The sequence below is a fragment of the Dipteris shenzhenensis genome, chromosome 24 (assembly GCF_047967505.1).
Source record: "Dipteris shenzhenensis isolate YYH24624 ecotype China chromosome 24, Dip_SZ_1.0, whole genome shotgun sequence".
Lineage (NCBI taxonomy): Eukaryota > Viridiplantae > Streptophyta > Polypodiopsida > Gleicheniales > Dipteridaceae > Dipteris > Dipteris shenzhenensis.
Window position 1 is genome coordinate 19,922,627 of NC_141619.1, and position 72,089 is coordinate 19,994,715.

The window sequence follows — 72,089 nt, forward strand, 5'->3', positions numbered from 1 at the left end:
GGACTGCCATAAACAGAAAAATTGATCTCGAGGAAGACGACAGGGGTGACGGGAAACGTTGGCAGATCAGTTTATTATCCCACGCAGACTCAAGCACTCGAGAGAATTTGAATGCAGATATCAAGATTCAAACATTTGACGACAAATCAAAATTCAAATACGAAATCAGACAAAACTCTTCTTACGCGACAATCACAAGATTCACGAATCACAACTGTACAAAAGAGTTAGATACGGTAATAGTTATACAGTGTAAGGACAAAGTCAATGAGCGTTGAGTAACAGAAATTCGATCGTCTCGGTACACTGTCGGTAGACGACGATCAACTCCACACGCGCTAGAATGCGTTGGACTCGGTTGAACTGTCGCAGATTTGGTTTTATATCTCAGACAGAATCTGCAGGAGGGTATCAAACCCTGCAAGGTCGACGTAGCACGTCGTTAATCGTCGTCGAAAGAATCGCGGGCCGGCTGGAGAAAGACCATAGGTAATATAAGGATATATCCTTCTACGTTCTCAGCATCGTTGAAGTGTCACATTGGATTATCTGAGCTGCCGGCCCTTCCTTGTGATAGATTAATCATAGATAAATCACGCATACAACTCCCTTAGATTTATATCTAGCCCCCGATCACTTTATTCAACGCTGCCGGCCGGGATCGTTGGTATCATTCCGCCTCACCGCCTGTGCTCTTACTCGATCTACAATACAATCAACTTGTTATCAACGCCTCCTGTTTGATTTCTTTCACCTCACTCGTCGTCACCGATTCAACCTTGTTTGTTGCTCCTCTCCAAAAAGAGATTCACTTTATCTTTCACCTCATTCATCCGCTGATCCATTGCCCACTGTGAGCACCTTCGCCTCCCAGCTTTTTGACAGCATTGCTCGCACCATCGGACGTAGCTTCTCCTTGAGCTTGAGCAGGCCGAAGAAGATCAACCGGTACACCACCGCCATCCCCAGTAGAATTGCCAGATCCACCCACTTTGAGTAGCTCATCGTCACCTGGAAGGTGTCCCTCAGGACGGTGTCCCCACTAATCGAGACTGCGCCAGGCACACTGTTGTCAAACATGAGTCCCTCGAAGTCGTTCTTGTAGAATCCCTGTTGCCGGGCATAACCTCGCCGATTAGGCTCGCCAAATAACATTTAAATTCTCCAAGAGCAGAGCAGTTAATCTTCTGTACATGAACTTGAACAAAAGAACTGTCTACGTACCTGATTAGCGTAAGTGTGAAAAGCGATATATGACACTGGATATCTCCAAAGAGGTTTCGGAATATCATGAGGTAAACGGAAGAAGCCACCGTTCAGCATGAATACGCCCTGAGAGCACATGCAGGTAACACGGTTTGAAATCAGACTTTCTGCGCAAGCCTCAGTCTGCTGATCCTTGTCGCATTGACGAGTTGCAGCAAATGCGTGCTAATTAACTGGTAGCTATTTCCAGCAGCATTTCTTAACGGATCAAATCGTCGCCCAGCTAGCGTAATCGAAAGACGCACCTGAATTCCTGCGCCTGTGATGATTCCCAACAGAAAGTCTGGCACAATGCTTGCAACTGTCATCATTAGGCTTTCCACCACAAGCATGCAAGCGTACAGTGTGAGTACAAAGTATATGAAATGTGTAAATCCATGGTGGAGATCAACCAAGAAGTAGGCTATGGCTCCAGGCAATGCCGATATCAAGAGTAAGTAAGGACTGGAAGAAAGAGTATTTGCCACGACAAATGATGCCACACCGTAATGGCCATTTAGTCTCTCCCTATCGAAGACCTGGAAAGCAAAGAATGCAGTCAGTACCAATTAGTGATCACTTGCATGTCTCATTTCTGCTCACAACAAAATATTAAAACCGAGAAATTTGTTCGAGGATTACCCTCATGTCTTCCACGAACGCAGGAAATCCGCCAATTGCCATGAAAGTAAGAAATGCGGCCACAAACATTAGCATTGCACCTCGCGCCTTCAGAATCAAACAACTTCAGAGTTAGAACTTTGTACTTTCCTAACGGATATCACAGTGCGTTAAGTATATCACATGTCGAAAATCATCTCATTGACGGTCAATTTGCTGCTCAATAGCCTCACCTGGATAGCGCTGAAGCTGTATCCGACTTTGTAGTAGACAGTTCCGACACAAAGGCATAAAGCAATATAGATGGCAAGTCGAAGCCAATAGTATCCGAGGTCTCTGTACATATTCTTGAACGACCTTCGGGTGAGAACGTGAACTTGAGTGAAGAAGCCGGCACCATTAGAAACGATACTCTCCAAAGGCGCCCCTTCCTGCGCGGAAGTTTATACCATAGTGAAAGTCCATGAGAGCTCTCTCTATTTTGTACTTTCAAGAGTGACAAACGATAATAGGTTAACCTCATACCATTCTGGATATCTCGCCCACACGGCCTGCAACTGCCAGAGCAACCTCCGACTGGCTGTAAGCTTTGACAAGAACGTCTATCACTTGCTCAGTTTTGAACTTCACTCCTGGAGCACCTTCCTCAATGTCCTGCAATAATGTCATGAAAACCAAGGGATCGTTGGCATGGATACACAGCCACAGCGCTCATGAAAATCAAAACTGCAGAATATAATGAACGCGGTGAAAAGGGATATCGACAGCTTACGCGCTCGAAGTCTTTGTTGATAGTTCGAAGATAATGATCAGATGGGTTTCGAAGAGACGGGCAAGGGAAACCGTTAGTGGAGAAGAACTGCACAAAGTTGCTGTCCGATGTTAGAGGAACAGTATACTGTATACATGGGTATAGATCGGACAAGATCATTGACTTGGAGGACTGCATTTTCTTGACTTGGAAAGTGAATTTCAGATTAAGGTCGGGTGTACCTCTCGAGCTTCCGAAGCGGCACCGAAGTACACCGTGCGTCCGTTGGAAAGCAGATAGAGGGACGTGAAGAGCTCAAAGACGTCGCTGCTGGGTTGATGGATGGAGGCGATCACAGTTCTCTCGTCCAGGGCCAGATGGCGGAGCCGGTTGATGACATGAAATGCGGCAGCACTGCAGTGATGGGAAGAGAAATTCATGATCAGCTTGAGTTTGGGACGTTTTATATTCTCATTGCACGAATTGGACGGTATGCGAGCTAAATTTCCGTCGATCGTCAACAGAACTTGATCCCAGAAAGTAAACAAGACAATGAGTTTGCAGCTTTCTCTCTGCCTCGTCACCTGTCGAGGCCACTCGTTGGTTCATCGAGAAACAGCAAGCGAGGTCGCGTGAGGATCTCTATGGCGATACTCACTCGCCGTTTCTCCCCTCCACTCAATCCCCTCGCACGCCACCCGCCGATTTGAGTATTGACTACTCCCTGCAAGCCCATGTCTTTGATGGTGCTCTCCGCCCTCTCCCTCTTTTGCTGTATGGGCATGCTGTTCGGGAGTTGCAATTGCGCCGAGTAGAAGACAGCTTCTTTCACGGTCAGCGTGGCCATGAGAACGTCGTCCTGAGTCACGTACGCCTACAGGATACAGCATACGCTCTCTGAGTGTGATTGAAGGCAGACAGATTTTTCTTTGAAAAAAAAAAAACAAGGCAGACAGATTTTAGCTCATATTTCCGTTCTTAAAAATTTGACGCAGAGACTTACAGAATTTCCGTAGGACAAAGATTGCCTTCTCCCATTGAGCAAAATCTCTCCCGTCTGCTTGGTGTTGGAAGCCAATCGTCCTGCGTGTAGCAAACACACGACGAAGTGACCAGAGATGTCCATTTGAAACAGAGGGTCTAATATCACGGAGGAAAACTTGATGGAACATCAAACCAAATGTCAAACAGACAAATACCAGCGAGAGCGTCCAGAAGGGTGGATTTCCCAGAGCCGGAAGGCCCCATGATCGCCAAAACCTGTCGAGGCTCCGCATATCCGGTCAGTTTCTGCAGCAGAGGTCTGGTTCCGCCGTTGGCGTGTGACACGGTAACCCAAAGGTCTTTCCAGCTAAGTGTGACACCTTGCGCGAATTTGGGCGATTTGCGGCCGATGCCTTGATCCGGGGTGCGCGCACGGTGGGGGGATTTGGAAGCAGCCGAGGGTTTGGGGCCGGCGCCATTGCCGAGTGCAGGGACTCGGACGTACCCAAGAGTGGGAAGGGTGGAGTCGTCGGAGATCTGACTGAAGGAGTTTTCCATCTCTAAAGGAACATAATCTCCGTGAACAACACCACCTGGAGGCGAACGGGCGGATGATTCCCAAGGGCTGATCATTTCCGGCTTATTGCTGCTGCGCTGCTGCTGGCCATGGTAGGCGTCCAAACCGACGGAACCAGGAAGGAATTGGGACTGGCGAGAGCTGTCCATATTGGAGGGAGGTTTCTGCGGGGGGGAGGGCATGATATTGTGGCGATGGTGCTTAGGGCTCCAGCGAGGGACTTCAAGGCCTGGGGAGCTCTCCATAGCGTTACTTCACAGCAGCTAAAAAAGACTTAGATAAACGGCCTCACTCCTGGGGAAGAGAACAGAGCTGACAAAAGTTCACGAAGATGAAAGGACGTTCACGCAGACGGACAGAAATTCGTTGATGAAAACAAAATTTCTACTAGAGCTTTACTACGGGCTAAACGGAAAGCTATGAGGGATTGGACCGAAGCGACGGACATTGACGAGATTGGACGGATGTTGTCGATGCTACGGTCCGTGATGGAGTAAAATTGCCAGAAATGTGACGGGAAAGAGAGAAGCTACGAAGATCAACGGAATGCATGGAAACTATGCCGGAAACGGACGGAAATGAATGGAATTTCGGCAGGAGTGGACGGACGTATTCGCCGGAGTATTCTGCCCAGCTCATGCTATTTATACTTTCATGGCTCATTTTAAAATTTCTTTCCCTTTTTAAATTTCTTAATTCAAATATAACGCGTCAAACTTTGACTTTGAATTCCTTAATGCCTTCTTCGATATTTTTGCATTGAATAATAATACCTTTTTTATTTTTTCGAATAAACAACTGCCGTGCCTTTCTTCTTTTTTCTTTTTTAACCCTGCTTTTAAAAAAATTACTATGCTATCCTTTTTCCTTTTAATTTCCAGTTTTATTTTCCCTAAATCTCACTTCACAGCTTTTTATTTAACAAGAAAGCCTAGTTGCTTGAAAGATCGTGCCCAATTACACACACCTTTTCTTTTTCGAGTTTTTGTTTAGTTTCCAGTCGAAACGTGCATTTTTTTCCCCCTAAAAGCGCACCCAATTTCAAACCACTTTTCTTTTTTCTTTTTTTCTTTTTTCAATCTAAACGTGCACTTTTCTTTTCTTTTTAAAGCGCTATGGACAAAGGGGAACTAATACAAGAGTGTGCCCTCTCTCTTCTCTCCTCACAATGTGACATTTGGCAACCTTTCAAGCACTTGCTCTCATGTCACCCCTTTTGTTTCCCTTAAATTCTTTGTTAATTCATCTAGTAGAATTTATATACTTATCATCGTACAACTAAGGGGATCATTCAAAGAACCTCTCCACAAGATGGTTCATAGGGGATCATTCAAAGAACCTCTCCACAAGATGGTTCATATTCTGAGAACCGGAACCAAAGGTTGATATTCCATAATGTGATGTCATTTCAACCCCCTACAAATGTTTAGGCCTAGCACTTTCCAACTCCATCCTAAACAATACCACCTTAATCTCCATGTTTTAAAAAATTTCTCAAAACTTGATAAGATATGATAGGTGACTTGCCTTTCATAGCCTTCATGGGAGGGCAAGACGAACAAGACATTGTTGTGACTCTCAGAATCTTTACTGACATGTTTAATAAAAAATGCAAAGTTTCCCTAAGGTATCCACGATGTAAGATTCCTCTTAATGCATTGCCTATGTTTTTCTGATTGCCTTTTAGATTGTCAAATTTGCTTATGGCTACCTAATTAAAAATGTCAGTTATTTAGCATGTGAAAATATGGGTACTCACTTGTCAATACACACTTCCCAATTACTTTCATTGGGTTCAAATGAAATAATCACCTTCTTGAAAGAATACTTTGATAAATGTGCGAGATAGTAAACTACATGTGGGCTTTCATAAAGGATGCACCACTACTTGAAAATTTTCATCACATGAGAAGCATGTTTCCTAATAAATTGAGATCATATCTCCTTTTTGCTTGGAGAAGCATCCGCATATTTGTGGTTAGCATGCTATTGTGAGGGAATATAAGAAATAATGTTAAATTGTAGCACACTCTTGCTTTATTTTGGACATTTTCAATTAATTCATTTTTGTCAAAAAACAAAACTGAACATGAGAAATGGTATGGATATGTTGCCCCAAGGGGTGGAGTACTAAAAAACCATACATACAATGTGCTTTCAAGGGGTAATATGTCCTACTTACATATGCTCCTACATTTCTTTAACTTTGTAAAAATTTAGGGTCAACGTTTGCTTGAGTGTAGCCAATCATGGAACTATTTTCAGGGCCGTATTGAGGCTACGACATGCTCCTGAGTGAAATTTTAAATATTACACAGACCCGCACTCTCGCCAAAAATTTTCCCCACGTGATGATGCTGCACTAGCATAATAATGAGACGCAATCTATTTATTCTAAACACCGAAGCGCAATCTCTTGCCTGACCACCTATCATCGCACATTCTTTTGCCACATCTTTGCCCACCTGTCATCACTCAGTAGCACACCCATGCAAATCATTAAAATTCAAAGTTGGCTTGAAGAGACCACTGCTCTGGTTTATGGCATAATAATGAGACGCAATCTATCATTTTGAACACTGCCGCAGCGCAATCTCTGGCTTGACCACTTGTAATCATGTAGCATTTTGTCGTAGCTCTGCCACCTGCCACTGGGCAGCGTCCCCATGCAGATCATAGGTTGGTTTTGAGAAACCACCATGCTAGTTTTTGGCATAATAATGAAACACAATCTATCATTCTGAACATTGCCTCAACGCAGTCTTTGACTTGATGACCTGCAACCATCGCCCAGAATTCAAGGTTGTCTTGGAGCGACCACCGTGCTTGTTCTTGAAGTTATGGGTTGTTGTTTGGTTGGGTGTAGCCATTTTTAAAGAGGTTTAGGGACTTTTCTGTATATAGGTATCTTCAATGACCTAATTCAAAATTACACTACATGAAATTCTCCTCAACCCAAGGACACACCTAAATGAGAACATTAGGCATGGGTTAATGGGCCTCCAATGTTGTGCTAAATTGATGCATACCCATTTGAGGGCACGCTCCATAACTTTGGCCACATTGCACTTGTTTGGGATATCCAAGTCTGCTGACGTGTATTGTTGGAGGGAAAAAACCGGTAGCTGAAATTTCACTACTCCCTCGAATTTCTAATTTTCACACCTCCCACCCATAAAATCTTGGAAGATTAAGTACCTGCAACCTGCCCCTGCCTTGCAAATGCCCTACAACCCGCACGCACCTCGACATGACCTTGTGCAAACTTTGGTTTGCCATTGTCTTCTTTCGAGTAAGTTGTCTTCTAATCTTTGCATGCCTCACCAGCTAGCTTATCTAGGTCTATTCTGGACTAATCATGGCCATGGCGTCAATGGCAACATGTAGCTCGCTATGGCTTGCAAGAGAAGCAAACAAAGGCTACGAGACAGGAAAGCCGAAAAGCCAAGTCAAGGCACAAGGAACAGAGTGCAGGTCGAGGAAAGCACTGGCACGGTATCAAATCAACAACGGAAGACACTTTTGTGACATCTACGAAGGGAGAAACAACGAGAACAAAGAAGACTTTACAGAGCAGCAGCAAGAAGCGGTTGCAGATGTATGCATTCAATCATTGACGTCAGAGCACAGAACACAAGGTGTGGTGTCACAATTGGTGGGAGCATTCGAGGTAGCAACATCATGCCATTCAAGTGATTACTTGTCTCGAGTCTTCACAAGATTTAGCCTGCACCCTAAAGTTCGTAGAGTAACAACCCTACCAACACCTTGGGAGATGCATGCCCAAGAGGCGATGCTCTCTAGCCTCCGAAATGGCCTATAGAAAGTGAAAGAGGTGCAAAACTTAGATCAACTATCTGCAAAGATTACAACATTAGCTATGTTGGTGTCCCCTGAAACAAAGGAGAAATGGCTTGGGCACATAATGTTCAAGATGTTAATCAAAAGCACCAAAGTGGCTCCAGCATTTAAATGTGGAGCAGAAGCGATGCACGATCATCCCAATCCGAGAATTCTGTGGGCTTCAACAGAACACTGGAAAAGGAGAGACAGCCTTAGTGCAGAAGTCATTGCTACATTGAAGACGTTTGGGCACAAAAATACGAGAGCTTCTCCAAATAGAAAGGACATCTGTAAGAAGCAGATGAGATGCAAGGTGTTTGAGGAGTGCATCATACACACACGCTAGATACAATGTAGGTCAGTGGTGCCTAAACTAGCCCGATGGTTGTTTGTGATTAAGCTTTGGGATAGTTTACTTGTTTCATTTCTTAAACTAGGCTTTGGACTAAATGTGATTGTCCTAAACCAGCCCGATGGTTGGAACATCATGCAGCCATAGGCTAGTTTAGCTTAATTGTCAGTGATGTAATTATCTTGAACCAGCATGGTTGAATAGACATTAGTTGTTGTCCAGCTTGGTGGCATAGTTGAGCACAAATTAACAGCAATATATTTCACAATATATTGTTATTTTACCAAACCAGCGTGGTGGCTGGAACATCATGCAACCGTGGCTGCTTCAGCTTAATCACTAGTTATGTGATTGTCCTGAACCAACCTGGTGGTTGAAATTATTATGTTTCTTAGTGCTTAAATTCATTAAATTTAAGGGAGGTAGCAAGCTAAGGGTGTCCACTTCTGAACCGCTTTCGGGTGAGTGTGACACCTGCTCAAGTGAAAATACAAAGGTTTTGCTTCGGTGTGAAATACCTCGATCGAGGTATTGTCTCAAATGAAACTCACACACGAGGACAACCGAGCCAAGCCAATACCTCGATCGAGGTCCTAGACTTTCTTTCACCGAACCAAGCCTATACCTCGATCGAGGTCTCGTGGCATGCCTCCTATACCTCGATCGAGGTATCATGGCAAGCCAGCTATACCTCGATCGAGGTATTGTGGCAAGTCCACATACCTCGATCGAGGTATCGTGGATACATGACTTTGATTGTGTCAAATACCATGATCGAGATATGTGCCATCCGACATGGCAAATGACATACCTCGATCGAGGTAGCAAGTCCAGAAACCATGATCGTGGTATGCTGGACCGATGACTTGGCCGCATGTCCGATACCATGATCGAGGTATGTGGCATCTGACATACCTCGATCGAGGTAAATGGACCGATGTGTATGTGGCATGTCAAATACCTCGATTGAGGTATCGAGGTATGATGGAGCGATGTGTATGTGGCATGTCAAATACCTCGATCGAGGTATCGTAGCATGTCTATACCTCGATCGAGGTATGATGGATCGATATGTATATGGCATGTGAAATACCTCGATCGAGTAGTGAAACCCTAAATTTTCGTATATAAAGAGAGGGACCCCCTCATTCTTCATATCTCGATCGAGCTCCTCCTCATCGAAATCGACGGATTTGCGGGAGCTCGACGGAATTGCGGCAACGATGGACAACGATCGACGGAGAATGACGGAGATGGATGGAGTGGGAGATTCCAGGTAAGGTTTTTTTAATGTAGCATTTTTTTCCGGTGTAAATTTATTTAGATTTTAGTTTATAGGAATATCTAATTTAATTATAAAATATTTCAAATTTTTTAATGCATTTTAAAGTTTCTTTAAATTAGTTTTTTAATTACATAATTTTTTATTTAAAATGTGAAAATGTATATATTTTGTTTTTTAAAATCATCTATTAAAAAAAAAGAGATTAAAGTTATTTTTCAAATTAGTGCTATTTTTATTTAAATTAAAAAACATTTAAATTTTATTTTTGAAAATCATCTTTTAAAAAAATAGAAAATAAGAGTTTAAGGTAGCTTTTATGTTATTTAACTTAGTGAAGTTTTTATTTAAATGTCAAAAAGTATATATTTTGTTTTTTAAAATCATCTATTAAAAAAAAGAGAGATTAAAGTAGTTTTTATGTTATTTTTTAAATTAGTTAAGTTTTGAATTCAATATAATGTTTAAATTTTGTTTTTAGAAATCATCTATTAAATAAGAGTTTAAAGTTGCTTTTATATTATTTTAGTTTATAGGAATATCTAATTTAATTATAAAATATTTCAAAATTTCAAATGCATTTTAAAGTTTTTTAAAATTATTTTTTTAATTACATAATTTATTATTTAAAATGTGAAAATGTATATTTTTTATTTTTTAAAATCATCTATTTAAAAAAAGAGAGATTAAAGTAGTTTTTATTTTATTTTTCAAATTAGTGCTATTTTTATTTAAATAAAAAAATGTTTAAATTTTATTTTTAAAAATCATCTTTAAAAAAAAAAGAAAATAAGAGTTTAAGGTAGCTTTTATATTATTTAAGTTAGTGAAGTTTTTATTTAAATGTCAAAAAGTATATATTTTGTTTTTTAAAATCATCTATTAAAAAAAAACCAGATTAAAGTAGTTTTTATGTTATTTTTTAAATTAGTGAAGTTTTGAATTAAATATAACGTTTAAATTTTGTTTTTAGAAATCATCTATTAAAAAAAAGAAATTATTGCGGTGTGCGTTTATCTATCTTTATGTGCAATATTATAGATTATATAGTTGGTTAAGAGTTGTTTCATAATTTAGGTAGAGTAAGTAGGTTGAGTTAACAAGCTAGAGCAAGATGATCTAGTTAAGGCCTAGTCAAAAAGTTGTTTAGGGCTAGCTATTCCCAACTAGCTAGGAGCCAGTCATGCCAACCAATCATTCAACAGATGCTCCACGTCAAGCAGTATAACCAGGGTTATCTCAATGACCATAACCTATCTCTATCCTATAAATATTTTCATTTCCTATATATTGTATACATTTCAAGATGCTATTCTACTTTAGTCATGGCTTCGATTGGAGAGCCATTCGAGAGTTGTTTGAGCGTGAGTCACCTCATAGGCAAGCCTTAGAGGATATGTTTTGGGATGGTCACATTGAGGCGATGCGACCACGATCAAGGCTGCCCTTTCATATTTTACGTTGTGGGCACCCTGTCATAGCAGCACACATTTATCTGAGATATCTTGCTGCAAATGGTGGTCGATTGCCTCACAACCGTTAGATACCCAGGTCATTTGCCATGCAGCTATACGCCGAGTTTGTGCTTGGCCATCGGGTAGACTACCTCAGTACCCGTCCACGATCAGGAGCGGGACATGGTAGGATGGGGCATTAGGAGCGTCAGACTGCAGGTGTTCGGCATTGATGTGAGGCACCAGAGCTGCACACTATCCCTGCACCGGCATTGCGAGCTGTTGGAGGACGGATTAGGAGGGATGTTCATTCAGTGGCATCATCCTTGCACGACATGGTCTCTGCCCTATCGAGATCACTTTCGATTCCACCTCCCACATCTATGGAGCCTCCCACATCTACACCACCTCCCACATCTACACCGCCTCACATGAGTTGGAGACTCGAGATGCATGGATTGCAGAGTTGGAGGCATTGTTGGCTGAGTCTAGGGATGAGGTTAGTTATTCTGATTATTTTAGTTTATTTTTTTGTTGCGTGTTTTGAACTAAAGTTTTTTGGTTAATTCTCACCATGTACGCAACATGTTTGCATATTGCAGGCACATCTATTGCAACAGGATATGGAGTCTCGTGTATGACTATTGGAGGAAGATTTGTGGAGGAGCAGAGGATTCGAACACGCATAGCATACCATCGAGCGGAGCAATATATTTTGTAGTTGAGACATATTAGTCATGATCCATCTTGCCATAGGATCGACCCCAGCATGGCCCTGTACCCCGCTCCTCCTGTAGATATGCCGACTAGGACACCCATAGATGTACCAGTCATAGCCAGGCTTCCTACCACCACTTGCGTACTTTGCCACGAGGATTTTGACACTGTAGGGTGGTTTGGACTAGGGTGCAGCCACATCGCACATCTCCATTGCATGACCCATCACGTGGTGGCAAGATCAGTGTGCCCTATATGCTTTGCTGACATTGATGTGGCCACATATAGAGGACTAGGCATGGATGATCTATATCCTGGTCATCGTGAGGCCATTGATCCATTTGCCCATGTGGTCTTGACAGAGCACTACAGGGAGGAGGCATAGAGAGCTTTGCTGCAGTAGGAGGGTGCTGATACGTCAGTGGTTGCAGCGTGTGTTCCACGACGCTTCTCATATGGTGATTTCATGCCAGGTGACGAGGCACGAGCAAAGGAGGCATGCCGTATTGAGCGAGAGGTAGAGCTTCAGATATCATTACAACAGTGGGTGGAGTAGCAGCCTGGGCAGGGCCGAGACCAGCATCTTCTACATGTAGAGACGATTACTCACGCTGGATTTGAGGCAGGAGTATTCACAGATGCACGACTTTGGGAGCTGAGGCACACATACATAGAGGAGGCGAGGGAGGTACAGATGGCAGTGGTGGCTCATGTAGCATGCCCTCCTCTTCATCAAGATGAGGCTGGCCCATCTCATGCAGGAGATGAGGCTGGCCCATCTGATGACGGTTGGGCAGTGGGTCATACAAGAGCCACATCAAAGGATAACTAGAGGATCATATGTGGAGTTATTAGATTTTGATTCAAGATGATTGTTTAGGCTTCACAAATATCTTGTTTAGGGATGCACTTCTGCACGATGATGATGATGATGTACACATTCATTTTGGTACTTTCATGATATTGTTTTTACTTTTATGATGTATGAGCATTTTGGTACTTTCATGATGTTCTGCTTACTTTGTTTATCTTAGTTTATAGTTTGTTCAAATCTAACATAAACATTTAAAATTAGGAGTATGAATTTGAATTTCAGATGTCTCAATTCACACATCTAATACATAAGGTATTTTAAAAATAATGCCGTGTGAAGTAATTGTAAACATTAAGCATTGAAAAAGTGTTCAAGTGTAAGGTCTCTCTCTCTCTCTCTCTCTCTCGTGCTATGAACTTTATCATTTTGAATATCATATTGAATTTCGTATATATCAATGCTTGCAATTATTACACTCAACCTAAGAGCCGTGCGAAGTTTCATCCCCATGTGCATATTTAAAATTAGGAGTATGACTTTGAATTTTAGATATCTCAATTCACACATCTAATACGTAAGGTATTTTAAAAATAATGCTGTGTGAAGTAATTGTAAACATTAAGCATTGAAAAGGTGTTTCAGATACCTTCCACGTGGCACATACCAAATCAGTTGGAGACCAAATCTTGCATGGATGTAGGTCTAGGGTAGCCAAAGAGCCTTGCAAAGTTTCATCCCCAACAGATAAGTCCGCGTGCGTATTTGGTTAGTACATGCGCCATTTTTCATGCGTAGTCACTAGTAGGGATCGTAAAAATGTACGCATTATACCTTCCACGTGGCACATACCAAATCAGTTGGAGACCAAATCTTGCATGGATGTAGGTCTAGGGTAGCCTAAGAGTCCTGCAAAGGTTCATCCCCAACAGATAAGTCCACATGCGTATTTGGTTAGTACGTGCACCATTTTACATGCGTAGTCACTAGTAGGGATTGTAAAAGTGTACACATTATACCTTCCACGTGGCACATATGAAATCAATTGGAGACCAAATCTTGCGTGGATGTATGTCTAGGGTAGCCTAAGAGCCGTACAAAGTTTCATCCCCAACAAATAAGTCCACATACGTATTTGGTTAGTATGTGCGCCATTTTTCATGCGTGGTCACTACTAGAGATTGTAAAAATGTACGCATTATACCTTCCACGTGGCACATACCAAATCAGTTGGAGACCAAATCTTGCGTGGATGTAGGTCTAGGGTAGCCTAAGAATCGTGCAAAGTTTCATCCCCAATAGATAAGTCCACGTGCGTATTTGGTTAGTACGTGAGCCATTTTTCATGTGTAGTCACTAGTAGGGATTGTAAAAATATACGCATTATATCTTCCACATGGCACATACCAAATCAGTTGGAGACCCAATCTTGCATGGATGTAGTTCTAGGGTAGCCTAAGAGCCGTGCGAAGTCTCATCCCCAACAGATAAGTCCACGTGCGTATTTGGTTAGTACGTGTGCCATTTTTCATGCGTAGTCACTAGTAGGAATTGTAAAAATGTACGCATTATACCTCCCACGTGACACATATGAAATCAGTTGGAGACCAAATCTTGCGTGGATGTAGGTCTAGGGTGGCCTCAGAGCTGTGTGAAGTTTCATCCCCAACAGATAAGTCCATGTGCATATTTGGTTAGTACGTGCGCCATTTCTCATGCGTAGTCACTAGTAGGGATTGTAAAAATATACGCATTATACCTTCCACGTGGCACATACCCAATCAGTTGGAGACCAAATCTTGCGTGGATGTAGGTCTAGGGTAGCCTAAGAGCCGTGCAAAGTTTCATCCCCAATAGATAAGTCCACGTGCATATTTGGTTAGTACGTGAGCCATTTTTCATGCGTAGTCACTAGTAGGGATTGTAAAAATGTACGCATTATACCTTCCACGTGGCACATACCAAATCTTGCGTGGATGTAGGTCTAGGGTAGCCTAAGAGTGGTGCGAAGTTTCATCCCCAATAGATAAGTCCACGTGTGTATTTGGTTAGTACGTGCGCCATTTTTCATGAGTAGTCACTAGTAGGGATTGTAAAAATGTACGCATTATACCTTCCATGTGGCACATACCAAATCAGTTGGAGACCAAATCTTGTGTGGATGTAGGTCTAGGGTAGCCTAAGAGTCTTGTAGAGGTTCATCCCCAATAGATAAGTCCACGTGCGTATTTGGTTAGTACGTGCGCCATTTTTCATGCATAGTCACTACTAGGGATTGTAAAAATGTACGCATTATACCTTCCATTGGCACATAGAAATCAATTGGAGACCAAATCTTGCATGGATGTAGGTATAGGGTAGCCTAAGAGCTGTACGAAGTTTGATCCCCAACAAATAAGTCCACGTGTGTATTTGGTTAGTACGTGCACCATTTTTCATGCGTAGTCACTAGTAGGGATTGTAAAAATGTACGCATTATACCTTCCATGTGGCACATACCAAATGAGTTGGAGACCAAATCTTGTGTGGATGTAGGTCTAGGGTAGCCTAAGAGTCTTGTAGCAGTTCATCCCCAACAGATAAGTCCACGTGCATATTTGGTTAGTACGTGCGCCATTTTTCATGCATAGTCACTAGCAGGGATTGTAAAAATGTACGCATTATACCTTCCATTGGCACATACGAAATCAATTGGAGACCAAATCTTGCATGGATGTAGGTCTAGGGTAGCCTAAGAGCCGTACGAAGTTTGATCCCCAACAAATAAGTCCACGTGTGTATTTGGTTAGTACGTGCACCATTTTTCATGCGTAGTCACTAGTAGGGATTGTAAAAATGTACGCATTATACCTTCCATGTGGCACATACCAAATGAGTTGGAGACCAAATCTTGCGTGGATGTAGGTCTAGGGTAGCCTAAGAGCTGTGCGAAGTTTTATCCCCAACAGATAGGTCCATGTGTGTATTTGGTTAGTACGTGCGCCATTTTTCATGCATAGTCACTAGTAGGGATTGTAAAAATGTGCGCATTATACCTTCCACATGGCATATACCAAATCAGTTGGAGACCAAATCTTGCATGGATGTAGGTCTAGGGTAGCCTAAGAGTCGTGCAAAGTTTCATCCCCAATAGATAAGTCCACGTGCGTATTTGGTTAGTATGTGAGCCATTTTTCGTGCGTAGTCACTAGTAGGGATTGTAAAAATGTACGCATTATACCTTCCACGTGGCACATACCAAATCTTGAGTGGATGTAGGTCTAGGGTAGCCTAAGAGTGGTGCGAAGTTTCATCCCCAATAGATAAGTCCACGTGTGTATTTGGTTAGTACGTGCGCCATTTTTCATGCGTAGTCACTAGTAGGGATTGTAAAAATGTACGCATTATACCTTCCACGTGGCACATACCAAATCAGTTGGAGACCAAATCTTGTGTGGATGTAGGTCTAGGGTAGCCTAAGAGTCTTGTAGAGATTCATCCCCAACAGATAAGTCCACGTGCGTATTTGGTTAGTATGTGCGACATTTTTCATGCATAGTCACTAGTAGGGATTGTAAAAATGTACACATTATACCTTCCATTGGCACATAGAAATCAATTGGAGACCAAATATTGCATGGATGTAGGTCTAGGGTAGCCTAAGAGCTGTACGAAGTTTGATCCCCAACAAATAAGTCCACGTGTGTATTTGGTTAGTACGTGCACCATTTTTCATGCGTAGTCACTAGTAGGGATTGTAAAAATGTACGCATTATACCTTCCATGTGGCACATACCAAATGAGTTGGAGACCAAATCTTGTGTGGATGTAGGTCTAGGGTAGCCTAAGAGTCTTGTAGAGGTTCATCCCCAACAGATAAGTCCACGTGCGTATTTGGTTAGTACGTGCACCATTTTTCATGCATAGTCACTAGTAGGGATTGTAAAAATGTACGCATTATACCTTCCATTGGCACATACAAAATCAATTGGAGACCAAATCTTGCATGGATGTAGGTCTAGGGTAGCCTAAGAGCTGTACGAAGTTTGATCCCCAACAAATAAGTCCACGTGTGTATTTGGTTAGTACGTGCACCATTTTTCATGCATAGTCACTAGTAGGGATTGTAAAAATGTACGCATTATACCTTCCATGTGGCACATACCAAATGAGTTGGAGACCAAATCTTGCGGATGTAGGTCTAGGGTAGCCTAAGAGCCGTGCGAAGTTTTATCCCCAACAGATAGGTCCATGTGTGTATTTGGTTAGTACGTGCGCCATTTTTCATGCATAGTCACTAGTAGGGATTGTAAAAATGTGTGCATTATACCTTCCACATGGCATATACCAAATCAATTGGAGACCAAATCTTGCATGGATTTAGGTCTAGGGTAGCCTAAGAGTGGTGCGAAGTTTCATCCCCAATAGATAAGTCCATGTGCATATTTGGTTAGTACGTGTGCTATTTTTCATGCGTAGACACTAGTAGGGATTGTAAAAATGTATGCATTATACCTTCCACGTGGCACATACGAAATCAGTTGGAGACCAAATCTTGCGTGGATGTAGGTCTAGGTGGCCTAAGAGCCGTGCGAAGTTTGATCCCCAACAAATAAGTCCACGTGCGTATTTGGTTAGTACGTGCGCCATTTTTCATACGTAGTCACTAGTAGGGATTGTAAAAATGTACGCATTATACCTTGCACGTGGCACATACCAAATTAGCTAGAGACAAAATCTTGCATGGATCTAGGTCTAGGGTAGCCTAAGAGCCGTGCAAAGTTTCATCCCCAACAGATAAGTCTACATGCGTATTTGGTCAGTACGTGCGCGAATTTTCTTAGTCACATTTTTAAAATGTCCTAAAGCATAAAACACAATTACAACATTACTACTAATAAACAATTTTTTGTTTTACAAAAACAACAAATCCCATTGAGAAGACAACGGACATCATATATAAAATAGAATCTAATACAATGATGTGTATGAACATGTATAAAACCATCCTAGTGAAATATAAAATATGAGTCCATGAAAATTACAATGGTATGATCACACAGTGAGCCTATAGATACATATTGAATATAGAAATATGTAATCAACTAGTGATACCCAAAAAAAATCTATCTGATCAACTGATGATCCCAAAACTATGATATGTAATGTGCTACTCCTCAGGATCGGCTCTCATGCCAATAGTTGCAAGTATGCTCTCGTGATCCTCCACTAGAAGGTGCCATCGTGGAGTGGACGTCGCCTTGCGAGTGCGAACATGACTCAAAGTAATCTTGATTGCAACAACAAGATGATAATACATGTATGCCTCCTGATCCACCATGTACTCCTGGAACTCAATATAGCGACCACGCCTCTGTATTTGCTAAAAATAGTGGCCACCTACGATCATGCTATGAGCATTGAAGTGCATCCCATGCCCATCCGCTATATCCTCATTCAGCACACTCTTCACCATAGAGCATCGCAACAAGTAATAATCCACACCCTCCTCATTGCCCTTCGAAGCAATGACCGCGAAGATATGACCAATACACAAAATATCTGTAAGCTGGTCATAATCTCTAGAGGAATTGAATCCCACATCCTGATCATCATGTACCTCCTCCCAAGGCTAGAAGGGAGAAAGCACCCACCGTGCCCATGGATCGGCCCATGGTATCATGGAGCACCCTCCCCAATCATCATCAATGCATGCAGAGCAAAAACATGCAAACCGTCGAGAAAAGATCGTGGGGTGAGACTCACCTATGCTCCTGATGGAATGGAAATCAAGAGTGCCAGACATTGAATGACAATCAAAAGGCCTAGACCGATCCAGACTCCCAATGTCCACACACCAAAAATACCAGCTCACCACCCTATCGTCACACGACTGAAAGGAGGACATAGCACTAGTGGATAAGTGCTGGCTGCACCACCGCACCACATCATGTGCATCCTTGAAGTGATCAGCACTGTGATGCAACTGGTATCGACCCAAAGCATGCTTCACACAAGCACCTGCAACATCGTGCTCTCCCTTACCTTGCCCTGTCTCAAAGTAGCTCCATGTGATCGGAATGCCTGTCTCACGATGCCATCTGTAGAACTGATAAAACTATCTAGCAGATTTCAATTGACCACCACAGCCGTCTGACCAGAGCCAGTACCGCTGCCATGTGACACCATGATCCCTCAAGAAACTGTCATGCAAAGTGAAGCAATGCTGCACAAAATGGGCATCATGTGATCGATCATCACTAATGTAGAAGTGATACTCTCGCACAATGACACGTGAGTCCATGGTGCTATTAATGTCATCCACATGAGCCTGTGCATGACGATAGCTAATGTGCACAAATATAGCAACTTGCAATATGGCATTGAAAAAAAATATGACTATTGAAATAATTCAATATAATGAGGCCATAAAAAAACCAATAACTCAATCACACGTCACCTGTTCTGAGAAATAATACTCCGATTGGATCTCATGCTGTGGTGCAAAGGTATAATTCTCTGCAAAGTCCACCACTGAGACAACCACCCCTATAGGAAATGTCCTCAAACATGCACGGAACTGATGATACTCCCACTTCACAGTGTGCGAGTGGTGTATGTACTGGTACAGCTTCCCTAAAAAATTGTCAATGAATACAACACGTGGTGTCTCCTTCCCCACAAGCTGTAACCTCCTCGATTGTGCACCACCATCTAATGTCAGGGTACTGTACTCGTACTACTGCCAATGAACCATATGCATGTCACAAGTATCTACTGCAACTCGTGGCACTCTAGCAAAGTCACCACACAAAGTACACTTGCCTTCCACACAATCAAGGGAGTGGAATAAAGCATCGCCATCTCGTGTACACAATATGGAATGAATGAAGTCATGCGGGCTAGTAGGAACCACTCCCCTATGACCATCAAGGGAACGGAATACGTCATACATCAATCCAAAATCCACATGGTAGCGACAATAGCATGTGTCACGCTCCTGAGAGAATCGCACAAACCATGGCTCCAAGAGTTAAAAACGGTGCCAATAAAGACCATTCAGAGTTTCAAAAAGCAAAAATGGTATAATCTCAAAGAACTTTATAATGGTGCCAATAAACACCTTGCAATAATTACAAAGATTTTTTAAGCAAACACCTTCAAATGACGTATCTTGAAGGAGAGGGAAAGAGAGGGAAATTTGTTTTTTTAAATTAAAATTAAAAATTTTACTTTATTTTATTTTATTTAATTTTGTTTTGTTTTGTTTTATTTTATTTTATTTTGTTTTGTTTTATTTTATTTTTATCGTCATCCATCAGATATGCTTTGGATCGTAAAATATGCCAAAAACTCTATTTATCACTAAGTGTTGTGCACAATTGCCAAAGAATAATATCAGAGGTGTGTTATTCAAATGCCCTCATACATGATGGGCACAATACTTTTCATACATGTCAATACAACCTATGTTGAGATGCGTGCAAAGTATTGTGTCCATCCAATATGCTTTGGATAGTCAAAGTCGGCACAAACCCACTTTTTCATCAAGTATTATGCACAACTGCCAAAAAATAGTATTTGAGGTGTGTTATTTAATTGCGCACAAACCTGATGGGCATGATACCTTTCAATCATGTCAATTTAACCTTTTTTTATTCTTGTGCCAAGTATCATCGTCGGATATGATTTGGATGGTCAAACTCACCACAAATCCTATTTTTCACTAAATGTCGTACACAACTACCCAAAAACACGCTCTGGATGTGTTATTCAAGCGTGCACACACCTGATGGGTATGATACTTTGCACGTGTGTCAATAAAACCTATGTTGATCTGTGCGCAAAGTATTATGCCCATCGGATATGGTATGGATGATCGAAGTCACTAGAAACCTCGTTTTTCACCAAGTATTATCCACAACCACCATTAAATGTATCTGAGGTGTGTCATTTGAATGCATTCATACTCGATGGGAATAATACTTTGTGCACACATAAATATAATATATGTTGAGTCACGTTCAAAATATCATGCCCACCAGATTTGCTTTGGATGGTCAAACATGCCATAAACTCCGTTTTTCACCATGTCATGCACAACTGCCAAAAAATAGTATATGAGATGTATTATTCAAATGCTCTCATATTTGATGGGCGCGATTCTTTGCACATGTAATAATATAATATAATTAGAGATGCATGAAAATATCATGTCCATCGAATATGCTTTGGATGGTCAAACATGCCACAAACCCCATTTTTCATCAAGTGGTATGCACAATTGCTAAAGAATAGTATTTGAGGTGTGTATTCAAATGCACTCATACCTAATAGGCACGATACTTTGCACAAGAAGAATGTGCAAGATGTCATGCTAGGACAGCTCAACACAATCAGGACATCGAAAGAAGCATGGGATATGTTCGAATCTCTCTACGAGTCAAAGAACATATCCAGGATTCTCACATTGAGAAACCAGATCAACTAGAGTTTTTGCAACAGCAGCAGGAAGCTGGTCATGCTTATGTACTCCAGATAAAAGACTACAACAATCAACTTGCAGCAGTAGGAGAGACTATGAACCCCACAGAAATGGTTCAAGTACTCCTGAATGGACTAGGAGAGGGATACGAGAATCTAATCCAAAGTATTGTTATCCAACGACCAATTCTCACACTGGAAGAACTTCAGTCAGTCCTACTTGGTGAAGAACTCAGGACTCAGGAATTCAAAGCCATGGTAGAAAACCAGACAAGCAGAAAGATCAAGGTCATGATATCAGATAGAGGAGGTGAATACACATCTTCAGCATTCATGAACTTTTGCAAAAATCATGGCATTCAAAGACAATTCACATGTGCAGATAATCCTTAGCAAAATAAAAGGAAGAATGGGACTTTAGCAAAATCTAGTGCTAGAGCAATGCTTAGTGAAAAGCATCTTTCGAATCAGTATTGGGCAAAAGCAATAGCTACAGCAAACTACTTGCTTAATCGGCTTCCTACCAAACCGATACAAGGTATGACTCCTTATGAAGAATTCACTGGACATAAGCCACACATTGGGCATCTTCGCATGTTTGGTTGCATAGCATATGCCCACATACATGATGATCATCGTAGGAAATTGGATGCAAAGTCATGCAAATGCATCATGGTTGGCTACAGTGAAGAAAGCAAAGCATACAAATTGTATGATCCCATCAACCACAAAGTCATTATCTCCAGAGATGTAATCTGTGATGAGGAATCAGAATGGAAAACCTCACCTACATAGTAGATAGAAGCATCAACTTCATAGTCATCTATAGAATAGGTTGATGAAGAAGAGCAAGAATTGCCAGAAACACCCCAAGTAGAGCCACAGCAGCTCAGATGGTCTACTAGGGAAAGCAGACCTCCAGCTAGATTGACATATGCTCAGAAAGGCAAAGCAATTCAGGTGGAAACCACCAACTATGCTCTTATGACTACCATCATGGCTACAGAAGAGCTAGTGTACTTCAAAGATGCAGTAGATAAGCCACAATGGCAAACTGCTATGAATGAAGAAATGGATTCTTTGTATAAGAATAATACTTGGGAATTATGCGACCTTCCACCAGGAAAGAAGGCCATAGCAAACAAATGGGCATACAAAGTGAAGTACAATCCAAATGGAAGTATTCAAAAATACAGAATACAGAGAAAGTCATCCACAATTGCATGGATATTGTGACAGTGACTATGTCGGAGATCATGAGACCAGGAGATCGACACAGGGATATGCATTTTTCCTTGGTCAAGGTGCTATATCATGGTTGTCAAACAAACAGCCAACTGTTTCTTTATCTTTGACTGAAGCAGAATATAGAGCACTCACTATAGGTACATGTGAGGCTATATGGCTCAAAAGACTATTATTAGAAACAGATTACTTTGATGAGTTAAAGCCAACAACAATATACTGTGATAATCAATTGGCTCAAGCATTGGCCAAGAATCTAGTATATCACTCCAGGACAAAGCACATTGATGTCAAAAAGCACTTCATCAGAGAAAGAGTGTTACTTGGTGACATTACACTGCAGCATTGTGATAGCAAAAAGAATGTTGCAGACATCTTTACCAAACCAATTAGTAAAGAGCTATTCGAGAAACACCGACTAGCTCTTGGTTTGGCACAGAGGAATGACATTCCCATTAAAGGGGTGTGATGGAATGTAATGTTCAGTCCTTTGATTCCCCAGAATCATCATCTTGAGGGAAGGCCTACCTCATGATGTTGATCTTGAGGGAAAGTGTTGAGAGTTCACGCTCAACATCATGTGATCACGTGTGCATAGCACCATCATGTGATCATATGTGCATAGCACTAACCTTATAGAGTGCTATAAAGGAAAGGGTTAGATCCCCTAACCCTAACCCTAAATGGGTTTGTATATATTCTATTTTTTCAACTAAATCTAGTGTGTATAGTTAGTCATTTGTGGTGTGCTCTCTAGTTGTGCCCTCTCTCCTCATCGCCACTCTTCTCCTCTCACCTCTTCATATTTTGTCAAATGTGTATGCAAAATAATTTGACCTAGAATATATTTGAGGAAAAGGAGGGGGCGGGAAGGAAGCTCTTCAATTATTTATACCTAATATATATATCATGACAATAAATAAATAGAAAGCTGATAGTTTGTAAACATGTTGGGGGTTTGTGGGGTTGAGGTTGGGAGGGGTTGAGAAATTAATTAATAATTACACTTTTAAAAGGGGCTAAGAAATTAAATAGAAGGGGGATTAATTTATTGAAATTATAGGGGGGGGGAAGTGGGGAGGGAGGGTTGGGGAATTAGGTAAATGGGAAAATGAATGTGTGTGTGTGTGTGTGTGAGAGAGAGAGAGAGAGAGAGAGAGAGACAGACAGACAGACAGACATAGAGCTACATTATTTAAACAAAATGTGTGTGTGTGTGTGTGTGTGTGTGTGTGTGAGAGAGAGAGAGAGAGAGAGAGAGAGAGAGAGAGCTACATTGTTTAAACGAAATTAATGTGTGTGTATGTGTGTGTGTGGCCCAACCCCCAACCCTAAGGGTGAGACCACATGGTGGGGAGTAAACCCACCATGTGGAACTTATTCCCCACCTAGTGATAGTAAGTGAATAAAAGTGGGTCTATATGATTATTATCAAAATGAAAAAATGATGCCACTTATTCCCCACTTAATGATAATATGTGAATAAAAGTGAATCTGTATGATAATTGTCAAAATGAAAAAATGGTGCGATTAGTAGATACTGCAGATCACAAAATGACTAGGGATTTTATCCATGCCAAAGAAATATCCAATGGATGAGAATTAAATGTATGGTACTAGTTGGGAAATGAAATTGTGTGTTTAGATTAAAAAGTACTATAAGTAGTTGAGCCATACAATTCATTCCATCAATTGGATAAAAAGTCAAAAAAGAAAAACATATAAGGAAAAAATGTTTGAGACATCCAAGTTGAAAAATGCAACTAGGGCTTGTAACAAAATTAAGAATTTTTAATAATATTGAGTTTGACAAACATAATATTGAATAAAAATGTCGAATCCTTAGGCACTTCAAGTTTTGAGGTCAAGGTCCACTTACCTACCACCATCCGAACAAACTAGGTGTGTGAACATCATGGTTATGTTCGGGTAGATAGGTAATGCATGTTTCCTTGGCTTGTTATCACTTTACCTAGGAATATAGACAACCATATGGATTCTTAGATAACTAAAAAAGTTGAAGTCGCAAGTGAAGTTTATGTCACAATTTGAGTAAGGACCAAATGAGTGCATGAGTTGAGAAGGGACTAGAGGAGGTATGGGATGATTAGTGGGCTTGGTGTGTGGGGTGGTTAAAAAGAGAGTGTAAAGGGGAGATTTCATCAGAGGTACATAAAAGATTAATTCATAGTTGGGGAGGTATACATGTGTGTTTGTGCATGTGCACATGCGCACATGTGTGTGTGTGTGTGTTTGTTCATACTCCATTGTAGAGGCATTGTCTTGATCATGGCACTAAAGCCGAATGAGTGCTTCATGTTGTTGGCACGAGCATTGCTAATCCATTCGGTAGCCCACCTAGAATGTGCATGGTGAGTTGTGTTGCAATTTGTGAAGCATTTGTGAATTTGCTTCCATTCAATTGAGTTTTCAATCCATGGATTGCCACTCCTACTATTTCAAGAGGTGTAAACAAGGCTTTTCAGAACTCGAAGGAAAAATCTAGTCCCCACGGTGACTTTTTTTATTTTTCTCTTTATCCTATCCAGTTTTTTTCATATTTTCTTGCCCATGCCCAACTCCCGAGGGATTTACAAGAGGAAATTTATAATATCACGTGTGTACAATAGGTTTTTTTTTTAAAATGAGGCATAAGCTTATCCATTAGGGATGGGGGCCCTTTTTATTTTTTCCCAATATTGAATTTAAGTTAGGGGGGCCATGCCATATTTAAGAAGGGGGGACATAGTATAGGCTACTTTGGGTAATTAGTCCAAACAAGTTTGGTTTTGTGTATGGTTTCAAATTGTCATAGGGAAAGTAATATAAATTTGCTTATTGTGTAATCTAAATGCTTGAGAAAGAACGTAGATTTAAGGAAAGGGGGGGACATAATAGAATTTTGGTGGTATGTTATAAGCTTAAATAGGGGTGTTTTATCATCCTATGTGGATCTTAAATAGGGGGTTCTCTTGAAGTTCATGCATGCAGGTGACATCCCACTTTAATGAAGAGTGAATCCTCCTGGGCCCAACTAAAAAGAGAAAAAGGAAGGACAGATACTAGGGACAAAGAGATCTCTCTAGAAGACATGAAAGCTCTCTTAGAGAACGACCACAACTTTGCATATTGTGTCATCCTTGCAAGGATGGCTGATGAAGCTCAAGCTTAGTACATGTTCAGAATTGACAATAGTGTCAAGGGAATTACACAAGTTGATTAAAGAGAAAGCTCCATAGTGGAATGACCGTCTTGAACAAATTATAATTCTTTTCATAAGTTTGAGTTCTTCAAAACTTCAAAACAAAGAGACCAAAGTGATAGATTGTGAAAAGATATCAAGCTTAGCTTTAGTTTCATCTGTGCCAAAGGACTTTTGCTATTCAATTATATTGGAGAGGATGAATGACCAAGTAATAGTAGCTACCAGACAAGTGAACATGAAGTCAGCTAATATGTAGGTTTTTAATATTGTATATGCTATTTGTTATTATGTAGGTTCGGTTATTATGATAATCAAAGAATTTTTTTAGCTATTTGTGCTTGCATAATGCAAACTTATGGGTAGGCTTGCATTCAATGATGGCTGGCTATAGGACACAAAACATGTTCCAAAACCCAACAAGCATTGCCTCACTTGCATTTGACACCAAATTATGTGCTTCAAAGTTTTATTTTCATTATCTGAAGCTAATGGACTAAGGGTCCTTATGGAAATTTTGCTATAGGATAGAGGAAGTGCCACTGTAGATGTGTTATTTCATATTCTTGCTCTTTGGTGAGTCTTCCTTTGGGATTGAGACAATAGACTCTAGGAGGAAGTGTGGCTAGGTATGTGGATTATCCCAGAGTTTGTGTATTCTCCACTGTGCTACAACCTAGCACTTACATCAACAAGATGATGGATTTTAGGAGTGGAAGCTATGATTTGGATGTTAGCTTCTAGTGGATCTTATGGGATGATTCATCTTCCAATTGCTCTATTGTGAACAACACAACTATCTATGCATGCACACATGCAAGAAAATTGGTGCTTATTTCATTTGTACTTGGCCCGATGACTATACTGGAGATGGTTGTGTGAGCTTCTTCACCACTCACATCCACTCAATCAAAACTTTGCAAACAAGGAGCCAACCATATAATAATAGTTTAATCACAAAGGTATGCTACTCTAGGACTTTTGGCATCCATTTTAATTGCAACATGTAAAATGGGTGCATAGTCTTTGCAAGACATTGGTACAACACCAGGTGTAAGATCATAGACTTGTGCGTACATGTTTGGGTCAACCTCCTTGATTGACCACTGTCAAGACTTTGGTAGGGCTTCCTCTTGCCATGTTTTTTTGAGCAAAAGTTGCAAAACATCAATTTACTCCATTCCACATTGAGGAATGAAAGAAGCTATACAGTGGGAGGAACTAAGGGCATCTGTTCCATTTGAGATCTCAGGATCCTTGATATTGCCAATGTATATACAAGCAAATCTCATTCCCTTCAAGGTGGACTCAATCTACTTCTATATATAACAATAGTAGATCTCTAAGAATCTCCTATTGTAGGCATTATTTCTTCTGAGAAAGCAAGGGCAAAATTTTTGTCATGATATACATAGATCACCTTCTAAGTATGTTCTTGAATATTTTGTGTATTGTCCTCTTTAGAAGGAGGAACTCTTCTTTCTGTCATGATGTACGTAGATCACCTTCTAAAGTATGTTCTTGAATATTTTGTGTGTTATCCTCTTTAGAAGGAGGAACTCTTCTTTAGATAGAGAAATTCTTCTGTGGAATATGTATACATGAGATGGCTCTAATAGAGCCAAGATTTTCCTATTTACACACATTTTTTAGTAGCCTCATGTACAATCTGTGCACCCCCCAGATCAGTGGGAATTGCTTAACTATACCTTTCAAGATATTTAGTAGTGTAAGTGGATTTTTTAAAGCTTTATTTGATCTCCACAAATTTCCATGTAGTTACAAGAAGGAATGAATGAATTACTATTGTGGGACCAAGCATGATTTGCTACATTATGCCATATACCCTATAATGCAAGCATGATTTGCTCTACATTATGCTTCCCTAAAGAGAAGTTCCTTTACAACCCTTCCCCCCTATCAAAAATTTCTTCCCTTTCATATCGTGAACTTCATTCCTATCAAGAGAAATTTATATGAGAGGAGGAAACTCTAGTTCTCACTCCTTCCCAACCCATCCATTCCTCCCAGTCTTGCTAAGAGTCATCATTTATTCCCATCATGCCTTCCATGTAAGGATTAGAAAGGATCCCTTCTTCATCTAGCTATCCTCAATGACTCAGTATAGCCTACAAGAGAAAATCGTGGCACGAGAGTTTTGTGTGGAGTTCCAGGGAGCTTATATGAGTGATGAATAGGATTTAAGCTCTATTTTACCTCATAAGATTTGTTGGTCTGAATAAATGGTTCTACACAATAGTCTCCTTTACAAACATCTGGATGAAATTGCAAGTGACAAAATAGTTGCCAATGTGAGGAAACTATGAGCCACATTCGTAGTGCTCTTACGCTTTGGACATTTATTACATGAATTTGAAAGATTGGAAGCTAGAGGTACAGTGGCAGATGTCATCGTCAATATGTTATACGTGTTTGGAATGAGGTTCCTAGTTTGAGTGGCAGTAATGATGATGGAAGAAGGTAATATCAAAATTGAAAAGTTCAATAGCAAGAACTACCAACATTGGAAGATGTAGACTGAGGATTATCTATACTAGAAGGATCTTTTCTTGCCATTAGGCAGGATTGCAAAGAAGCCAATGAGTATGTCATTCAAAGACTGGGAGGTTTTCAACAAAAGGCACTAGGAACAATATGACTATTTTTGGTAGCATCAATGGATTTCAATGTTATTTAGCATAAGACAACAAAGGACTTGATGAGCATGCTACATACATTGTATGAGAAACCATCAACTTTTAGCAAGGCATTTCTCATGAAGAGCCTATTACATCTAAAGATGTCAGGAGGTGCATCTATAGTTGATCATTTGAATGCATTCAATACAAATCCAAGACAACTAAGATCTGTAGGAGTACACTTTGATGATGAGGTTTGAGTTCTTCTAATTTGTGCTCATTTCCAAAAATTTGGGATAGCTTGGTCATGGTTGTACGTAACTTTGTTTCTGGGTCAAAAAATTTAAAGTTTGATTATGTTAGTGGTGTTCTCCTTAGCAAGGAAATGTAATGGAAAAGCACAGCTAAAATATCAAGTAATGCTTTGACTCTTGAGAGGAAAGAGCCTAGGACATCATGATAAGTCAAGAAGAAGAAAATACAAATCCAACTTAGGGAACTTGGAGTGTTGGAATTGCAGGAAGAGGACACCTTAAGAAAGATTGTTGGTTGCAAAAGAAAAAGGAAGGAGATGGACAACAAGAGAATACGTAGGAAGAAAATGTAGCAGGTACTAGTTGCAAGATGCCTTAATTACTTCATTGGATACTATCATTGATGCATAGGCAGTGGACTCAAGGGCTTCATTTCATGCTACACCTCATAAGACATATTTTCAAGACTATATCCAAGGTGATTTTGGGGAAGTTCATTTAGGTGATGTGATGAAGCATTGAAGGCTATTGGAAAGGGCAAGGTGTTGATAAATTTGCAGAATAGAAACCAATAGTTGTTAAAGGAGGTAAGGCATGTTCCTGATTTAAGAAGTAGCTTAATTTCAGTAGGACAATTGGATGATAAAGGTTGCACAACCACATTTGTGAGAAATTTGTGAAAAGTCACTAAAGGGCCAACGGTAATAGAAAAGTACCCAAGGTAGTTACACTATATTGATGTATCGAAAATGCTTACTCCTCTATTATTGTAGCTTCTATAGAAGCAAATACAACTCTATGGCATCATAGGCTTGGACACATGAGTGAGAAGGAGATGTACATTCTTCATTCAAGAAAGTTGTTGGCATGTTTGAAGCAGGGTAATTTGAATTTCTATCAGAAATGTGTTTGTGGAAAACAGAAGAGAGTCAAATTTCTCTGAGTTGAAAAAGAAAAGAAAAGAGAAATGCTAGATCTTGTGCATACCAGTATGGGGTCCTATTGATGTGAAGATAGTGGGTAAGAGGGAAGGAGTCTCACTTGTGGCTTTCTCACATGCACAATGGGGGAATACACACAAAGGTGGAGGCTGAAAACAGTTTTCAGTTTTCCTCTTCTTAGTTGTGAAAAGCCAAAAGATCTCTAGTACAAAGAAATAGAAGAACCCTATATGTGGGTCTCAAACCAAACTCAACTAACTAAGGTGGCATACTAACTGAGCCACGAACTAGTGTAGATAAGGATAGCTGTCATCCAGCTATTATTCGTGGGCAGTGTACCAACCACATCTCTAGCTAACAAGTCGGTGACATAAATGCACAACGGTCACCCTGGCATATCGCGAGTGGAGCTCGATATCTCAACAATGGATGTATCATCTCTTGGTGGTTCTCACCATTCCATTACTTTTATTGAGAGGATGAAACTAGAAAAACTTGGACTAGTTGCATTCAAAGGAAATTTGATGTCTTTGAAACTTTTGAGAAATGGAAAGCTTTGGCTAAGAATGAGGCAAGAAATAAGTTGAAGGCTCTTAGTTCTAATAATGGAGGTGAATATTGCAGTGAAGAAGCTGATAGCTATTGTCCGTATAATGGCATTCTTAGAGAGAAGACAACTCCAAGAACACCACAAGAAAGTCTTGTGTTAGAGAGGATGAACAAGCATTGAGCATGCAAGGAGAATGAGACTACATGCAACGCTACCCTCACAGCTTTGGGCTAAAGCAATGAATACATTTGTTTACTTAATAATTCCTTGGATGGCACCTGGCATTCCAAAAGATGCATTGACAGGTAGAAAGGTTACTATTCTTTTCTGAAGGGTTTGGTTGTAAATCATTTGTCCATATTGATAAGGAATTAAGAACAAAACTTGAGGCAAAATCCAAGAAGTGCATCTTGATTGGATATTAAGGTATTGATTTTGGTTATTGTCTATGGGAGTCTGAAAGTAACAAAATCATTAGGACCAGAGATGTATTCAATGAGACTATTATGTATAAAGATCACTTGCAAAAAAGGAAGAAAGAAAATATAGACACAAAATACACAACTCTTGATGAAATCACAAGAGATGAAAATATGAAGGTTGCAAAACATGAGAATGTGAGACAATAACAGTAGGAAGAGCCTCAAATTTCTCTAAGTTCTACAAGGGTAAGTAGACCACCTGAGCGATTTTCTCCTTCTTAAATTATGTTTTGTTGACTAATTCTAGTGAACCAAAAATGTATGAAGGAGCAATGTAGGTAGAATCCAAAAAGGAGTGGGAGCAAGCCATGGAAGAGGAAATGGAAATTTTGCTACAAAACCAGATTTGGGAGTTGTTTTTCTTGCCTATGGGAAATATAGCATTGCAGAATAAAGTGGTTTACAAGGTGAAGGCAGAAGATGGAGGAAAAAGGAGGTACAAGGCAAGGCTTGTGGTAAAGGGGACTGCCCAAAACAAAGGTATAATAGACTTTGATGAAAGATTTTCTTCTGCTGTTAAAATGATTTCAATCAAAACTATTCTGAGTCTTGTGGATGTAGAAGACTTGCATCTTGCATAATTATATGTGAAGACAACTTTTCTTCATGGGGATCTAGAGGAAGAGATTTATATGTAGTAGCCATAGGGATATGAGGTCAAAGGAAAGGAGGAATTGATATGCAGGTTGAAGGAAAGATTGTGTGGTTTAAAGTAAGCTCCAAGGAAGTGGTATTTGAAGTTGGACACATTTATGGAAAAATAAGGTTTTAATAGATGTCAATTAGACCACTGTATTTATTCTTAGAAACTAGACAATGGCAGATATGTGATCTTATTATTGTACATTGATACATGCTTACTGCAGACTCTAACATGCAGGATATAAATGTTCTCAAGAGGAAGTTGGAAAACACACATGAAATGAAGGATTTGGGTGTTGCAAATCAAATTCGTGGCTTGAGAATGACAAGAGACAAGAAAAGCCACAAATTGACATCGTCTCAGAGTGAGGACATTAAAAAGGTATTGGAAAGGTTGAAATGCAGAATGCCAAATGTATTTCTACACCTTTAGCTAATTATTTTTTATTATGCAATTATATGTGTCCCAAGACAGGGGGAGATCATCTATATGTCAAGGGTTTCATATGTATCAACAATTGGTAGCTTAATGTATGCAATGGTATGCACAACGCCAGATATTGCACATGTAGTGGGAGTTGTGAGTAGATTTATGAATAATCAAGATAAAGAACATTGGATGGCTGTAAAGTGGATTCTCAAATATTTGAGAGGTATGACTGCTCATGCATTATGTCTTAAAGGGTAAACATTTGCTTGGGTGTAGCCAATCGTGGAACTATTTTCGGGCCATTTTGGGGCCACGACACGTTGCGCTCCTAGGGGAATATTTGAATTTGGCACAGACCTGTGCACTCATCGGACCTTTTTCCGATGTCACGAAGGCATACTGGTGTAATAATGAGATGCAATCTATTTGTTAAGAACACCTCATAGCTTAACACATGACATCTCTCCACTGCCTTGTGCAACATAGTTGCTGGCCTACTCCACTTGATCACTTATCATCGCGCAACCTTTGGCTATAGTTTTGCCACTTGTCATTAGACACACACCCATGCAGATCATTAAAATTGAACATTGGCTTGGAGAGACCAATGCGTTGGTTCTTGGCATACTTATTAGATGAAATATATCATTGTAAACATCGCCAGACAGTCTCTAGCCTGATCACCTGCATCATGCAACCTTTTGCCGCATCTTTGCCTACAACCCATTCAAATCATAGGTTGGCTTGGAGAGACCACCGCGTTGGTTTTTGGCATAATAATGAGATGCAATCTATCATTTTGAGCATCGCCCCAATGCACTCTCTAGCCTAATGACTTGTCATCACCCAAAATTCAAGGTTATCTTGGAGAGACAAGCGTGATGATTCTTGGAGTTATAGCTCCGTTACCTATTTTTATGTATTACATGAGGAGTTCTATGATAACCAATGCACTAGAAAATAGAAGGAGATCTATGAAAACCATGGCACTAGTTCTTGGAGCTATATATTTGTGTACCAAGGAAAATGTATTCCATTGTGTAACCAAGCAAAATGCAATTGATGATTTGGTGCATTTAGGCATATGTGGTCCCATGCCTACATAGTCATTAGGTGGGGATGAATACTAAGTGACATTCATTGATGATGCAACTAGGAAAGTGTGGGCTTATGATGTAGCTCAAAAGAGCGATGTGTTCCAGGTACTTCAGAAATGGTAGTCTTTTGTTAAAATTTAGTCAAGTAGAGTGCTTAAATGCCTATGGACTGACAATGGTAGAGAGTATCTCTCTCATTACTTTTAGTATGTCTATGATACACATGGGATCAAGAGGGAGCTCATGTCCTCTTGTAATCTAGAGAAAAATCTAGTTTCAAAACATATGAACTGCACCATTCTCCAATGCAAGTCTTTCTAGTGGTTTGTGGGGTCAGTAGACAATGAAGACTGCAGTGCATGTGCACCTAGTAAGAGTTTGTATGGTGGTATTCTAGAAGAGGCATGGAGTGGCAAGGAGCCCTCTTACTCTCACTTTCATATATTTGGGTGTTAGGCATATGAAAAATTGCCAAAAGAGCTTCGGAAGAAGCTAGATCCTGAGTCTAGGAAATGCATCTTTTCGGGTAATGGTGAAAGTGAAGGGATGGGCTATCGTCTTTGGGATCCAAAATCAAAGAAGATCATACAAAGACATCATGTGGTCTTCAATGAGAAGAAGATGCATAAGACACCCATGAGGGATGTGGGAATGAGGAGAATCAATTTCTAGGATATGAATCCACCTACATACATTGATAGATAGTTCCAAGTTATCCATGCATTGAATGTGCAAGAAATGGTGCCACCAGGTATTCCCATAGGTACACAATTAAGGGCAAATAATGGATCATCTATTGGTGGAAATGATGAGCCAAATGTAGCTGATATGCAAGCAGGACCACAAGCTCAAATGCCCTTGAGAAGATTAACTAGAATGTCTAGACCACCGAAGATATTTTTCTTACTGATTGCGGGGAGCCTTTTTGCTAAAGAGAGGCTATGCAAGTGAAATTATGCTATGTAGTCAGACAGACATGAGTTCCCTCATGAAGAATAAGACTTGGGACTTGGTTTCTTTTCCACATGGAAAGAAAGCATTGCCATGTAAATGAGTCTCCAAGATGAAGTTCACAGATGATGATGTGCCTAAGTACAAGGATTGTTTGGTTGCTAAAGGGTTCAAGCAAGAGAAGGGTGTAGATTTCGGTGGGATATTATCTCCATTTGTGAAGATGACCACACTTAGATGCATACTTGGACTTATGGGAGAAGAGGATATGGATGTGAAGAGAGTGGGAGAGAAGTAAGGAGTCTCACTTGCAGCTTTCTCACATACACAATGGGGGAATACACACAAAGGTGGAGGCTAAAAGTAGTTTTCCTCTTCTTAGTTGTGAAAGCCAAAAGAACTCTCTCTTAGTACAAAAGGAATAGGTGAACCCTATATGTGGGTCTCAAACCAAACTCAGATAACTAAGGTGGCATACTAACTAAACCACTAACTAGAGTATGTAAAGATAGTTGTCATCTAGCTAGTATTCATGGGCAGTGTACCAACCACATCTGCAGCTAACAAGTCGGTGATATAAATGCACAACGGTCACCCTGGCATATCACAAGTGGAGCTCGATATCTCAACACTCCCCCTCAAGCTCAATCCCAATTCCTGCACACCAAGCAGGTCTTTGAACTTGTGCAGCTTCTCTGCACCCAATTCCTTCATGAATATGTCAGCTACTTGGTCCTCTGTGCTGACCTAAAAAAGATCAATAAAACCTACTAGAACCTTCTCCCACACATAGTGATAATGCACCTCAATGTGCTTTGTTCTAGCATGATAGACTGGGTTATTTGCCAAGTGTATACTGCTCATGTTGTCACAATAAATGACAACTGGCCCATTTGCATACTGATGCATATCATAAAGTAGCTTACGCAACCAAGCTACCTCACATGCAGCCATTGCTACACCCATATACTCAGTCTCTATGCTCGACAAGGAAACTGTAGGCTATTTCTTGTTACTCCAAGTGACTGCAACACTCCCAAAAGAGAACACATATCCATTAGTAGACCGTCTATCAGAAATACTACCAGCCCAATCAGCATCAGTGTATCCATGCAACTATATGTGAACCCCAGTCTCATAAAATAGTCCATACTGCAATGTGGATTTCACATACCTCAGTATGCGTCTAGCCGCATCCAAATGCAATTTCCTTGGAGCTTGCATAAACTGACTTACCAACCCAACAGCATAGCTCAAATCTGGCCTGGTAATAGTCATATAAATCAAACTTCCTATTATGCGTCTGTAAATAGTAGGGTCTTCCAGAAGCTCACCTACATCTACAATCAGCTTCACATTCTGCTCCAAAGGAACTGAAATAGGTTTACAGCCTATCATCCCATATTTGGATAGCATGTCCAATCCATACTGCCTCTTCAAGAGCCATATCCCACTTGTGGATCTAATCACCTCAATGCCCAAGAAGTCACGCAGCTCTCCCAAATCCTTCATCTCAAACTTTTGCTTCAATAGCATTTTCACATGAAGGATATCTTCATCACTATCACCTGTGATGATCAAATCATCAACATAAATGACAAGCAGCATAATACCTTTCTCTATTTTTCTCACATAAAGTGAGAAATCTGCTGTGGAAATATGAAAGCCAATAGTGACAAGATACTGTCCTATCTTGTCAGACCATGATCTGGGTGCTTGCTTCAAGCCATACAAGGCTTTCTTCAACTTGCAAACAAACTCAGGATTAACAGCATGCACATAACCTGGTGGCTGCTCCATATAGACCTCTTCTAGCAAATCACCATGCAAGAAAGCATTCTTTACATCCATGTGATGTAAAGACCATCCCTTTGATGCAGACATAGCAATGACTGCTCTTACAGTTATCATCCTTGTAACCGGACTGAATGTTTCTTCATAATCAATGCCATATGTATGTGCATATCCCTTGACAACTAATCTTGCCTTGTATCTGATCACTGAACCATCTGCATTGTGCTTCACCTTATAAACCCACTTGCAGCCAATTGCATTCTTGTCTTTAGGCAAAAGCACCAATTCCCATGTAGCATTTGCTTCCAAGGCATCCATGGCTTTCTCCCATTTTTATTTTCCCATGGCTTGCTAAAAAGAAGTGGGTTCTGGTTCATGTATCACTTTGACCATATAGGCATAGTGAATGGCTGTAAATCCATCATATTTCAACCTATCCACAAGATACTTAACTTTGGTAGACCTATGCAAAATAGGCTCACTACTAGGTGCTCTCAAAACATCCCTTGTCTTCCTTACTCTAGGTGTAACAACAAAAGGAATACCCAACTCATCATCAAGGCTCTATTCTGAGCCACTGGATTCACCATCCACATAAGAGTGACCTGTATTCACATCAACCATGGGCTGATCTACTTTCTAAGAGTGCTCTCAATGGAAGCAAGAATGGAAGAAGGAGAGAGAGAAACAGAGAGCCACACAAGTTTTGGTGGGTGCAGTACCACCCTAATCTTCTTTCTCATTCATTTATATATGTCTTTGAGTATTGTACATAACCGGGGTAAAGGCACAGTGACCTTTAACCCCCACAACCTCCCACTTAAAGGACAATGTGCCTTTAAGGGAGAACAACCAGTGAGCATACTATCCAATGCCCATCAATACACGGCAATACTCAAACCGCTGACTAGGTAGACTCTTCGTCAGCATCTCTGCAGGGTTATCATCAGTATGAACCTTGACAAGCTCTATGCGCTTGTCCTCAAGTACCTCCCTGATGAAATGGTACCTGACCTCAATGTGTTTGGTCTTTGCATGAAAGACCGGATTTTGTGCTAGCTGAATAGCACTCATGGAATCACTATGCAATGTCGGTACACCTATATGAATCCCCAAATCTCCCACTAGCTGATCAAGCCACATAGCCTCCTTGCAACCCTCTATGGCTGCAACATACTCAGCCTCTGTGGTAGACAAAGCAATGCACTTCTGTGCACGAGACATCCACGACACTGCACCACTTGCAAAGGTGAACACATAACCAGAAGTGGATCTCCTACTATCCACATGCCCTGCATAGTCTGAATCTGTGTACCCAAGTACACGCATGTCTCCTTTACCAAAGCAGATGCACATCTCCTTGGTACCCTTCATGTACCTCATGATGCACTCAACTGCCTCCCAATGCCTCTTTCCTGGATACCGGCTAACAACTCCCACTGCAAATGCAATGTCTGGTCTAGTAGCTATCATAGCATACATAAGACTCCCAACCACTGATGCATAAGGAACCTTGGCCATCATGGCCCTCTCCTCTTCTGATTTGGGACTATCTGTATGACTCAGTTTCACATATGGAGGCAATGGAGTACTCACTGCCTTCCCCCCTCCATATTGAAACGCTGCAATACTTTTGTAACATACTCTTTTTGTGAAAGCCAAAGGAGTTTCCTACTCCGATCACGCGTGATGCGCATACCAAGAATATGACCTGCAAATCCCAAATCCTTCATATCAAAGGCCTCATGCAACTTGGCCTTTAATGCATCTAGCTCATAAGTATTCTTGCTAGCCAATAGCACATCATCCACATATAGTGCCAGGATTAGCAGGCTACTATCCTTAGCCCTTTTAGTGTAGAGGCAGTGATCAATTTCACTCCTTCTAAAACCCTGGGACCGAATAAAAGCATCAAACTTCTGATACCATTCTCTAGGTGCTTGCTTAAGACCATAGAGACTCTTCTTCAGCTTGCAAACTAAATGCTCTTTGCCCTTTTCTTCAAAGCCTTCCGGCTGCACCATGTAAATTTCCTCATGCAAATCCCCATGCAAGAAAGCTGTCTTGACATCCATCTGCATAAGCTCCATATCCTCTACTGCCACTAGTCCAAGCATGCATCTAAGTGTGGTCATCTTCACAACCGGAGAGAATATCTCATCAAAGTCCACACCCTTCTCTTGCCTGAACCCTTTAGCAACCAAACGGGCCTTGTACCTAAGCACATAATCACCTGTGACCTTCATTTTGTAGACCCATTTACATGGCAATGCTTTCTTTCCATGTGGCAAAGAAACCAAGTCCCAAGTCTTATTCTTCATAAGTGAACTCATCTTTGATTGCATAGCATACTCCCACTTGCGTTGATCCTCACGCATCGTAGCCTCTTTGTAGCAAGAAGGCTCCCCGCAATTAGTAAGCATCACATAGTCTACCCCTGGAACAAACCTATCAGAGGGTCTAGATACTCTAGATGATCTTCTCAAGGGCATTTCAGCTTGCTGTCCCACCTGCATATCAGCCACATTTGGCTCATCATTTCCACCAATAGATGATCCATCATCTACCCTTGATTGTATACCTATGGGAGTACTTGGTGGTACCATTTCTTGCACATTTGGTGCATGGACAGCTTGCTATCTATCAACATATGTAGGTGGATTTACATCTTGGAAAGTGATTCTCCTCATTTCCACATCCCTCATGGGTGTCTTATGCATCTTCTTCTCATTGAAGACTACATCATGGCTGCGTATGATCTTCTTTGCTTCTGGATCCCAGAGACGATAGCCCATCTATCCACTTTCACCATAACCCAAAAAGATGCATTTCCTAGACTTAGGATCTAGCTTCTTTCGAAGCTCTTTTGGCACATGTGCATATGCCTCACACCCAAATATATGCAAATGAGAGTAAGAGGGCTTCTTGCCACTCCATGCCTCTTCAGGAATACCACCATCCAAACTCTTACTAGGTGATCTATTGATCACATGCACTGCAGTCTTCATTGCCTCAGCCCAAAAACCACCAGAAAGACTTGCATTGGAAAGCATGCATTGCAACCTTTCTTGAATGGTATAGTTCATCTTTTTGTAAAGAATAAGAGAGAGAGATAGGAGACTCAAGTTCAGCTTTCTTCACAACACACAAAAGAGAGAGGACACAAGGTTGGAGGGTGAAGCCTTTCTTCACTTTTGCACACAACCATACAATAGAAGAGGGAAATACCCTATATGTCAAAACCTAGAATACGTGGTTCATATGTGAACCCAAACCAAAAACATACATGGTAGTCTAACTACACCACGAGTAAAACTAACATAGCCGGTGACATAAATGATAGTCATCCAATGATAGTCATCCAGGAGATGTATCGGGGGTAGAGCTTGATATCTCAACACTCCCCCTCAAGCTCAAATCCATCTCACGTACACCAAGCAAGCTCCTAAATCTGTGAAGCTTCTCGGTACCCAATGCCTTCGTAAAGATATCAGCCACCTGCTCCTCAGTGCTGACATAGACAAGATCAATCTCACCAGCTAGAACCTTCTCTTTCACAAAGTGATAATGCACCTCAATGTGCTTCGTTCTAGCATGATAAACTGGGTTATTAGCAAGCATGATGCTGCTAATGTTGTCACAATGAATGACAACTACCGCATGAACTGACTGTCCCATATCTGCAAGTAGCTTCCGTAACCAAGCTACCTCACATGCAGCCATTGCTGCACCCCTGTACTCAGCCTCTATGCTCGACAAGGCAACTGTTGGCTGCTTCTTGCTGCTCCAACTGATGGCACCACTCCCAAGGGAAAACATAAAACCACTGGTAGATCTCCTGTCTGAGACACTACCAGCCCAGTCAACATCTGTGTATCCATGTACCTGTAATGCACACCCAGCTTCATAAAACAGTCCATAATGCAATGTGGATTTCACATACCGCAGTATGCGCCTAGCCGCATCCAAATGTGGCTTCCTCGGTGCCTGCATAAACTGACTCACCAGCCCCACAGCGCATAGCTCAAATCTGGTCTGGTTATAGTCATATAAATCAAGCTACCTACTATGCGCCTGTACATAGTAATATCTTCAAGAAGCTCACCTGTCTCTGCATTGAGCTTCACATTCTGCTCCAATGGAACAGAGATAGGCTTACAGCCTGTCATCCCATATTTGGACAGCATGTCCAAACCGTATTGCCTTTGCAACAGCCATATCCCACTCGGGGATCTAATAACCTCAATGCCCAAGAAGTAACGCAGCTCTCCCAAATCCTTCATCTCAAATTTCTACTTCAACAGCAGCTTCACTTCATTAATGTCTGCATCACTATCACCTGTAATAATCAAGTCATCAACATAGATGACTATAAGCACAATCCCTCTGTTTGTCCTTTTCACATAAAGTGAAAAATCTGAATTGGAAATCTGAAATCCAATAGTGACAAGATATTGCCCTATCTTGTCTGACCATGCCCTCGGCGCCTGTTTTAAGCCATACAAGGCTTTGCGCAACCTGCATACAAAATCGGGGTGTAAATTATCCTCATAACCTTCTGGCTGCATCATATAAACCTCTTCCTACAAATCACCATGCAAGAAGGCATTTTTCACATCCATCTGATGCAAAGACCATCCCTTTGCAGTAGCCATAGCAATTACTGCTCTCACGGTTGCCATCCTTGCAACTGGGCTGAAAGTTTCCTCATAGTCAATTCCATATGTCTGTGCAAAACCTTTGGCAACCAATCTTGCCTTGTACCTGCTAACAGACCCATCAGCATTGTGTTTTACTTTGTAAACCCACTTGCAGCCAATAGCCTTCTTATCATGAGGCAAAGGCATCAAATCCCAAGTGTGGTTTGCATCCAAGGCAGCCATCTCTTCATCCATAGCTGCTTCCCAATTTTTATGCCCTGCTGCATCCTCAAAACATGTGGGCTCTGGCTCCTCTAGAACCTTGACCATATAAGCATAGTGATGTGCTGTATACCCATCATATCTCAGCCTGTCAACTGGATACTTAATACGAGTGGACCTCCGTACAACTGGATCAGTTGCAGGAGTCTTTAAATCATGCCTGCTTTTCCTTGCACCAGGTGTAACAATAGACGGAATCCCAAGTTCCTCATCAAGGCTCATTTCAGAGCCGCTTGACTCTCCATCAACATGAGAGCTACCAGCAGACACATCAAACACTGGAGCATGGTCTACTTTTTCTTTTCCCTTATGTGATACCTACACAACACTATCAGGGCTGCCATGTGACGATTCACTAGATCTCAATCTCCCTGTCCATGCATTAGATCCACTAGTAGAGGACTCTTTGGGTCCACTCAAAGCTTGAGATTGCTGCTCTGCATTTATTGCAGCATTCCCATTTCCTGCATCTGCATCTCCTACCATAACAGTTGGTGCATACCAGTTGCTCATTTCATCAAAAACAACATCTCTGCTCACTTGCATTTTGCGGGTGGAAGGGTTATAACAACGATACCCTTTCTGATGCAGAGCATATCCAATAAAGATGCATTTTTCTGCCTTTGGATCCAGCTTTGTTCTCTTCTCATCAGGAACATGAACATAAGCTATGCAACCAAATACCTTCAAGTGAGAAATATCTGGTTTTTGGCCTGTATACATTTCTTCAGGCGTCATGCCATGGACAGCTGCAGTGGGGGTTCTGTTCATAATATAAACAGCAGTTGCTACTGCTTCAGCCCAAAAATAATCAGGCATGTTTTTCTCATTTAGGATCGCCCGTCCTACTTCTGCAATATGCCTGTTCTTCCTTTCTGCAACCCCATTCTGCTGAGGGGTAGACCTGCATGAGTACTTCCTTTGAATTCCCTGTTCTTTCAGATATTCACAAAATTCTTCTGAAAAGTACTCTCCCCCTCCATCAGATCTTAGCACTTTAATATGCACACCTTTCTCTTTTTCAACCATGGCCTTAAAAGCCTTGAAATGGCTGAACACTTCACTTTTGTGCTTCATAAAATAAATCCAAACCTTCCTAGTATAGTCATCAATAAACGTCACATAATAATGGCATCCACCAATAGAAGCAGCTTTGGTTGTCCAAACATCTGAATGGATCACTTCCAAAGGTCTTTTGCTCACCTTAGCATTTTTGGGAAATGCATGTCTGGCCTGCTTACCCATTTGGCATGCTTCACATACCTTTTGCATTCCCTCAACTCTGAATTTAGGCAAACTTGCAACAATGTTTTTCGTTTGCATAGATTTCAGCCTTTGTATATTCACATGCCCAATGCGCTTGTGCCATATCTCAATATCTGCAATGACACCTCTCCCATGCGCAAACATAGCAGCTTTCACCTCAGGCATATCAACATCCAAGGTGAACATTCTGCCATTTTTGTTGCCTTTCGCAACCAAGCGGCACTTATTTTCAAGTCCTCAACAAAGCATCCATCAGGATTAAATCTAACCTGCAGACCTTGCTCAACCATCTGGCCAACTGAAACCAGGTTCTTGGTGATTTTTGGAACATGAAGTACATCTGCCAAGTACTTTGTTTTGCCATCCTGCATAGCCAATGGCACTTTACCAACCTGCGTAATTGGGTGCGCAGTATCATCACCTGTTTCAACATAACCTGGCTTATCCAAATTTCTAACATCATGAAACCACTCACCATGACTGGTCATGTGGTTAGAGGCACCTGAATCAACATACCAAACATCATTGCAAGCTGCAGCATCTCCTGACATGGAGTTAACCATATGCTGCATCACAAAAAGGTGCTCATTTCTGTCGTCACCATGCCCACTTGATGATGCATAGTTGCTTTGCTGCAACTTCCCACTTTTGATGTCATTCTGTTTTTTATAGCATGTATTCTCCTTGTGTCCAGGCTTTCCACAATAATAGAATTCTGTGCTGCTATTTACTTGCTGGTTCCTTTGCCATGAACCACGGCCTCTTTGGCTCCCCCTGCCTCTAGAACTACCACGTCCTCCTCCATAGGACTGGTTTTCCTGTTGTTGCTGTTGGTTCTGATTTCCTGCACGGCCACCAAAACGGCCTCTTCCTCTACCCCTGCCTCTACCTGTATTCGAGTAGAAAGTAGTCTCTTGAGAAGTTGAGGTGGCTGAACCACCATTCCTTTGCTCTTCACTCAGCAAGAGAGCAATAAGTTCCTGAAAATCAGGAAATGTTTCACGGACTCCAATGGATGTCCGAAACTGTGCATAATCTTTCCCAAGACCATTCAAGGTCACAGACACTAAGTCCTCATCATCAACAGGTGCTCCAATGGAGGCAAGAGAATCTGCAAGGCCTTTCACCTTCAAGGAATACTCATTTATATTCAGATTTTTCCTTTGCACATTGTGCAACTCCTGCTTTAGCTGCATCTTTCGTGCTTTGGTATTTGTGCTATACAGCTTCACCAATGTATCCCATGCCTCCTTAGGTGTCTCTACATCCTGTATATGCACAATCATAGAATCTGAAATGCTAACAGACAGCCAATAGAAGCATTTTCTGGCTTTTTCATGCCACTCTTTAAAGGCCTTCAATTCAGCAGGAGTGGGAGCAGCACCCAACACTGGTTCTGCAGTTTCACCACTGATGTACTCCCAAACTCCCTTTCCCATAAGGAAGTTTGTCATCCTGAACTTCCATGCTTGGAAGTTGTTCTTGTCAAGCTTCTCACTGACAATGGTAGACAAATTCTCAGACATTTTACAAATCACGAATTGCAACAGCAACCTGTAAACACAGCAAATGCCTCACAAGGGCAAATAGCAAAACTTCTGCAAAAACCTCACAGGGGCAGATCTGCAACACTGACGAAAGTGGTATTTCACCACACAGTCACTTCCTAGTGACGATTTTGCATCAACAGGCAACAGGCATGAATCTGCAACTCCCAATATCTCTGCACAAAGGCATACGATGCAATTTCTGTGGCACCTTTCCACCGACTAGCCGCGCAGTGGTCGCACAGTGAAAAACAGGGCCTTTTTCTGAGTGCCTGCGAAGAACTTCCGCCTTCAAAACGGGCTCCGAAACGGCCTCAAATCAAAAAAATAAAGTCACCACACCGCGAAGGGCCTCTCAATCTGAAACAGTGCACTCCTGCACTTCTGGCTGTGCTACCTGCAGAGATTTGCTCCCAAACTCGAAATAGGAAAGCAACACTGGTCCTCTTAAATGGACACCACAAACTTGGCTTGCTTTCTTGAGCTCCTTACCACGAACAAGGCTCTGATACCATGTAAAGAATAAGAGAGAGAGATAGGAGACTCAAGTTCACAACACACAAAAGAGAGAGGACACAAGGTTGGAGGGTGAAGCCTTTCTTCACGTTTGCACACAACAACCATACAATAGAAGAGGGAAATACCCTATATGTCAAAACCTAGAATACGTGGTTCATATGTGAACCCAAACCAAAAACATACGTGGTAGTCTAACTACACCACGAGTAAAACTAACATAGGTGGTGACATAAATGATAGTCATCCAGGAGATGTATCGGGGGTAGAGCTTGATATCTCAACACTTTTCTGCAACTGGATTTTGCTCTGGAGTACGAGGGGATGTGAGCTCCCTCTTAATCCCACGTGTATCACAGAAATGCTGAAAGTCATGAGAGAGATACTCTCCACCATTGTCAGTCTCTGTAGGCATTTAAGCATTCTACTTGAGTCATTCTCAGCCAAGGCCAGCCATTTCTGAAATACCTGGAACACATCACTCTTCCGAGCTATAGCATAAGCCCACACTTTCCTAGTTTCATCATCAATGAATGTCACATACTATTCAGCCCCGCCTAATGACTGTGTAGGCATGGGACCGCATACATCTGAATGCACCAAATCAAGCTTTTTAAACTCTTTCTTTCCCCTTCTTTTATGGGCTGATTTAGTCTGCTTCCCATAGAGACAGTGCTCACAAAATTCAAAATGAGAGAAACTCAAATGCGGTACATAACCCAAACGGCATAAGAGTTTCATTCCATTTTGGCTCATGTGCCCCAACCTGCAATGCCACAAAGAAGTGCTTGGCTGCTCAGTTATTGCAACAACATGATCAAATACCCCTGATACATGTAAGGGATACAAAGTCCCACACTTGGCACCCTTGGGCAAAAGCATAGAGCCCTTCTGAATTTTCCAACTTTGAAAGCCAAAAGTGGTGTGAAAACCAGCATCATCTAGCTGACCCACTGAAATAAGACTCTTGCTCAGCTTAGGCACATGTCTCACATGTTTCAAAACAAATGTAGACCCATTTGCAAAAGAAAACTTTATGTCACCTACTCCCACTATGTCACATGCATAGTCATTTCCAAGATGCACACAACCTGTCTTTCCACTGTCATAAGTGGAGAACCATTCCCTATGGGGAGTAACATGGAATGAAGCACCAGAATCCAAAATCCAATCCTAGGAATATGCATCATCTGAAGTGGTAAGCAACTCTACAGATAAACTAGACATGAAGAGAACGTCATTGTCACCATATGTGTTACTGCATTGATCTCCTCGATCTTCACTTTTCCTTTGTCCTCCCTTGGACTCTCTTCCTTTTGATTTGCACCCCAATTTGCTTTCTTTTTCTTATCTTTTTGCTCTCTTTTCAGCTTGTAGCAATCCTTTTTCATATAGCCCTTCTTGCCACAATGGTAACACTCAATGTTCCGTGCCCTGGATTTGCTACGAGACTTTCCTCTTTCTTGGGACTTCCCCCTGAACTGTGATCTGCCCCTTTGCACATTTAAGGCTGCATCCTGCTTGTTGCCATCCATAGAATTTCGTCTAATCTCCTCGGCCAACAAGCTACCCACAACATCATCAAATTTCAGTACTCCACCAGGTGCAGAGTTACTGATAGCTGTACGGAAGGTATCCCATGAGGATGGCAATGAACATAAGAGAAATATTGCCTTAGTCTCCACGTCAAAATTCATCTTCTGAGCCTGAAGCTAGCTGAAAATAATATTGAATTCATTCAAGTGAGAAGCAATGGAGACCCCTTCCTTCATCTGCAACTCAAACAACCTCTTCATGAGGTAAACTTTATTAGAGGTAGTTTCCTTCTCATAAGTGGCACACAGTTTCTTCCACAAATCTTCTGTAGTCTGCTCATTTATACTACTGTGAAATAAACTGACTCTGCAAGATGAAGTCTAATAGTAGACTTTGCTAATGCATCCAACTCATTCCAATCATCCTCAGACATATTTGCAGGCTTAGGTTCAATCCCTGCCAAGGGTTTAATCTGCTTCTTTTGAATAAGCACATCCCTTATTTGTTCTTTCCACAAAGAAAAGTTTGTCATATCAAACTTTTTAATGTTGAAAAACTCCTTTTTAGACATGGAAGAGGATGCCATGATGCAAATAAAGCAAAATCCCAAATGCTAGTGCCTGCAAGAGAGAATCACAACAAATACTAGGTGCATCCAAATGTGTATGCCACAATAGACTGAAATATCACCAAAAACTCAAAGCTCAAAGCATCAAAAGATGCATCTGACTCATGTGCATATACTATGCATCCATATGAGCAAATCTGACCCAAAAGAAAATGCCGATAAGTGCCAAATGACTCAAGCATAAACACCGTCCACTGGCATATGCATCAATAATATCTCATCCAAGAGAGCACATCACTATCAGTGCATCACCTGCAATGTGTCAAAGCTGTCCCTCAGCATAAAATAGCATCCATGTGCAAAGCATCCATAAAAAATAGCATCCCACAAGGCAATTTGGGTCTATCAGCGCATCCAATAAGGACCGTAATGCATCCAAATGGCCTATAAATCATCCACTGCAACCCAATGCACACCATGAATGAGCGCACATTACTCAAACTGCAACCAGAGTGATCTGCATAAGGTATGCTCAAGAAATCATAGTCCCACGGTAATGACTGCTACTGAAAATAGAACCAGAGATGCCTCAAAACATGGGCGCCATTGCATAATCGGAATCAGCAAGAAAATCTGCAAATATCTCTCTTCTGCCAAAACTCCAAAATCCCAACCGATGAGTGAGAAATGGGAGTCAACACTTATCGACTGCCATGTGGCATAATAAGGTTTCAAAACCTTAGAATGAAAAATGCATAACAGAGAGACGAAATCGAATACACAGAGATCTATAACTCTGAAAATCCTCCACCGAATCATGCAAGAACTGATAGGTAGGGGTTTTTGGGCATCCGGAACGCAATGGGACAGACGGTTTTGGAAACTGTGGTCTCAATCACTGGGTCCAACACACGGACTAAAAAATGTTTTTGGAAACAGAGCTGTTTGTAAACTCCACCGGAGTGCGAATGATGAGCAACATAGAAGTTTTAGGACCTCCTGAGTCCACCGGAACTGTCAGATCTGCAAATGGTTACTCCAAACTTGAGTTCCAACACCCGGGCAAAAAACGCAGAAACTGACACAGTGAGTTAGAAATCCAATGAAATGATCCCAGATTCAAGAATGAAGGTTTTTCCAGGCTCCTGAAGTAATGTGGACACCAAAAGCGAGCAATAGTTGCCTCTACAAGTCAATACGGAGTCTCTGTCATCGAATGGAACAGGGAAAAGCTCAAAAAACGACTTTTTCTTTGAAAACACTTTACAGGCTCTCAAAACCACTTTGCAAAGCCAAAGTGACTTTTCCAAAGGTTCCTCCAAGGTCTCTGCACACTCGGATGCAAGTAAAGTCACCCACAAAGCTACCCACAGAGCTTCTCCTTCCTCCCACAGAGCTGCTGAGCTTCAAGCATTCATGCACGCTCAACTAGATCACCCGGGCTCTGATACCAGTTGAGAGTTCTCTCAACGGAAGCAAGAACAGAAGAAGGAGAGAGAGAAACAGAGAGCCACACAAGTTTTGGTGGGTGCAAAACCACCCTAATCTTCTTTTTCATTCATTTATATATGTCTTTGAGTATTGTACATAATTGGGGTAAAGGCACAGTGACCTTTAACCCCCACACTTTCTCTTTTCCCTTTCGTGATACTTGCATACCACTATCTGCATGGCTTTGAGGAGATTCTCCTAATCTCAATCTGCTTGTCCATGGCAAAGTATGTGAATTATTATTAGAGGACACTACAGGTCCACTAATATTTTGTGATTGCTGCTCCAACAATGATTGCACCTGTAGTTAGTAGATCTTTCCATCGGATCATCATAAGTCTTCCCTTGGAAAATTGCATATACTTCACATTCATCTCCGCCATTGTGACTGGATTGGACGGAATGACTTGGACAATCTATGCCTGTAGCATTGGTCCCCCAGCTATCGTTGTCACTTGTGGAGTGAAGAATAAACCATGAACCACCAAAAAAACACCACCCACTATCGGTGAATATGGCTCACTTAACATAGATCGACCCTATGGAAGGGCACCACATTGTTCGCACTCATATTGCAATTGGCAACAAACAGGGCTCTTGTGCATTCTCTTGCGAGCCGCACTAAAACTAGGTGCCACCATGTCCTAGTATGCCACAACCAACATCTTGCAGAGTTTTTTGAGCATCTCAATCCACATGTAAGTATTCGTCTATGGAGAGTGACCATCTAGGAGGCCGACAGGGCAGCCTTGTTGTCGATACTAGTCATCATGAATGGACTAAGAAAGGGATAGTAGAATCTAGTCCAGAGTATTGCAATCCAAAGGCAAATTCTGACACGGGAAGAACTATAGCTAGTTTTACTTGGTGAACAACTCATCAGGACCCAAGCCATCAATGCACGCAAAGGTCATTCTAATGATCAATCATTCATAGCTTCAGATAAAAGGAGAGGCAAAGGTAGAGGTAGATCATTTCAGCGAAGTGGTCATTATCAACAACAAAGTTAGTTTCAAAGTCAAAATCAGCGTCAACATCATCCTCAACAACATTAGCATCAGCAAAGAAGAAATCATTCCAACAGAGGACGAGGGAATGCATCCATCAACGTGTCAAACATTCAGTGCAACTATTGTCATAATTTTGGACACTATAAAAAGCAGTACGACCAAGTCAGTCAATCTAGCAACATTTGAGGCAATTTTCACGGGAGAGGAACTGATTGGGGTGGACATTCCAGTCACAGTCATTATGCCAAAATATAAAGCTGAGAATATGTTTCTTGCAAGTGAGGATATGTAGAAGAATGAAACAATATTCCTTGACATTGATTACAATTTAAAAGGGGAATGCAATTATCAAGTTGATCAAGCAAATAAGGATCCTTGGTACATTGACAGTGGCACATCATCTCTTATGACAAAACATTAGGAATGGTTCACAGAGATGAGACCATTAGAAGGACATAAGAATTTCATCTACATGGCAGATGAAATTTCACTAGTACGAAAGGATTGGTAAAAGATGTACTCTATGTTTCGAAGCTTAACAAGAACCTCTTATCACTTGGTCAAATGATGGAACACAACTATCGAGTCATATTTGATAGAGATGAATGCACTATCAGAGACAAATATAGAGGATATCAACTAGTAGGATGCTTGTTCAAAATGCTAGCTTTAGTTCCAGATTTCATGCCATGTCATCCCAACCACAACATATGTATTTCTCCTTATATTTATGCAAGCAAAGAATCTCCAACACATGTTAAGCAATGAAGCATTCAAGGTTGAGGCATTTGTGTGTCTTCTTGTTTAGAGGTTAATCTGCATCATACGATGGCATCTCAAAGCATAGCACTGGCAGCCCAAGTGAAACAACACAGAGAGAACAACCTAGTCAGCTCCTAAGAGGCATCTCTAACAAAAGGCCATTGACACAACAACCTACTAGAAGAACCTCCTGCACCAAGTGTCGACAGTAGCCTCTTCATGGGTTTTCTTTCACAACACCAGTGCCTCAGCAGCTCTCGAGGAAGCTCTAGCCTTGCAACATACTCTAGAGCCTTGACTATCGGCTCACGGGCAAGCTCCATAGCCATCATAGCTTCATCAACGATGCCTAGCATGTCAACAGCCAAGTAATTAACCTCATGGCTCCTATGAGCATTGCAACGTGTCCCTTATGGCTCACCTCCATGACCCAATAGCCCACATAGCCATGGCACACATAAGTTGCCCACAACGACCACAGCTTGTAGCTAGACAGAAGAAGATTCTAGTTGTGCACAACAAACCACCACAAAGAGACCTTGCATAGTGAGTACTAAGCTCACAGACGTCACTAAGCTCGATTGATGAACCACAGCCACCAGCAATGAAGCACAACAATGACCTAGCAAGACCGACTGCTAAACAACTCCTAGTGCCTAGCAAAGGCAAACGGCGCCCAAGCTAGAAGCCACCCTGCACCTTCCATAAACGATAGTATAGCGATGAACACCTGCATCAATAGTGAGCATCACTAGCTCAAAATGATATCCAACACCTCTCATCTCTAATTTTCTACAGAATTTATCAAGGACCATGTGGAAGATAAGGCTAGCTGTGGTAAATTAATTGTGGTTAGGTTAATATTTTGAGAGTGATCAGAGGTTTCCATGTGGAAAAAGTATTCCAAGACACCACGGTGACTGGAGGCCTAGTGGTGCCATCCAGATAATCAACTACAATTCATGGAGTGAAATTTGGGAAAAAGAGATTACAATGTACATCTACATCCAATAACAGGTTATATAAAAGTTAACAACTTATACTAAGAAAAAATTGAAGAGTGGATCTTACATTTATAAAAACTTTGCAATTGTTGAGAGCCTTAAAGGCCAAAAGATTACATCTAGCGACCATAAACATTCAAATATAAAAGTTAACAATAGTGCATATTGAAATCCTCAAATTGAACAAAAAGAGATTACATAAATGTAATAAAAACTTAGCAATTGCTAAGAGCCTTAGAGACCAAATCATTACATCAAGCAAGCCAAAATATATTGAGAGCCTTAAAGGCCAAAAGATTATATCCAGCCATTATTGAGTGGTTATGAGCCTCGTTGAGCAAGAGGGAATTTGTACAACTGAGTATTCCTACCAACCTAGCTTGTTGTATTAAAATGTTTTAGGGAGCCAATGGAGGAGACAATGGAGAAGCCGAAGACCACGCACATTGCCAGGACTCAGATTATGGCCCCTTAACAAGTCGAGAGTACTCTGTTGTGAAAATCTTGAGGCCTTTGTTGACATCTAGGGGGAACCCATACATCAAAGCCATAAAGAGGCCAGAGGTAAGCATGTCATCTAAGGTGGTGACATACAGATATGGGGGGAATTGACTGTGGGAATGAAGGGTGTCCACCACTAGAGCTAGCATTTATACTCCATGTGAGTGCGACGCAATCACCTTATACGAGAAGGCAGATAACATTGGGATCATGTTGCATTGAGGGGTGGTAGTAGGCATGGTGAAGATGAGTGGGTGAGCAATGGAACAGATGAGTAGGGGAGCAAATGAGCAAAGGAGCAGATGAGTGATGAGAGTTGGAGGAGGGAGCATGGAGCAAAGTAGAGTAGGGGGGGAAAAGAGTTGGAGGAGGGTGTGTGGAGAAAAGTAGCAGAGCGTGTGGAGAAAAGTAGCAAAGTAGGGGAGGATGAGAGCAATGTAGTAAAATGCCAAATGCAACAGATCTTATATATCATAAAGTTTGAGGGAGGTAGCAAGCTAAGGGTGTCCACTTTTGGACCACTTGCAGGGGAGTGTGACACCCCCTCGAGTGAAAATAAAAAGGTCTTGCTTCAATGTGAAATACCTCGATCGAGGTATCGTCTCCAATGAAATTGGCACACGCGGACAACCAAACCAAGCCAATACCTCGATCGAGGTCTTCCATTTTCATCCACCGAACCAAGATTATACCTCGATCGTGGTATTGAACATGGGTCATGTTCAATACCACGATCGAGGTATGTGGCATCCGACATGGCAGTTGACATACCTCGATCGAGGTACCGTGGCAAGTCCAAATACCTCAATCGTGGTATGCTCGATCGATGACTTGGCCGCATGTCAAATACCACTATTGAGGTATGTGGCATCCGACATGGCAACTGACATACCTCGATCGAGGTACCATCGGATGTTACATACCTCGATCGTGGTATGGTTGACCGATGACATGGCAGTTACCATACCACGATCGAGGTATGTGGAATGGTAGCTACCATACCACGATGTATGTGGCATCCGATATGTACTGCGCTGGTAGATGACATACCTCGATCGAGGTATCATGGCATGTCAATACCTCGATCGAGGTATGCTAGATGGATGGGTATGTGGCATGTCAAATACCACGATCGAGGTATGTGGCATCGCAAGTGGTATGCTAGACTATGATGTATGTGGCATGTCAAATACCACGATCGAGGTACATGGCATTGGCATACCTTCATCGTGGTATTGAAACCCTAAATTTTCGTATATAAGAAGAGGGACCCCCCCTCATTCTTCAAACCTCGATCGAGCTCCTCCTCATCAAAATAGACGGAATTGCTGGAGCAATGGAGAAGCACCGATGGAGGTCGACGGAGAACGACGGAGCGACGAAAATGGACGGAGCGGGAGATTCCAGGTAAGGTTTTTTAAGTGTAGCTTTTTTTTTTTGCGAAAATTTATTTAAAATTTAGTTTATAGAAATATCTAAAATATTTCAAATTTTAAAATGCATTTTTAATTACTTAAGTTTTTATTTAAATGTCAAAACGTATATATTTTGTTTTGAAAAATCATCTATTAGAAAAAAGAGAGATTAAAGTAGTTTTTATGTTATTTTTTAAATTAGTGAAGTTTTTAATTAAATATAAACACGTTTAAATTTTGTTGTTAGAAATCATCTATAAAAAAAAAGAAAATAAGAGTTTAAAGTAGCTTTTATATTAGTGATATTTGATTAATCAGTCCATACTTCAATAGACGTAGGAGCCTACCTTCCATGTATCAAAAAAGAGATTAAAGTAGTTTTTATATTATTTTTCAAATTAGGGAAGTGTAGCATCTTTAACACAAAGTTTGAAATTTCTTTGAAAATGAAATAAGACCAAGGATGTACATCTAAATCCCTTTTTCAATAACACTGTTAAATAACTATTGTGTGTGCATCTTCCATTGAAGAGTGAAGCAACTTAGAGCTTGTAGGAAGTGCATGTGTTGCATTTGCAACATAGCACTGTTGTAGGCATAACCACACATTTGGCCCATCTACTGTTAGGTGCATAGGATGATCCCAACGACATCCTACCTCATCAAGGAGTATGTGCTAAGTGTAATCAATCAAACAAATAGGATGATTTGAACAACACATTCGCCTACACATCATTTTCAAATCATACGGTGCGAGAGGTTGATCCAAGGAGAGGGTAGATCATGTGGCTAGCAATCCCTTTATGTGGCACGTGAAACTATAGAAATAGGAAACTAGGGAAGTTTGTAGATTTATGTATGGATATAGCGACATAGACAAATACAAAGACTTATGTGATTCCATGAAAACTTGTCATGAGCTTTTGCAAAAATTCAATCGAAATTGGCTAGCTAAAAGTTTTCATTACCCAAATAGATTATTAAATCCCATTGAATAGAATATTAATTTTCATTACCCAAATAGAATATTAATTTCCATGTGTTTTTTTGTGCATGCGCCAGCCAGTGCACAGGTTTTGGCACCACTGTTCATATGCAGATAGCAATTTTGAGAGCTAAGATGAGGGCACTGCAGGATGCTGGGGCACCCCCTCACTTGGTTGCGAGTCTCAATTCAGTCATTGATGCTCTAGGTCGATTAGACACAATTGAGGACGTTTTGGATACCTTTTAGGCACAGGCTGAGGCAGAGATTGGTGGTCATGGCTTGGATTGGAGAGCCATTTGAGAGTTGTTTGAGCGTGAGTCACCTCACAAGCAAGTCTTAGAGGATATGTTCTGGGATGATCACACTAAGGTGATGTGATCACGATCAGGGTAGCCCTTTTATATTTTACATTGTAGGACCCCGTCATAGCAGCACATATTTATCTGAGATATCTCGTTGCGAATGGTGGTCGATTGCCTCACAACCATCAGATAGCGAGGTCATTTTCCATGCAGCTATACATCAAGTTTGTGCTTGGTGATCGGTTAGACTACCTTAGTACTCGTTCAGGATCAGGAGCGGGACATGGTAGGATGGGGTGTCAGGAGCATCAGACTGCAGGTGTTCACAGCATCAACGCAAGGCACCAAATCTGCACACCATCCTTGCACCAGCATTGCGAGCTATTGGAGGACGGATTAGGGGGGATATTCATTCAGTGGCCTCATCCTTGCACGACATGGCCTTTGTCCTATCAAGATCACTTTCAATTCCACCTCCCCCACCTCCCACATCTACACCACCTCCCACATCTACACTGCCTCAGCATGAGTTGGATACTGGAGACACACAGATTGTAGAGTTGGAGGCATTGTTGGTTGAGTCTAGGGTTGAGGTTAGTTATTCTGAATATTTTAGCTTATTTTTTTGTTGCGTGTTTTAAACTGAAGTTTTTTGGTTCATTCTCACCATGTACACATGTTTGCTTGGCAGGCACATCTATTGTGATAGGATATGGAGTCTCATGTACGACAGTTGGAGGTAGATTTGGAGGAGTAGAGGATTCGAACACACATAGCCTACTATTGAACGGAGCACTATATTTTGCAGTTGAGACATATTAGTTGTGATCCGTCTCACCATAGGATCCACCCCAATGTGGCCTTGTACCCCGCTCCTCCTGTAGATGTGCCAGCTAGGACACCCATAGATGCACCAGTCATAGCCAGCCTTCCTACCGCCACTTGCATCCTTTGCCATGAGGATTTTGACACCGTAGGGTGGTTTAGACTAGGGTGCGGCCACATCCCACATCTCCATTGCATGACCCACCACATGGTGGCATGATTAGTGTGCCCTATATGCTTTGCTGACATTAATGTGGCCACATACAGAGGACTAGGTATGGATGATCTGTATCCTGGTCATCGTCAAGCCATTGATCCATTTGCCTACATGGTCTTGAGAGAGCACTACAAGGAGGAGGCACAGAGAGCTTTGCTACAGCAGGAGGGTGCTGATACTTCAGTGGTTGTAGCGTGTGTTCCATGATGCTTCTCATATGGTGATTTCATGCCAGGTGACAAGGCATGAGCAGAGGAGGCACGTCGTATTGAGCAACAGGCAGAGCTTCATATATCATTGCAATAGTGGGTGGAGCAGTAGCTTGGGTAGGGCTGAAGGCCAACGTCTTCTACATGTAGAGACGATTACTCGAGCTAGATTTGAGGCACGAGTATTTTTAGATGCATGAATTTGGGAGCTGAGGCGCGCATACATAGAGGAGGCGACGGAGGCAGAGATGGCAATGGTGGCTCGTGCAACATGCCCTCCTCTTCATCAAGATGAGGCTGGCCCATCTAATCTAGGAGATGAGGCTAGCCAATCTGATTCGCCCGAGGGCACACAGCCGGATGGTTGGGCAGCGGGTCATACAAGAGCCACGTCAGAGGATGACTAGAGTATCATATGTGGAGTTATCAGAGCATCACAACAAGTAATAATCCACAGCCTCCTCATTGCCCTCCGAAGCAATGACCGCGAAGATATCTCCAATACGCAACATATTTGTAAGCTGGTCATAATCTCTAGAGGAGCTAAATCTCGCATCATGTACCTCCTCCCAAGGCTGGAAGGGAGAAAGCACTCACCGTGCCCATGGATCGGCCCATGGTATCATGGAGCATCTTGATCATCATGTACCTCCTCCCAAGGCTGGAAGGGAGAAAGCACTCGCCATGCCCATGGATCGGCCCATGGTATCATGGAGCATCCTCCCCAATCATCATCAATGCATACAGAGCAAAAACATGCAAACCATCGAGAAAAGATCACAGGGTGAGACTCACCTATGCTCCAGATGGAATGGAAATCAAGAGTGCTAGACACTGAATGACAATCAAAAGACCTAGACCGATCAAGACTCCCAATGTCCATGCACCAAAAATACCGGCTCACCACCCTATCGTCACGCGATTGAAACGAGGAGATAGCACTAGTGGATAAGTGCTGGCTGCACCACTGCACCACATCATGTGCATCCTTGAAGCGATTGGCACTGTGACACTAGTATCGACACAAAGCAGGATTCACGCAAGCACTTGCACCATCGTGCTCTCCCTTACCATGCCCTGTCTCAAAGTAGCTCCATGTGATCGGAATGCCTGTCTCACGGTGCCATCTGTAGAACTGATAAAACTATCTAGCAGATTTCAATTGACCACCACAGCCGTCTGACTAGAGCCAGCACCGCTGCCATGTGACACCATGATCCCTCAAGAAACTGTCATGCAAAGTGAAGCAATGCTGCACAAAATGGGCATCATGTGATCGATCATCACTAATGTAGAAGTGATACTCTCGCACAATGACACGTGAGTCCATGGTGCTATCAATGTCATCCACATGAGCCTGTGCATGACGATAGCTAATGTGCACAAATATAGCAACTTGCAATATGGCATTGAAAAAAAATATGACTATTGAAATAATTCACTATAATGAGGCCATAAAAAAACCAATAACTCAAACACATGTCACCTGTTCGGAGAAATAATACTCCGATTGTATCTCATGTTGTGGTGCAAAGGTATAATTCTCCGCAAAGTCCACCACTGAGACAACCACCCCTATAGGAAATGTCCTCAAACATGCACGGAATTGATGATCCTGCCACTTTGTAGTGTGCGAGTGGCGTATGTAGCGGTACAGCTTCCCTCGAAAACTGTCAATGAATAAAACACGTGGTGTCTCCTTCCCCATAAGCTGCAACCTCCTCGACTATGAACCACCATCTAATGTCAGGGTACTATACTCATACTACTGCCAACGAACCATCTACATGTCACAAGTATCTAGTGCAACTCGTGGCACTCTAGCAAAGTCACCACACAAAGTACACCTACCTTCCACACAATCAAGGGACTGGAATAAAGCATCGCCATCTCATGTACACAATATGGAATGAATGAAGTCACGAGGGCTAGTAGGAACCACTCCCCTATGACCATCAAGGGAACGAAATACATCATACATCAATCCAAAATCCACATGGTAGTGACAATAGCACTTCTCATGCTCCTGAGAGCATCGCACAAACCATGGCCTGCTGCTCACTCAAATGACCTCTAGCTAGTCCTGAACTCTAGGTGTGCCTCTATAAACTGACTGTAGAACTCAGTCTAGGTACGCTCCAAAAAATATGCACCATGCTCAATGTACACACCGCATGACACCCTCTTCCACAATGCCTTCTTGAACACCGGGGATGCTCTACAATGCTCCTCCCAAAACCGTTGTGTGAACAACCTAGTGGAATCATCCAACAATCAATCGCTGTGAGGTGCACGACCACTCAAAGCCCAAAGAGCATCAGTCTCACTATCCTCTAGACTCTGCCTCCTAATCATGCCTACTCACAATGTGCATGGTGCAATCTGAAGAAGACGTGAAGCAGTATGCACATGGCCTATCATATGAGGTCTACTAATGGCAGCCACAATAGCATGATGTGTTGCCAAGGCACTAGAAGCATAGGAACGTTGAACATTGCTAAGGACCTCACTACATACAACCCTATCTCTACGTGCACCAAGACTAGCAAGCCTCCTACACTCTACCAAGTCAAGGTGATCAATCAGGGACGTGAGAAGAGCAGAATGCAAAGCTGGCGTAAGGTCACTAAAAAAATATTGCACAATCTTGCTAGTACGACAACGGATAGTGGACTTCGGCAAGTCACGTCGTGAAGCAATAGTGCTGTTGCAAGGTGGGGCAAGGGGATCAATTGGAGATGGTAGGGTGGAGGGGGGAAGGGAGTTGCCAAGGGGAAGGGGGGAAGGGGGAGGGGGAGGGGGAAGAGGTAAAGGTGGAGGGAAAAATGTAGGTGGTTAGGGGAAGGGCGGAGGCTAGAGGTAGGGGAGCAGATGAGGATGTGGAGGGGGGGACAATGGAGGTGGGGGTGGGGGTGGGGGTGGAGGTGGAGGCGGGATGTAGAGGTGGAGGTGGATCGGTGGTGGTAGTGTGAACTCTAGCTCTAGAGGCTCTCTTGCGCTCGTGAGCCTTTCGCTTTCTTGCGCTCCTCGTCAATGACATTTGGTGGGGGGTTCCTACATCTTTCACGTCTACTAGCTCTACGGCTTTGAGAACCCATTCTCAATGAAAGTAGGATGGAAGGTGTGACAAAGTGATGGGGAGGCAAGAATGGCTAAGAATGGGGAAATGAACCAAAATGTGGTGTCTTATAGAGAGCTTGAACTCATCCACTAGATTGCTCTTGATTATTATTGGTGAAGAAGGTGCTAAGATTGAAAATAATTGGCTACTAAAATTCCGTTTGATTTTGTTTTGAAACTAATTTTGTGGTCTACTCAAATAAATTGATTTTAATAATATTATATATACATGGAATCCAATGTTAATTTTGAATATTTGCATCGTTTGATTTTATTTCAGTTTAATATCTCGGGGGGGTCACTCATCATATGTAACCCTATCACGTGAGTTCAATAGAAGGATATTTTTTATTTTTAAAATTTACATAAATAAATATACATAAGGGACTATTTAAAATAGTTTTGGAAAAAATTTACAGATTTGTATAGAAAAGGGGTACATTTTATTAATGAAAAATTTTACAGATAAGGGATTTTAAATAAAGGCCTTGAACGCACGTGATATAGAGGGTTTATACATAGTGACCCCCCTGAGTTTAATATTCACATAACATATGTGCCTATCTTGATTACTATTCTCGTTAATGCAATTTGAGAATAACCTATGTGATAAACCATGATAATTTTATTATTTTGACACTTCCAAATATCTCCAAAGACCTCGATCGTGGTCATAAACCATGACAATTTGATTATTTTTCCACTTTTGGATACCTCTAAATACCTCGATCGTGGTCATTAACCATGACAATTCGATTATTTTGCCACATCCAAATACCTCCAAATACCTCGATCGTGGTATTCTGTGCGTGATCTGTGGTCATAAACCTCGATCGTGGTATTCTATGCCTCACGCACTCAAATCACATGCATGTATAACTTACCATGCATGTTGATGATGTGGCTCACCATCATCATGATGTGTATACATGTGGCTGATGTGGCACCATGCATGGTGATGATGTGGCAATATGGTGTGGAATATATGAGTCTCTTCCATGACATGGATATGTGATGTGGCATGATGAGTTGGCATTCATGAGGTGGTAGATTGACATGGCAAATTGAGGTGGAGGGATTGGTGATGTGGCAATGTTGATGAGGTATGCCAAGGTGGCAAGGTGTGATGGCATGGCTCCATGAATTCCTCTGATGTGGAATGATGATATGGCACATGTGGCTGATGTGGCAACATGTGTGGCAATCTAAGGTGATATGTCAAGGAGTGATGTCACTTCTCCTTGATGACATGGCACCATGCGGTCTATCAACGTGGCATGATAGCAAGGCAAAAATAGATGACTCAGCCTTCCACATGGGCAACATTCACACTCCAAAGGCTTGCCACTAGGGTCGGTGATGGTCCTAGCCTACCTCACCAAGCCTAATACCAAGCCTACCTTGTCTTGGTATTAGGCTTGGGTGGCCCTTTTTCCCCCACAAAAGGGAGATTTCAATCTTGGAGGCCATATTGTACATTTCCCTTACTCAAATTTAACCAAAATTTTTTCTGCTTATTCATCATGCGAAGGACTAAAAATATTGACATTTTTGAAATGTTTGGTCATGTTTGAGAATTACTAGATTTATTTTTAATATTCTTTATTGATCCTCTAAGGAGTAAAAGTAAAAATTAAACTTCAATCTTCCTAAATCTAATCATTGGATTTGGGATTTGATGATTGAACCACACACCCTTATGTGCCTACTAACCTTCGACTGAATTGGATTTGCTTAATTATTCAGAATACTAAAAAAATGTGGTGTGCTACTAAAATGCATGTATTTTATGACTTTATTTATTATAAATAATTATTTATAATTAGATAAATCATTCAAATAATTACCAATAAATCAAGTTAAGCTCTACATAATGTAAAGAGACCACCTACAAAGTTTCAATAACATTTAATCTAAAATGAGTGAGAAATTTAGAATTTAATGACACTCTCTATTCGTGACAAAGGTATGACCGCCTTGGAACCATGCCGTGTGACACAAAGAAATTTTTTGTGTGTGCATCGAATTTTCAATCAAAGTATACCATCATGTGCACAATAGCATGTGTAATGTTGTGTCTGAAGACTTCAAAGACTAGATCCATAGGGAAGTAGGTGAGATTTGCATTTTTGTATGCTAAAAAAGCTTGTTTTCCACCTCCTAAGGATTGGGGAGTGAACAAAAAGTGGACACCCTTACCTTGCTACTTCCCTTAAGCCACCATGGTGGTAGGTGTAGAGGCCTTTGGCCCCTACAGGGAAATGATCCCATGAGAGACTGTCAAAATAGCAAGAATAAGAAGACACGTGAAAGAATGGTAACTAACTCACACATTGCTCTTGCATTGCATGCATACATATATAGAGAGGTCTATATCCCTTCATTGCCCACACATATGTCTCTTGGTATCCCCATGTGCGCACACCTTTTGGCATCCCCACTCAGGGCTAAACCTGTGTGGTATTAGGCCCTAACACATGGCACTCATGGTGGACTGTGCGAACCACACATGCACAAATATCCCTTGAGTGGAAGTCAGATGCCAAAGAAAGAGTGCAAAGGAGAACAATCGTTTTGGCCACAAGCCGAGGCAGAGAACCTTGTGATTGCATATTTGAAATACAATAATAGGTATAGAATGCCACATTCTTGAAGAAACTCCAGCAATGTCGATGTAGATCATGCACCAATAACTACCCACACACTTGCAATCCGCAAAACACCGTACATTCTTCTTTGCCACATCACTCCACAAAATTTTGCATGTTCCTCTTCCATGAATCAAATTCTTGGATCTAGGTGCTAAATCTGATCTCTTGCCAGTATGTCCCCATCCTGCATTTTCCTCCATCTCTTGGACACTATAGTTATCTTGGTTCACTTCAAGAAGAACTTAGGTGTTTATAATTAAGTGCATTAAAGGAATAAGGTACAAGAAATTCCTCCACGAGTATATGAGTTGCTGGAAGCCACACCAACAATGGACAAAACCACCCTCACTAGGTCCTTGGATCGTTCAGCCTCACTTCTTCTCTCTCAGCTCCTTTGATCAGAATCTACATGCATTCATGCCTCCCATTTTGCTTATAGATCTCCTCACTTTGCATTGGAATGGTTCTGATCTCCACCATGATCAAATGCATGCAACCCGTCATCGAAATGTGGCAACAGAGACTAAGTCTTTGGAGAGTGCTCCTCCCAACTAGTGATCAGTTTCCTCCGCCACCATCTCAATATAGCTTTGTGAGCAGATCCGCTCATGACCCTACGGCACAACGCCCATACACACTGAGACTGCCATAGTAGCTACAACGATGATCCACCAAAATGGGCACCGCCTCCGCAACCAAAAAATAGCATCGCAATAACATCGTTGTCAGATGGCTCCACACTAGCTCCACAATAGCACCCTGCAAATCGTCCCATCATCTCGCTTGGCAACTGCAACAATCTTCGCATACAGCATCGACCCTGCAATAACTTTTGCACAAGTCCATATAATCAGCACTGTAGGTCTGCATGCCGTATTTCATCTGCAATCAACCCGCAAGATGGTTCCTGATGCCCATGCATGATTCTTCACCCGCACTCCATAATTAGCATCTTTGCATTCTGCATTCTACCACAAGCCTCCTAATGTCTCTCATCCCCGCCGATCTCCTAATGCTGCAGTTCTGGTCTTCCGCTCCATTTCGAATTGCTCTTTGATCTTCTGCTCCCTTACTGCTAAATCGGAGAGACTTGCATCGTCCATCATTCCTTTGGGTTGCGACTCCGACCGCACCTGTCTCTGCATCATGGACAGACTTACGAAGTAGAGAGATGTCATAGCCTTTTTTCTCAGCGTGCTCCAACAGTTTGGACTAAAACTCTTCATCCAACTCGGGAGTGCGGCTAAGGACCCAAAGGTACTTCCTCAAACTGACCAACAAGTGCCTGTTTGTAATCTTTGTCCACAAGCATTACCCAATAATCTCGCGTAACAGGGATCATAGGTAGGAGCGGTAAACCGAACTTGCAACTTTGCTTCGTTGCTCTTAGGATCGACCTTCCACTTATCACATGAAGCTTATAACCGCTCCCATTAAAGCCTCCCTTCAGATCTGCTCTGTCTTTTGGCCAAATTGTATTGCCATAGCCGTAACTGCCCTTGGTCTCGAACTGCTAAAGTGTATGGTCGAGCTTCGATGTGGGCTTGCCCATCAATAGTGGCGGGTTTGCCTTGAAAAACTTGAGAAGCAAGAGATGCCTTCCGAGAGCCTGCTCTTTTGATAACTCTGACTACATGGAAGATGACACCTTCCACATTGGCCATGGTCTTCCTGAGGTAAGTCATGAAGGACACTGGGTAAAGCAGGGCGAGATGGAGAGAGAGAGAGAGAGATCATAGCACATTAGAATCATGTGTAGCTTAGCTTCAATCATCCCAAGGCCCATGAGCAAGAACCTTGTGGTCAACAACGAGAGACTCTCAAAACAGCAAGAACAAGAAGACACGAGACAAGAATGAAGAAGAATGGTAACTAAATCACACATTGCTCTTGCATTGCATGCATACATATATAGAAAGGTCTATGCCCCTTCATTGCCCACACATGTGCCTCTTGGTATCCCCATGTTCACACACCTCTTGGCATCCCCACTTAGGGCTAAACCCGTGTGGTATTAGGCCCTAATAGGAGGAGACCAAGAGGCTCGAGGTTCCATCCATATTAATTGTAGGCCATCATGGTGGAATCTTGGGTGTCATTCTAGACGGGTTGGTAATCATGAAGTAGATGCCCAGTGGTGGTAACTGGCAGGTGAGCAGGAAACTGTGGTAGCTAGTAATTAACTGCCAGCCCGATGGAATCTTAGCCATGATAGACATGATGGGGCTGATGTGAGCCACCACCTCAGGGCAGTAATTATCACAAAAGTAAATCATGAAGCCTAATCACCTCTAATCACTCATTACCATGTACTCTACTACTCTACTGAGCATGCAAGCCCATTGACTGATAATTTGTTGCACTCATATCATGTCTACATAGAAAAAGATATGCAACTTCCTCCATCATTTAATCAATCTAAGATACCATCACACTGTGAGCCTTTCTATCTTTGTACCTTTTTCACTTGTAAGTGTAATGAGTCCATTTGGAAATTTTGTGTTTGGTTTCTAAGAGCTCTTATTCATGGCATATGTTTTCCCTTCAGACTTTGAAAAGTGGGAACCAGTTGAGTCATTCATAGGCAAGTTCACTGGTACAATTCATGAGAATTTAGGTAAGCAAATGCATGTAGGGGAGAAGTTGGCCTCCTTGCAAAATAAGAATGTGTAGTGGTATAATGCAACACTCCAACGACATCATCAAGCTATGGCCATCTACAAACCATTGCACCACCACAACTTGAAGACATGGATTGAATCATTGTGGACTCAAGGACATTGCCAATCGTAGAAGGTCAAGATTGCAAAGGATGTGGACATGTCCATGAAGTTTACATTTGGCCAAATGGGAAATGTTGTCTTGGTTTATGCCTCTGCACATTTTTTCTTCTTTGTTACAGAATATACATATGCATAGAATGAAAACTATGTGGTCCTACAAGCATGTAGATGAAAATGCTCTTGAAGATTTACTTGGGATGAATTGGGGACCCTAGTCGGGTGAACAAAATGGTGATGTGTTTCAATGTCATGCATGTAAACACAATGTGGTTATTAGATACCATTTTTCACACTAGATGTTGTATTTAGCTTCTCAATACAGGCATTGGAAGAAAGAAAATGGCACATTGCAATGGACTCTAAGTTTGTCTATTGATGTTGAAGAGGGAGATGTTAGAAATGTGAATGTCACATCGCAATGGACTCTAAGGGATGTACAAGAACACCTATTGGTCATGGAGGATGGCATGTTAGAGTCCTTTAACTTTACCTTAAATGGTGGTAAGATCAGCTGCCACTGATGTGTGGAGAACTTCATGCATAGTGCCAATTTCATTCCTCCTACAACTTTGAATATTGTTAATAATGTGTTTGACTAGTGCAACATTTAATTTTTTATCAAATCCTAGTTCTTGTTTCAAAAGATGATGGATAATTAAATTGACATGTTATTTCTTTTGATGTTTTCTCCTTTGATTTCATGGTGGTAAATTATTTTTCCTTTGAGTTCATGGTAAATTTTTTTTTTAAAATTTGGGGATTTTATGATTAGTTTTAATTTTTAGGGTTTTGATATATATAAAGGCGTAAGAGCCATTTTTAAGTTACATTATCACTTTCACTTTTAGAGAGCCATAGAAACTTCCTTTTTTGGTTAGAGGCTTTTTCGGGGCCCGTTTTGGTGGTGAAAGTTTTCTGCGGGCACTCAGAAAAGTGCCATGTTTTTGTTGTGTGACCACTGTTCCGCAGGTCGGTGAAAAGTTGCCACAGAAATTGCATCGTATGCCTGTGCGTAGAGATCTTGGGAGTGACAGAATCATTCTTATTGCCTGTTGATGCAAAATCGTCACTAGGAAGTGACTATGTGGTCAAATACCACTTTCGTCAGTTTTGCAAAATTGCCCTTGTGAGGAGAAGTTGTGTTTTTCGTAGTGACATAATATTTTACAGTGTTCTGTAATGGCGTCTGATGCTCTTTCACAGATTGTCACTGAAAAGCTTGACAAGAACAACTTCCCAGCATGGAAGTTTAGAATGACGAATTTCCTTAAGGGAAAAGGCTATTGGGAGTTCATTACTAGAGCCTCAGGGGGGTCATTATGTATAAACCCTCTATATCACGTGCGTTCAAGGCCTATATTTAAAATCCCTTATCTATAAATTTTTTTATTAATAAAATGTATCCCTTTTCTATACAAATCTGTAAATTTTTTCCAAAACTATTTTAAATAGTCCCTTATGTATATTTATTTCTGTAAATTTTAGAAATAAAAAATATCCTTTTGTTGAACTCACATGATAGGGTTACATATGATGAGTGACCCCCCCGAGACTAGAGCTGAACAAGAACCAGTTATTCCTAATGTTCCCAATCAATAGGAGTTGCAGGCATTTAAAGGTTGGTATGAGAGGGCTAGAAAAGTCATGTAGTGGTTGTCTATCAGTATTTCATATTCTATGATTGTGCATATTCAAGATGCAAGCACACCGAAGGAGGCATGGGATACTTTGACAAAAATGTATAGCACAAATACATAGGCTAGGAAAATGCAGCTCAAGCAGGAGTTGCATAATGTGTAGAGAGAAAATATGAGCATCAATGACTACCACATGAAGGTGAAGAAGATTGCAGATGCACTTGCTTCTATTGGGTCACCAGTGGAAGATTATGATTTAGTTTCTGTGACCTTGAATGGTCTAGGAAAGGATTATGCATAATTTCGAACATCCATTGTCGTCCGTGAAAAATTTCCTGATTTTGAGGAGTTGATTTCTCTTCTAATTTCTAAAGATGGTGGTGCATCTTCTTCAGGAGGAACTTCAAAAGAAGTTGTCTTCTACTCAAATGCTGGAAGAGGTAGAGGCAGAGGTAGAGCAGGCCAATCTGGAGGCCATGGCAGAAATAAGAATATGCAACAAATTCAAGAAAACCAATCCTATGGAGGAGGATGTGGTAACCTTAGAGGCAGGGGGAGTCAAAGAGGTCATGGTGGATGGCAGAGAGGCCAAAATGCAAACAACAATGTTGAATGCTGCTATTGTGGTAAAATGAGTCATATGGCTAAAGACTGCTATAAAAAGTAGAATGACATCATGAATGGAAAATTGAAGCAAGGCAATTATGCATCCTCTAGTAGACAAGGTGATGACAGAAATGAGCATGTGTTTATGGTGCAGCACATGACCAATTCTGTGAAAAGCGTAGAAGAAAGCAATGATGTGTGGTGTGTTGACTCAGGTGCATTAAACCACATGACAGGTCATGTAGAATGGATGCAAGATCTTAGGAAAATGGAAAGACTAGGATTTGTGGAGACTGGTGATGATACTGCACATCCTATTATGCAGATTGGTAAAGTTCCTTTGTCTATACAGGATGGGAAAAAGAAATACATATTTGATGTATTTCATGTCTCGAATATCACCAAGAACTTAGTTTTTGTTCGTCAAATAGTTGAGCAGGGCTTGCAGGTCAGATTTAATCCTCATGGATGCTTTGTTGAGGATATGAGAAATAAAGGTTGCTTGATAGCAAAAGGAAAGAAGAAGGGCAGGATGTTTACGTTAGATGCAGACATGCCTGAATTGAGTGCAGCAATGTTTGCACATGGGACCGGTGTAGTTGCAGATATTGATGTTTGGTGTAAAGACATTGGTCATGTTAATGTACAGTGACTTAAATTAATGCAGGCCCAAAATATTGTTACAAGATTGCCTAAGTTCAAGGTTGTAGAAATGCATAAGGTATGTGAAGCCTGTCAATTTGGAAAACAGGCAAGGAAACCATTTCCTAGAGATGTTCAAGAGAGTAGGAGGCAATTGGAATTAATCCACTCTGATGTCTGGACTACTAAAGTTGCATCTATTGGAGGCTGTCATTATTTTGTCACTTTTATTGATGCCTACAGTAGAAAAGTTTGGGTGTATTTTATGAAAAAGAAAATTGAAGTGTTTGGGCATTTCAAAGCTTTTAAAGCTATGGTTGAAAAAGAAATAGGCTTGCAAATAAAATGCCTAAGGTCAGATGGAGGGGGAGAGTACCTCTCAAATGAGTTTGCAAGTTTCTTACAGGAGCTTGGCATAAAGCAGCAATATTCATGCATTCATACCCCACAGCAAAATGGACTTACAGAAGGAAAAATAGGCATGTTGGAGAGGTATCTCATGCCATGCTCAATAAAAAAGACCTGCCAAATTATTATTGGGCTAAAGCAATTGTTACAGTAGTCTACATAATGAATAGGACTCCCACTGTAGCAAAACATGGCATGACACCAGAGGACAGGTATACTGGTAGGAAATCAGATATTTCTCATTTGAAAGTTTTTGGTTGCATTTTCTATGTTCATGTGCCAGATGAGTTGAGATCCAAGTTGGATCCAAAAGCTGAGAAGTGCATCTTTATTGGTTATTCTATGTAGCAAAAAGGGTATAGATGTTATAACCCTTCTACTCGTAAGTTTACAATGAGCAGAGATGTTGTTTTTAATGAGATGAGCAGCTGGTATAAACCAGTAAATGTGATTGATGATGTAGATGCACGAAATGGTAATGCTACACAGGATTCACAGCAGTAATCACAAAATATTAGTGGACCTTTAGTGTCCTCTAGTAGTGGTTCACATACTTCACCATGGACAATAGGCAGATTGAGATCACGAGAATCTCCTCAAAGCAATGCAGATAGTGGTATGCAACAAGTATCACGAAAAGGAAAAGAGAAAGTAGATCAGCCCATGGTTGATGTGAATGCAAGTCACTCTTATGTGGATTGTGAATCTAGTGGCTCAGAACAGAGCCTTGATGATGAGTTGGGTATTCCTTCTCTTGTTACACCTAGAGTAAGGAAGCAAGGGATGTTTTGAGAGCACCTAGTAGTGAACATTTTGCATAGGTCTACCAGAGTTAAGTATCCTGTGGATAGGCTGAAATATGATGGATTTACAACCATTCACTATGCCTATATGGTCAAAGTGATACAAGAACCAGAATCCACTTCTTTTGAGCAAACCATGGGAAAAGAAAAATGGGAGAAAGCCATCAATGAAGAAATGGATTCCTTTGAAGCAAAAGCTACATGGGAATTGGTGCCTTTGCCTAAAAAAAAGAATGCAATTGGCTGCAAGTGGGTTTATAAGGTGAAGCACAATGCAGATGGTTCTGTAAGCAGATACAAGGCAAGATTAGTTGTCAAGGGGTATGCACAGACATATGGCATTGATTATGAAGAAACATTCAATTTGGTTGCAAGGATGGCAACTGTAAGAGAAGTCATCACTATGGCTGCATCAAAGGGATGGTCTTTACATCAAATGGATGTAAAGAATGCTTACTTGCATGGTGATTTGCAAGAAGAGGTCTATATGGAGCAGGCACTAGGTTATGTTCATGTTGTTCTTGAGTTTGTTTGCAGGTTAAAGAAAGCCTTGTATGGCTTGAAGCAAGCACCCAGAGCATGGTTTGACAAGATAGGACAGTATCTTGTCACTATTAGCTTTCAGATTTCCAAGGCAGATTTCTCACTTTATGTGAGAGAAATAGAGAAAGGTATTATGCTGCTTGTCATTTATGTTGATGATTTGATCATCACAGGTGATAGTGATGAAGATATCCTTTATGTGAAAATGCTAGAAGTTTGAGATGAAGGATTTGGGAGAGCTGCGTTATTTCTTGGGCATTGAGGTGATTAGATCCACAAGTGGGATATGGCTCTTGTAGAGGCAGCATGGATTGGACATGCTATCTAAATATGGGATGACAAGCTGTAAGCCTATTTCAATTCCTTTGGAGTAGAATGTGAAGTTGAGCGTGGATGCAGGTGAGCTTCTGGAAGACCCTACTATGTACAGACGCATAGTAGGAAGTTTGATTTATATGACTATTACCAGGCTAGATTTGAGCTATGCTGTTGGGTTGGTAAGTTAGTTTATGCAGGCTCCAAGGAAACCGCATTTGGATGCAGCTAGACGCATACTGAGGTATGTGAAATCCACATTGTAATATGGACTATTTTATGAGACTGGGGTTTAGATATAGCTGCATGGATACACTGATGCTGATTGGGCTGGTAGTATTTCTGATAGACGATGTACCAGTGGATATGTGTTCTCTTTTGGGAGTGCTACAGTCACTTGGAGTAGCAAGAAACAGCCTACAGTTGCCTTCTAAAGCACAGAGGTTGAGTACAGAGGTGCAGCAATGGCTGCATGTATGGCTGCATGTAAGGTAGCTTGGTTGCGTAAGCTAGTTTATGATATGCATCAGTCTACATATGGGCTAGTGGTATACATGAGCAGTATACACTTGGCAAATAACCCAGTCTATCATGTTAGAACAAAGCATATTGAGGTGCATTATCACTATGTGTAGGAGAAGGTTCTAGTACGTTTTATTGATCTAGTTTATCTCAGCACAGAGGATCAAGTAGCTGACATGTTCAGAAAGGCATTGGGTGCAGAGAAGCTACGCAAGTTCAGAGACCTACTTGGTGTGTAAGAATTGGGATTGAGCTCGAGGGAGGGTGTTGAGATATCAAGCTCTACTCATGATATGCCAAGATATCGAGCTCTACTCATGATATGCTAGGGTGACCATTGTGCATTTATGTCACCGACTTGTTAGCTGCAGATGCGGTTGGTACACCGTCCATGAATAATAGCTCAATGACAGCTATCTTTATGTACTCTAGTTAGTGGCTCGACTAGTATGCCACCTAGGTTAGATGAGTTTGGTTTGAGACCCATATATAGGATTCACCTATTCCTTTTGTACTAAGAGAGAGTTCTTTTGGCTTTCACAACTAAGAAGAGGAAAACTATTTTTAGCCTGCACCTTTGTGTGTATTCCCCCATTGTGTATGTGAGAAAGCTGCAAGTGAGACTCCTTACCTCTCTCCCACTCTCTTCACAGGGAAAACCTTCCCTTTACTGCAGGTGGGGGTGGGCGAGCGATAGCATGGGCAAGTGCAGGCGATGGGGAGCGGGCCATAGTGTGGAATCGATGGGCGATGGGGGTGATTGCGATGGCAAATAATGGGTAGCGACGGTGACAATGACGAAGAGCAATGGCGATGGCGTTGGTCTAACTTTTGGCGATGTGGAGAACGATGGAAATTTTGAACATAAATTTTTGAGCGAGGCGAGCGATGTGGCGGGCGATGATGGAAAATTGATGCTGTAGTGGGGGACGATGAGAAATTGATGTTGTGGTGAGTCATGGACATTTGAACGTCGATAGAAATTTTGATTGACGAACATTCAAGAGCGGGATGGAGGGAGAGAAAGAGGTTGGAAGAAATTAGGATGGGAAACCAAGTAGAAGTACGAGAGAAGGGAGTGAGAAGAAATTGGGAGGGATCCAACTAGAAGTGTCATACTCTAAAAAAATACAATAGAGAAAAAGTGTCAAAAAGATCTCTTACTCGTATACTATTGTCGGTAAGAGATCTTGGGAAAAAGAATGTCGTGCGTGTTTAGTGAGGAAAGGATGAAAGAATGTTTAGGAGAATGTTGGGTTTTTTCAAAGAAGAATAACGGCTCTTTTGTTTGTAGTTTAAATTCAAATTCTTCTGCACTTTTAGTTTATATTTTAAATTTAAATCTCCAAGGTAAATTTTTTCCTAAACTCTCTAGAAATTTGAATCCTTCTGATTTCTATTCTCACTTTCCTCACCTCTTCTTTTCCTAATCTCCTCCTCCCCTAATTCATCATCGTCGATCCCTACAATCCTAACAGGTGGAGATTTTTCTCTCTCTTCCCCTTTCTCCCCACCCCTTAATCTCCACCACTACCTTAATCCCCTAATACCCTTTCATCCCACCCCTTAATCCCCCAATCACCCCCTGAACTTCCGTCGACTCTCCAAAATTCCATCACTCCGTTTGAATCTTTGTCGCAACGCGATGGAAGAGAGGGGATGGGGTGACATCAGAAAGGGGATGGGGCGATGGAAGAGAGGGAATGGGGTGATGGAAGAAAGGGGATGGTGTGACGGAAGAGAGGGGATGGGATGCGAACAAAAGGCGATGGAAGGAGGAGAGTAGGGAAGGGGGTTACAAGGGAGGGGGGTTAGTAAGTTAGGGGGTTATAAGGGAGGGGGTTTAGTAAATTAAGGGGGTTATAAGGGAGGCGGGTTGGTTAAGGGGAGGGGTTATAGGGAAGGGGGTTAGTAAATTAATTAGTTAAGGGGAGGGGTTATAGGGGAGGGGGTTAATAAATTAATTAGTTAAGGGGAGGGGGTTAGTAAATTAATTAATAAATTAGCTAATTATTTAGTTGATTAGTTACTTAGTTAATTAGTTATAAGTTAATCTAGCATAAAGTGGAGAGCGAGGTCTACCATTTCACCATTTTATTTTTAATTATTTATCTTAATTTATACTTTATGTGTTTACATAATTTTTATTTCATTAGTTTGTATATCATTTTTTATTTAAATCAAAATTAATGAATTTAATATATACATTTTTTGTATTTTTAAATTTAAGTTTATCTTAGATAATGTATTTATATTTTTAATTTTTAATTCATTTTACATTAAATGTATATTTAATTTAGTTTGAAATATTTTGCTATATATATATATATATGCATATATATATTCATATATATATATATAAGAGAAAAAAATGAAGGATTCTTTTTATGTCTATCATTTCATCGTTTTATTTTCAATTATTTTACCTTAGTTTATAATTTATGTGTTTACATACTCTCTATTTCATGAGTTTGTAGTTTTTCTTTGATTTGTAATTTTTAATTCATTTTAAATTAAATGTATATTTAAAGTATAATTAATTTAGTTTAAAATGTTTTGCGAAATTGAATATACTTTAATTATATGTGAAAAGAATCAAAATTTGTTTGTAACTCTTGTCTTGTAGGTAACCTATTAAAATGAATATGAAAAAGAAATTATTTCTTGCATTTTCTTCGATTCGACAATTGGTATAGCTTAGATTAGAATACATTAGTTTATCCATAGAGGAGAGAACTCCAAAAGAACCAATCAAAGCCATGCTAAAAAATTCCCAACTAGTTCCTAATCGGCGTCAGTCCTACGTTCACATACGGTTTCACACTCATAATACAACCCTATGAGCAAAGTTTCAGATGACAAATGACACATCAGAGTGAGTTTCAATAAGCAGAGTTTCACTGGACACAATGTAATTGTTGTTAATGATGGATCATAGTTTTATTTTTGCTCATCTCATTGTAAAGCCTTATTAACACCATATTAGAGAATTTGGAAAAATCCTGATAATTCGGGAACTTTTGAGGGGTTGTAATTATGTAACATTCAATGTTTTTCATTGATTTTCCCCATAGATTTGGCAGTCCATCCAAATCTTGCAAATGTGCATGGTTTGCATCAACATAAATAAAATGTCAAATGTTGAGGTTTCAACCAATGCATGGTATTTTTTGAGGGGTTGAAATTACAATGCATTGAGTGCACTCCATTGACTTTCTCCCTGGATTTGGCCGTGTATATGAAACTCACAATTTGGAGTGTGCCTGTTCTGCATTAGCCGAGGAAAAAACATCATATGTTTGAGTTTAACGAAGCATTTTTTGCATCTTCTCGAAAAATGGTGGTGTTCAAAAGCACCATTTTAGTTTAGTTGGAGAAAAAGTAAGAATGCAACACTAGTCCTTGATATTTTGTCGAGTGTGTAGAACTTGCAACCACAAAGCAATGGTCTGCAAAATAAAAGATAAAGAAAAAAGATCAATGTCATACCTTCCAAATATTTGTCAGTATTCAATTAAATTATCGTTGTGCAAGGAAAAAAAGTCATGCTTTTCAAGTACCTTCACTCCATTGTGGAGTCAGGATCAGAGTCGGCGGAATCTGTTCTATGAGACAAACTAGATAAAGCTCGCTTGCGTGCAATGGTTGGTATC

At 41.2% G+C, this 72,089-nt stretch overlaps 2 protein-coding genes across 2 annotated transcripts; both read right to left on the reverse strand.

Moving 5' to 3' along the window:
* Positions 1-332: 332 nt before the first annotated feature.
* On the reverse strand, positions 333-4,423 carry LOC147886339 (ABC transporter G family member 1-like). Its single transcript, XM_087395226.1, has 11 exons — positions 3,817-4,423; positions 3,621-3,700; positions 3,202-3,491; positions 2,860-3,031; positions 2,639-2,725; positions 2,392-2,520; positions 2,100-2,297; positions 1,888-1,974; positions 1,512-1,784; positions 1,225-1,332; positions 333-1,110 (listed from the first exon to the last, which is right to left on the reverse strand). The coding sequence occupies exons 1-11, from the start codon at positions 4,421-4,423 to the stop codon at positions 826-828; spliced, it is 2,316 nt and encodes a 771-aa protein (XP_087251352.1). The 3' UTR covers positions 333-825.
* Positions 4,424-18,734: 14,311 nt separating this feature from the next.
* Positions 18,735-49,301, reverse strand: LOC147886340 (uncharacterized). Its single transcript, XM_087395227.1, has 3 exons — positions 49,133-49,301; positions 19,070-19,330; positions 18,735-18,985 (listed from the first exon to the last, which is right to left on the reverse strand). The coding sequence occupies exons 1-3, from the start codon at positions 49,299-49,301 to the stop codon at positions 18,735-18,737; spliced, it is 681 nt and encodes a 226-aa protein (XP_087251353.1).
* Between the last annotated feature and the right edge of the window lie 22,788 nt (positions 49,302-72,089).

What these genes read in the sequence shown, in the direction of transcription:
- LOC147886339 (XM_087395226.1), bottom strand. Translation starts at nt 4,423, where the DNA reads ATGGAGAGCTCCCCAGGCCTTGAAGTCCCTCGCTGGAGCCCTAAGCAC. An exon ending in ACAGCTTCAGCGCTATCCAG is followed by an intron (nt 1,975 to 2,099) that starts GTGAGGCTATTG and finishes TTGATTCTGAAG; the next exon opens with GCGCGAGGTGCAATGCTAAT. An exon ending in TTCACACTTACGCTAATCAG is followed by an intron (nt 1,111 to 1,224) that starts GTACGTAGACAG and finishes GCCCGGCAACAG; the next exon opens with GGATTCTACAAGAACGACTT.
- LOC147886340 (XM_087395227.1), bottom strand. Translation starts at nt 49,301, where the DNA reads ATGCTAGGCATCGTTGATGAAGCTATGATGGCTATGGAGCTTGCCCGT. An exon ending in GTCGACACTTGGTGCAGGAG is followed by an intron (nt 19,331 to 49,132) that starts GTTCTTCTAGTA and finishes CCCTGACATTAG; the next exon opens with ATGGTGGTGCACAATCGAGG. An exon ending in TTTCTCAGAACAGGTGACGT is followed by an intron (nt 18,986 to 19,069) that starts GTGATTGAGTTA and finishes CCATATTGCAAG; the next exon opens with TTGCTATATTTGTGCACATT.